The sequence below is a fragment of the Prionailurus viverrinus genome, chromosome B1 (genome assembly GCF_022837055.1).
Source record: "Prionailurus viverrinus isolate Anna chromosome B1, UM_Priviv_1.0, whole genome shotgun sequence".
In the NCBI taxonomy this organism is placed as follows: domain Eukaryota; kingdom Metazoa; phylum Chordata; class Mammalia; order Carnivora; family Felidae; genus Prionailurus; species Prionailurus viverrinus.
The window spans coordinates 46,019,181-46,091,269 of NC_062564.1; positions in this window are offsets into that span (position 1 = coordinate 46,019,181).

Genomic DNA, 72,089 nt, shown 5'->3' on the forward strand with positions numbered 1-72,089 from the left:
CTTTCTCTCTTTTTTTGCCAAATTTAAAAATAAGTTTGTGGTATGATAATTATATCTGCTGGTGTTATACAAATTTGTTTGTTTCACTTTTTTTCTCCCACTCTCCTTTTTTTTAATATCATGACTGATTTATTTATTTATTTATTTTATTTAATGTTTTACAATTAGTTACAGTCTCAGATTTGTTCCTACTGTCCCAGAATTAACCAATGGGAGTTCATCCAAGCTAGATCCTATGCTGTTTGAACAAGTTCTCCCTACTCTTTGAGAATTTTGTTGCTTTCTGGCCCAATATGTTGTCCCTTGTACTTCTGTCCCATACCTGAAATAAATCAACAAGAAGTGAAACAACAACTGATAATATGGGAGAAAATATTTGAAAATTATGTATCTGATAGGGGACTGGTATCCAGGATATGTAAAAAACACTTACAACTCAATAATAAAAGAAAAATACAACTTACTTAAAACTTGAAAAAGGATTGAAATAAATATATATCTACAAAGAAGACATACGGATTGAAGGAAAGCATTCAATCTTTAAATATGAAGCTATCTGGGGTTTGTTTATGTTTTTTAGTTTTTGTTTTTGATAGATGTCCTTTATCACATAGAGGAACTTCCCTTCTCTATGTATTTGGTTGAGTTATTTTATCATTTAAGAGTGTTAGATTTGTCTAATTTTTTTATGTGTCTATTGCGTTAAGTGATTTTTGTCTTTATTTTTTTAATTTGGTGTATTATGTTGCTTGATTTTCAGATGTTAAACTAAACCTGCATTCCTGTGATGAATCCTATTCGTTCAAGGTATATAATCTTTTTAGTATATTGCTAGATTCAATTTGCTCCTATTTTGATGAGGAGTTTTGCTCTTTATTTATAAAGGATATGGTCTATATTTTATTTTTTCTTGTGATGTCTTTTGGTATTAGATTAATACTGGCCTCTTAGATGAATTGGAAAGTATTCCCCACTCTTACTTTCAGAAAAGTTTGTGAAACATTGGTATCCATTCTTCTTTGGACATTATGTAGAATGAATTATTGAAGCCATTTAGACTTGAGCGTTTCTTATGTCAACTTTTTGTGTTTTTTTTTTAAATTAATTCTTCAATCCCTTTACTTATTATAGGCCTATTCAAATATCTTATTTCTTCTTGAGTCAATTATGTTATCCAATATGTTAATATAAATTTATTCATAATATTCCCTTTTCATTTCTGTAAGATCATTAATGATACTCTTATTCTCCATTTTGGTAATTTGAGTTCTTTCTCTCTTTTGGGGGTGGGGAGTCTGTTTAGTTAAGAAATTGTCAATTTTAGGGACACCTGGGTAGCTCAGTTGTTTAAGAGTCTAACTCTTGGTTTCAGCTCAGGTCATGATCTCACAGTCCCTGAGTTCAAGCCCCGCATCAGACTCTGTGCTGGCAGTGCAGATCCTGCTTGGGATTGTCTCTCTCCCTCTCTCTCTCTACCCCTCCTCCACTCACACTGTCTCTGTCTCTTTGAAAATAAATAAATACACTTAAAAAAAATAAATTGTTAATTTTTTTATCATATTAAAGAATAAGCATTTTGCAAAGAAGACATAAAAATAACCAACAGACACATGAAAAGATGCTCAACATCATTCATCATCAGGGAAATGCAAATCAAACCATAATGAAATATTACCTCACACCTGTCAGAATGGCTAAAATAAAAAACCCAAAAAATAACAAGTGCTGGTGAGGATGTGGAGAAAAAGGAATTCTCATGCGCTGTTGGTGGGAATGCAAATTGGTGCGGCCACTCTGGGAAACAGTACGTAGTTTCCTCCAAAAATTAAAGATGAAATTACCATATAATCCAGTAATTCCACTACTGAGCATTTACCCAAATAATATGAAAACACTAATTCAAAAAGATACATGCACCCCTATGTTTATTGCAGTATTATTTACAATAGCCAAATTATCAAAGCAGCCCAAGTGTCCATTGATAGATAAATAAATAATTTATTATTTATAAGGGCCCCTTCCCTTGGGAGTATGAGGGACAGATCCCAGAGATGTGTCAGCCCTGGGAGATCCAAGCTTCCCACAGAAGGACAGAAAGAAAAAGCTGTATGATGTCTCATATATGTAATTTAAAACACTCAAATACATAGAAGCAAGAGTAGGACAATGGTTACCAGTGGTGGCTAGATGGGGAAAATAGGGAGAAGTTGTCAAAAGGGTCTAAAATTTCAGTTGTACAAGATGAATATGTTCTAAGAGATCTAATGCACAGCACGGCCCATTAGTTAACAATACTGTATTTTGTACTGGAAATTTGCTAAAAGAGTAGATCTCAGGTGCTCTCGCAAAAAAAAAAAAAAAGTAATTATGTGAGGAGATGAGTATGTTAATTAGCTCGACTGTAGTATCATGTCACTATGTATATGTATATCAAAATGTGATGTTGTACATCTTAAATATATCCATTTTTTATTTTTTTAAATCCACCAGAGTCTTTGCATTCCAAAATACAAGAATAACAGTCATAGTAACAATACCAGTAAACCATGATGTTCTCACCATACGCCAATCTCATTTAATAGTTGGAACTACTCTGGAAAGTTGGTGATATAACTCTCTTATTCTTGATGAGGAAAGTCACCCTCAAAGAAATTTCAAAATGTAGCCCAAATCATAGAACTACTTAAGAACCACATTGAGGTATTGGCTTCAAAGCCACTTCTACCTCATTCTAAACTTGACCCTCCAATTATCCACATGTATGTCTGCTTTATTTACCATCCCTGAGGTGTGCAGTCATCACATTTGCAGGAGCTCGAAGCCTGTGAGTTGCACAAAGTGGATCTCAATAAAATCTGTATCATGAAATATGTGTATCTGAGCTTGAAGAAGTTCGGTAGACAGATAGGAAGGCTTTGGCTAACTTATTTGCAATGTTGTTAATTCCGAATGTGTCCTTGGACAAGTCTTTTTTACATTCTGCACCTCTGGTTCATTTATTATTAACTGAATAATGAATATTCTTATCTCACCGGAATACATATGAATAAATGAAGTGAGGTGGCTTTGGAATGGCCATTGGCTCTATGGCGAGAGACTATGGAGAAAATGTCAATTTAAATCATTTTATTTTTCCTTTCCCTCCATAGGGAGGTATTGTGGGGATAAGTGTGTTGGCTGATATTTTCAACATATTTAAAAATGGCTCCAATAATATAAGTAAAGCAACTTAAACATCTGGAAAGAAAAGTGCTATGTCCACCTGGGGGTGATAATGATGCTCATAGTGATGAGGAAGAATTTTAATAACAATAAATCTGAGTGAATTTCACTCAACCTGCTTGCAGAAAATAGCTCAAGGACATAAAATACCCCCAAAGGTTCGTTTTAAAGTCTAATTTTGCAAGTAGATTGTTCATGGCTTTCTTGATCCCATATTCTAGACAAAATGTAAACGCACTAACACCATGTCTTGCTCCTTGATCCAGAAAAATATTCACGCCAATTGTGGGGATAAGAAGAAATTTAAATCAGTTCTTATTAAAGTGGGTTCAGTGTCAGAAAAGCCCTATCTTTCCAATGCCCATATATGCACTTTCTTTTTCCTAGCAGAATGTGAACAGTGTAGCTTTAATACATTAAATAAAGTCACACTATGTTTTTTTTCTTTTACAGTCATGCTTGATTGCATGCCACCTAAATAAGTACAATCCAGGCAGATGCTATAAAACCGAAATCCTGCAGTGTAGTAGATTTTTATTCATGAACATACAAGTCGCTGTCAGAACTGGAGTCTTTAAGTACCTTATAATAAAGACACGAAGCAAAAGTAAGGATGGTCAAGAACAGGGTTGTAGAAACCCGATATTGTGGAAGCCTCAAGAAAGGGCAATCAGTGCACTGACCCAAAGCTGCAGGCAGCAGAACAGAAGGAATGAGGCCCCATCTTCTGCCATCTTGTCTTGGAGTATCATGGGAAATATTTGCTAAGGAGACTTAGCTACCCATATCAAAGCTTGCTAGCCTTTCCACAGGTTCTGACCCTCTTCAGTGTCTATTAGGAGAAGTCTGCGTCATCACAACATTGTCCACGAGCTGAGACTTGTGCTATTCACCGAAATGCAAAGCATCACCTCCTTCTTGGGAAAGTTTCCCAATCTGTGAAGGAAGGAAGCTACCAGCGGAATCTCTCTCCTTGATCAGGTTTCATGCCCTAACAAATGGGTATGATGCACGTAGTTTTCTGGGGCCAGGGTGGGAAAGGTGTGATATCATTTTTAGACTTTACTTAGAAAATCTATAATCTGGTGCAGCCTGTTATTTTTATTTTTTTTTACACGGATGATATGTGCTTATCTTTTAGAAATTTGAAAGCCCAAGTATGACCTGAAAAGCAACTATGAGAAAGTCTTCACTTATTCCCTAAGGTCCCTTCTCCTGTTTTGCTTACCCAAATGGGCATGACCCGTAGCACATGGCACCAGCCTATGTGCATGGAGAAGGCATGTGGTTGGCTTTAATGGTGACCAACAAGGCCTTTTCCTGGCTCAAAGCACAATTTTTTCCTCCCTCTGTTCAGAGGGAAGCAAAAATCTCACCAGTGGTCACCAAACTGTTTTGATAATGTGCTCTACCAATAAAATATTTGAACCACATAGCCCTCATAGTTGTATGACTATTTTAAGTTATATATACTTACTACTATATTATTATGATGTACATTATAAAATCTGAAAACATAACATTTAAGAAGGTGAAATAAAATGAAATAAAATTTTTAAAATAATTTTTTTAGTAATTTAATTCATAAGACAAAACCCATAGTGTTCTCATGAATATATTACTGATGATTTTTGTAAACTGGAGAAATGTCGGGGTGCCTGGGTGGCTCAGCCGGTTAAGCGTTTGACTTCAGCTCAGGTCATGATCTCACGGTTCATGGGTTTGAGCCCCGCGTCAGGCTCTGTGTTGACAGCTCAGAGCCTGGAGCCTGCTTCAGATTCTGTGTCCCTCTCTCTCTGCCCCTCCCCTGCTCACGCTCTGTCTCTCTCTCTCTCTCTCAAAAATAAATAAACATCAAACAAAAAAAAACACAAAAAAACTGGAGAAATGTGATCAAATGTAGTAGATGTGATTAAATCATCTTTGACTTAGTTTTTCATACAGGTGATAAAAAGCTCATTCTAAAGTTAAAAAGTACAGGGGCACCTGGGTGCCTCACTTGGTTAAGCTGATACGGGCTCAGGTCATGACTTCACAGTTCATGAGATCCAGCCCCTGGTCAGGCTCTGTGCTGACAGCATGGAGTCAGCTAGACATACTCTCCCTCTCATGAACTATGAGACCACGACCTGAGTGGAAACCCGAGGCTTAACTGGCTGAGCCACCCAGGCATCCCAACATTAAAACAAGTTGTGTTTTTGTTTTTTTTTTTTTAAGTTCAAATGGTAACTCTTGGCATTTTTGTCTCGTGTATTCTCTGTCTCTAGTTTGTAGGAATTTCACTAAGCCACTTAGGATGACCGGTTTAGTTAACTCTGGGAAATGCAATTAATAAGTCAATTTACCTGCTTGTGTGTAAATTGTGCTAACTCCAACAGCTCAAAACAAATGGCCTAGTGTGACTGCCCCCCTCAATTTTATGGCATTCTCTTATTCACCCCCAGGACACCGGGTCTCCCTACGTGAGAAATGTGATAGGGGGGCACAGGTACCATCTCATAAGTTAAATGTTCTGAAGATTCATTTTGTGCCTAGTTTTAGGCGAAAAGAAATATAAATAGAAGTTTTCATATTTTATTTCAGCATCCCGAGCAATCATCGTATACACCTAGCATTTGCAGACCCCACTTTGGAGGCCCTCGTATGAACTTATTTAACAGAGGACGTCAAGTCGGTCTGAATCTCAGTTTTTGACTCTGCTGATAAAAGCAGATAAGATGAATGAGTTTGGGTGAGGGGATGGGGCAATGCAGTGAAGGAGAAGGGGAAGCTTCAGCTACCTCCTGGAGGGTAACAGACAGGATAAACCGTTTTCTGAACATCCATGGCATAGCCGCTGCTTCCCCTACAGCCACTGAGCTTAAGATGAAACAACTAAGCCATTTAATGGCTTCTTCTGTTTCCTCCTTGAAAAAAAAAAAAAGAAAGAAAAAAAAAAAAGAAAGAAAGAAGGAAAGAAACAAACTCTGAATGAGCCTAGGCAGTAAAGAAAGGTCAAGTGAAACCACTCTGGCACGTTGCATTCTAGGGAGTTTTTTCTCCCCCGCTCCATACTGAGTGGGATAAAGGACCCTGTTGTGACTGCCACACAGTGTGGCTTCTTAATGGAGTCTTCCATCTTCACAGGACCAGATGAGAGAGTCACTTAAAAGAGAATACGCTCAAAACCATGCGCAGTTGCAGAACAAATTATCCAGGCCTCCTAGAAGCGGCGCTCTCGAAAATCCTGCCGCACCTCTTGCCACACTGCCCCCTTTCGGGCTCTGGCCAAGGAACCGCTGCGTTCAAAGCAGAGATCCCCGCAATGAAGTGACATCTGACTGTTCACGGCGAACTGTGGAGTCTCTCACTTGACAGCAGTATTTGCACGCGCGTTTTCTCAACCCTGGGTAAGTGAGAAAACAGCCTGTGAAGCGTCCGGAAGCCTCACGTATAGGTGTGGGATTCCCAAGGTCACAGGATGCCGGTGGAGGCCTGATCACTGAAGACGATTTGGGACGAGGGCTGGATAATAAGGGAAATGTGTGGAGAACTTGGACCTGTTGTTAAGTTGGAAGTCGGATGAACACGGGGTTTTACCGAGCCACCAAGGGTCGGGGAGACCTGGAGTACCCACAGCTAAGTGAAGATGGTAATATTTTAGGGAAAGAAGCTGAAAATCCAGGACAGGATGACCTCTTACGCAGTAAAGCTCTTTATCTGAAGCTAAGGTCATATTAAATTTTCGGAAGCATGAAATAATCAAGCTGAGGCACAATGGATCTAAACCTATTAGTTTCACTGAGGGCTTTGGTATAACGGATTTACACTAACAGATTACTGGGCGATACAAATAACTGTAGTAGAAACTTACTTACGTAAGTAGCAAAATGGGAAGTTAAAGTCTAGGTATCCAATGACCATGTGGAGGACGAGGGCTATCTGGCAAGCATAAAAGATCTCCCATACAGCAGTGGTGAGGCAGTCCTGCATTCCTGGCTTTATCCGGAACTAATTGAGTGACCTCAGGCAAATTTTGGCCTTGTTTTACTCATCAGTAATATGAGAGAGCTTGTAACCTTGTCTCTTTCTTCATTACTGTAAAGGCACTACAGAAATATGGCAAAAGAAGCAACAGTGTAGAAAGATTTAAAAAGGTATTTTTACCCTACTTTTCTCCGTCGCCACGAACCCTCAGTCCATTTTCTCAGGGAAAGCCCTTATCGATATATTCTTTGAAGTCTGACCCAACACTTATGCAAATACGCATATGTAAATGCTTTAAAAGCAAATGAGGGGCCCCTGGGAGGCTCAGTTGGTTCAGCGTCCACTCTTGATTTTAGCTCAGGTCATGATCTCATGGTTTGTGAGATCGAGTCCTGCATCAGGCTCTGTGCTGACAGTACGGAGCCTGCTTGGAATTCTCTCTCTCCCTCTCTTTTTTTGCTCCTCTTCTGTCCACTCGTTCTCTGCCTTTCAAAATAAATAAATAAACTTAAAAAAGATATACATAAATAGGGGCTCCTGGGTGGCTCAGTCAGTTAAGCCTCCAACTTTGGCTCGGGTCATGATTTCACAGTTTATGAGTTCGAGCCCCATATCGGGCTCTGTGCTGACAGCTCAGAGCCTGGAGCCTGCTTGGGATTCTGTGTCTCCCTCTCTCTGCACCTCCCCCTCTCACGCGCTCTCTCTCTCTCTCTCAAAACTAAACGTTAAGAAAATAATCAGTAAATAAATGGAAGCAAATGAAATTATTACACATACTGTTCATACCTTGCCTCATTTACATTAAAATATATGTTATGGGCTGAATTGTACCGCCTCAAAATTCATGTTGATGTCCTAACTCCTAGTACTTCAGAATGTGACTGTATCTGGAGATAGAATCATTTTTTTGACAGAGAGAGCTTGCAAGCATTTGCACGAGTGCTAGAGGGGCAGAAAGGGAGGGAAGGGGAAAGAGAATCTTAAGCCTTCTCCAGGCCCGGGGCAGAGCCTAATGGGGCACTCCATCTCAGGACCACGAGATCATGACTGCAGCCAAAATCAAGAGTCAGACACTTAACCACCCGAACCATCCAAATGCCCCTGGAGAGAGAATCTTTAAAAAGATGATTAGCAAAATGAAATCTTGTGGGTGGGCCCTCATCCAATCTGACTGGTGTCCTTATAAGAAAAGGAGATTAGGACTCGGACGAGCACAGACAGATCGTATGAGACACTGGAATAAGACAGCTATGTAAGAGCCAAGGACCACAGCCCTCAGAAGAAACCAATCCTACTGACAGCTTGATCTTGAACATCTCGGCTCCAGAACTGTGAGAAAATTAATTTCTATAGGTTAAGCCACCTAGTCTGAGGTACCTTGTTATGATAGCCCTAAAAACGAATACAATACATCATAGATAGCTTTACATATCAGCACCTACAGACCTACCTTACATATAACATTCTGATATACTAATTCTATTTTATAGACGTGGTATGATGGCGTTTGCAATTAGGGGAACCAGCGGTTGTAATTTGCCTCTTCTTCTGTAGGAAGAAAACACTACCTTGAACTCCCACATTTTCATACACAATGACAAAGGTAGTACAGGCGTACCTCATGTTACTGCACTTTGCTCTATGACACTTCTCAGATGCTGCTTTTACAAATGGGTGGTTTGTGGCAAGTTCATCCATGCCACGGTCCCTTCATGGCTCGGGGTTGCATTTTGGTAATTCTTGCAACAGACCCAACGTTTTCATGGTGATTACTATTTTTTGTCATGGTGATATGTGTTTCAAAGTCCTCGTCTGCCACTGTAGTCATGAGACTGTGCCTCAGACACCTTTTACTACATGGAGAATAGTCAGTGAAGGGCACAAACGGCTGTACTTTGAAGCCCATCACTGGATTGGCACCAAAGCCATGTCTCTCATGGGTTGCTCCCTGTTGATGACCAAGTGTGGCTGAGCTACTAAGGCAGGTTGATTTCTGGGAGACAAAGCATGCTTTCGTTAGGTGACCGGCTCAAAGGTAGAACAATGTTTTTCCACAAGTTTCTTAGACTGCATGACAGTTTAGGAGTATTGCGTTCAGCCTTCTCTTCTTCTTACCTTCCCTTGGGGTCACTCTTGAATTCTGGTCTGATTGCTTTCCCAGCCCTCCTCTGCTCACTCCCTATTTCCTTTTACAGGTACAAACTCTGCTAAAACCTTTTCACCTTCAATCCCATCTTGGCATCCTCTTGGAAGACTCAATATTAGCTAATTTCAACTTCTCTTTCATTTCTGAGTTTCTTCTATTTACTAATTTTCTTTTATTAATGGGCCAATTTTATCCACTACCTACTTCACTCGATTATTAAATTTTTTTATTTAATGCTAAATATTTTGAATTTTACATTGTTGAGTACTGAATTTTCTTGTATTCTTAAGGAGTGCTAGAATCCAATCAGAAAGCAACTAAATTATTTAGAAAATATCTTGATCAGGGCACCTGGGTGCCTCAGTCGGTTGAGCGTCGACTTCGGCTCAGGTCATGATATCATGGTTCGTGAGTTCAAGCCCTGTGTCACACTCTGTGCTGACAGCTCAGAGCCTGGAGCCTGCTTCAGATTCTGTGTCTCCTCCTCTCTCTGACCCTATCCTGCTCACACTCTGTCTCTATCTCTCAAAAATAAATAAACATTAAAAAAAGAAAAGAAAAGAAAACAGCTTGATCTTTTTAAGACTTGTTTTTAATATTTTAGGGAAGTTTTAGAGTAACCTTTCCTTAAGAGTTCAATCTTGTCAGGTATATGTTACTCTTCTAAAGTCTTTACGAGTGCCTCATGTTCTCAATAAAGGCTCTTTAATCTGGCTGATAGTAGTTCCAAAAATTCTTAAGTCTGCATGAGCCCGAGGCATTGCTTTTTTCAATATAGAAATATTTTTAAATGTGCTGAATATAAAGGAGATTAACACTGCAGAGGAAAATAAACTTGAGGGCATGGCAATAGAAACTGTCCAAAATAAGCCCAGAGAGAAAAAAAAGAAAAAAAAAAAATAGCAGAATCTCAGTGAGAGGCCCCTGAGTGGCTCAGTTGGCTAAGTGTCTGACTTTGGCTCAGGTCATGACCTTGCAGTTCATGACTTCAAGCCCTGCATTGGGCTTTCTGCAATCAGTGCAGAGCCCACTTCAGATCCTCTGTCTCCTTCTCTCTCTCTGCCCCTCTCCCACTCATGCATGCTCTCTCTCTCTCTCTCAAAAATAAATAAACATTAAGAAAAGAATCTCAGTGAACTGTAGGACCACAGAGTAGTGCAACCTATATGGAGTTGAAGTCTCAGAAGTTCAGGGAACAGAAAAAAATATATCAGAAGAAATAATAGCTAATGTTTTTTCAAATTTGATAATATCTGCACAGATCCAAAATCTCAATAAACCCCAAGCATGATAAACAAAAGAAAATCACACTAATCAAATTACTGAAACCAAGACTAGGAAGAAAATGTTAAAATCAGCCAGAGAAAAGTACATATTACCCGCAGAGGAATAATGACTGAAGACTTGACAGAATTATGCAAACCAGAAAGCAATGAAAAGACTTCTTTAAAGTGCTGAAATAAAATACTTTCAATGCAGAATTCTACACCTAGTGAAAATGTATTTCAAAAATGAAGGTGAGGATAAGACTTTCAGACAAACGGTGATGATTCATCACCATCTGACCTATATCACAACACACTACAGATCTATATTTACTGTGGAAACTTGGATTCGCACCAGAGTTTCTCAAAGTTGGGACTATTGACATTAAAACGAGATAATTCCTTGCGGAGGAGGATGGCATACTCACTGTAGCCTGTCCTCAGCATTTCTGGCCTGTACCCACTAAATGCCAGTAGCAACCCTGTCCCCCCACCAGAACAGCTGTAACTACCAAAAATGTCTATAGATATTGTCACACCTCTAGGAAGTCAAAATTATACCCAATTATATCTTCCCCGCGAAGAACCACTAATCTACACAAATTAATGAAAAGTACCCAAGGTGATAATTATGAGAAAAAAATACAGTATTTTGCTTTCATTTTAAAATTCCATTAAAAGCTAATTGGCAGTTTAAAATTTTAAATCTTATAGGATTTTAACATGTAAACATAAAATGTTTGACAATAATACAAAGAACAGAAAGGAATGGAAGTGTGTTCCTATAAGTTTTTTACATTGTATTTGGAGTAGCATAATATTATTTGAAGATAATGTGTTAAAGCGGTATTCCATAAAACCTAAAGCAAATGCACCAGGTTTAACACTGAAATGTGTTAAAGAGGTAAAACCTAGAGCAAATACTAAAATATCTCTGATGTGTACATAATATTATATGCTTATAGTATGTAAATAAGCCACAATGGATACAAATAGACAATAGAAACAAGCCCACAAGTGATCCATATATTTTAGTTATCCAACATAGATTTTAAAATAGCTGTTATACACATGTTCAAGAAAATAGTTTATAAGGTGAAACACAAGAGAACTGGAATCTAACCTAAAACTGACATATAATAGCTAAAATTAAAAATGTATACTGGAAAAGAACAGTGAAATAAAACATGAGTCAACATAAATAACCAGAATGAAACATGAAAAGGAAAACAATTATGTAAAATACAGAATTAATATGAAAGACATGTGGGACATACGCACATATGTAAGTGAAATTGTACAAGGGAAGGAGAAAGAGGGTAGTACAGATGAAATATGAAAAGAGATAATGATCAAGAACTTTCAAAATCTGACAGACATTACATGATAAATACAAGAAGTTATATAAATATCAAGAAGATACATTTATAAATTATATTAGAAAATATATTTTAGAGGGGCACCTGGGTGGCTCAGTCGGTTAAGGGTCTGACTTCAGCTCAGGTCATGATCTCGCGGTCCGTGAGTTCGAGCCCCGCGTCGGGCTCTGTGCTGACAGCTCAGAGCCTGGAGCCTGTTTTGGATTCTGTGTCTCCCTCTCTCTGCCCCTCCCCCGTTCACGCTCTGTCTCTCTCTGTCTCAAAAATAAATAAACGTTAAAAAAAATTTAAAAAAATATATATATATTAGAAAATATATTCTGTATATTAGAAAATTCCTATGAAATGAAACCTTACCAAATATTGTAGAAGAACAATGTGAAAATCTGAATTATCTGAAACCTATGAAAAACTGCCATTTCCCATGTAGAAAATTCCAGGCCTAGACTGCTTTAGTACTGAAAACTTAAAAATGTTTGAAATAGTATATAAAAAAAAATAAACTACTTATGCATAAATACAATAAAAAATACGCCAGACTCTTTAACATAAAAATTAAAAATATGCAATTGAAATAAATTTTAAGACATAAATGAATGGAGGAAAATACCATGTTCATGGATAAGAAAACTCAATATGGTAAAGATCTGAATTCAACCCAATTTGACATATAGATTTAATACAATTATATCAGCATCCTGATGATTTTTAATGTGAATTAATATGCTAATTTTAAAGTGTGTATGATAATACAATGGTCCAAAAATAACCAAAACAATTTTAAAGACCAAAGTTAGAAGACTTCCTTAAATCTTATTAAAACTATTAATTAGGGATGCCTGGGTGGCTCAGTCAGTTAAGCGTTTGACTTCAGCTCAGGTCATAATCTCACAGTTCATGAGTTCAAGCCCCGCGTCGGGCTTTGTGCTGACAGCTCGGAGCCTGGAGCCTGCTTCAGATTCTGTGTCTCCATCTCTCTCTTCCTTCTCCTACTCCTCTCTGTCTCTCTCAAAAATAAGTAAACATTAAAAAAAACCTGTTAATTAAAAAAGCATGTTTGGGGCACCTGGGTGGCTCAGTCGGTTAAGCATCTGACTTCAGCTCAGGTCATGATCTCACAGTCTGTGAGTTCAAGCCCCCCCGTTGGGCCCTGTGCTGACAGCTCGGAGCCCAGAGCCTGCTTCAGATTCTGTCTCTCTCTCTCTCTCTCTCTCTCTGCCCCTCGCCCGCTCATGCTCTGTCTCTCCCTGTCTCAAAAATAAAGTAAAAAAAAAAAACAAAAAAAACAAAAAAAAAACTTTTAAAAAAAGCATGTTTAATTATAAAATATTGGAATTTTTTTATTGAAGCAGCAAATGAAACAATAAGACACGCTGTCACCATTTCTAGTCAATATTATACTGGAAGTCCTTAGCCACAGCAAAAAGATAAGAAAAATATAGTATGATATTGATAAAATTTTAGTTAAACAGATTAAGGGAATAGAATGAAAGCCTAGAACAAACCCGCATATACATTGTCACTTAATTTGTGAAGTTTGACATTGAAGTGTGTCGGACAAAGAATAATATTATCAATAAAAGATATTAGATTAATTAGATAATTATGGGAATAATTAATCTTGACACTTCACTCCCATTCAGGTTAGAGGACAGATCTAAGTTTAAAAGCTAAAACAATAAAGCTTCTACAAAATAACAAAGAACATTACCCTCATGGCTTTGGGGTAGGCAAAAGCTTTTGAACAGGACAGAACTGAACCGGACGTAAAGCACAAATTTGAGGATTTAAATTTATTAAACCTGGGAAATCTTGTTCATCAAAAGAAAGACCACACAGAGAGTAAAAAGACAAGCTTCAAATAAGGGAATGTAATAGAGACATAAACACAAATACACACACATACATAATAAAACTAGGATTTTTATAATATAATATTTATTAGATTTACTCTTTATGGTGCTTAGGCCTGATTAAGAAGACCTGATTCCCGTGAACATAATCTGCCAAATGACTTATGTTTATGTATCTATCTTTTATATAAAGAATGAATTACATATCTAGCTTTCTTTTTCCTTACTGATAGACTGTTGTTCCAACACTATTTTTTTTTAACAATCCCATCTCTTTTTCTTACTATGTTGAAATATCACTGTTACCATATATTCTCTTACCATATACTCCTATGTTTTAAAGACTTTTTATGGACTTTCTTCTTGGTAATTACATGTCTACTCATTTACTGCTCTAAAACTCTACAAGTTCAAGTCACACTGAAGTAACCAATCCAGTTACATTTCGGGTCTTATTTTTATGTTCTCCATTAGGATATGCCTCTATATTTGCTTTTAAATGGGAGATTTTGTGATCATGGATTTGTAGACAAACTTTCACAAGTAGTAAAACACTTGAGATTTTGCTCAAAACTTAGCTTCCCCAGAGAATGAGTTTTAAATCTTTTCCAAACATATACCCTAATCTCTCCATGAATAATCTGATCTCAGGGAACCCCCCCCCCCCAGACTTGTTCAGCCATTTTGAGTTCAGGCACATATAAAGATATATGAATAGCTCTTTAGACATAATGATATGTAGCATCCATTCAATCAACGTTTAACTCTTAACAGTGGAAAGGGGGAGTGAGGTCGGGGGTGTAAGATGCTTTTCATTGCACTCGGTAGAAAAATATATAACAAAACATTCCAGTAAAGCTCACCTGACCTTCCTATTGAATCACAGAATGAACAGACATAAATCAGGGCTGACAAGGTTGAGTCTCTCTCCTCAGAGTTTTGGAAATAATAATATATCATCCTATAACAATATAACATTTATCCTCCCCCCACTTCTCTCTCATCTTGTTGGCAAAAGGTCCCTCTATTCAAAAACAAACCTTCATTATACCAGATGAATGTAATTCTTACGCCAGAAAAAGGGTATCAGATTCATATTAAAGGGAAGATTGTTTTATACAAGGACTTGCCAGAAAAAGACTTGGAAATGAATTATGTTGAAGCTCCCTGTGCTCCTTTAATGAAAATTCTAGTATGTAGCCAGATGTTTTATTGGAGAAGGGAATCAAGAGAAACATAGATTGTCCTGCCACTCATCTGAATACTGAAGCTGAAATTAGAGTGATTCACAAATGCACATAATTGCCGGAATATTTATCTTTTCCAAAAAAAAAAAAAAAAAAAGGAGAAAAGAACTTCCCCTCCCCACCCCACACCCCCACCGCCAACATTTTCTTTTTCCCTCTGTAAAATAAAAACCAGATCTTTTTTTGTGAAAATTTGGGAGACATGTCCCTGTGTCACAAACAACGAATTCTACTATCATATTTGCAGCCTGAGGGAAAGCCTGGGTCTGATCATTGTATGTACTCCTGAATAATGCGAAAGGAAATTTCCTGACCTCTCGGGGTTTCTTGCAGCAAAGAATGAACACAGGAGAAGCTAAGGTAAAGCCACCCAAAAGCCGATTAGAATCTTCCAATAGCCACAGAACGCATGTTCTTTTATTATTTATTTATTCGTTTAGCAGGTATTTATTGACTTTGTCCATTATGTGCTGGGTACTGTCCGAAGTGCTGAGAATATAGCAATAAACAAAATACATAAATTTTCTCTCCTATTGGAGCTTATATTCCGGGGGTTGGAGGAGACAAAAAAATTAACAAATAATTAAATAAACATTTAATATTTTAGATGGTAATAAACACTAAGAAGCAAATGAAACAGTTAAGGGAAGTGGCTAGGGCAAAGTCTTCCTATTTTATATAATGTGGACAATAAAACTCTTATTAATAAGGTGGCATTGGCGTATAGATTACACAAATGTGAGAGATGAGCCTGGATGATTTTTAAAACATGCCAATAACAACAAAATATGGCAACAAATTCTTTGATACTCTTTCCTTAAACAGGTGGAGCTGAATTTCCCTGCTCTTGAGCGTAGGCTGGACTCAGTGATTCATAGAACACAACCTGCTATAAACAGCCTTGCCAAGTGGCCTGTGTCGGGAGGGACCGAAGCCTCCTGTCACCAAGATCTGGAAGCAGACCCTTCATTCCCAGTCACATCTTCAGAGGCGACATCCTGGCCGACAGCTTGACTACAACCTCACAAGAGACCCTGAGAGAGAACCTACTCCTGGGTTTCTGATCTTCAGAAACTGTGTGAAATAATAAATCCTTAGAAACTGTGTGAGATTGATTGTTCTAAGCCACTAAGTTGTAGGGTAGGAGATAACTAATTCACGAGCCATGGGGGTATCTGGAGTAAGAGCGACCCAGGAAGAAGAGTGACAAGAGCAGAGGTCTCATGGAGGGAGCCTGGGGTGTTTGAGTAGAGCTGACACAGTCAATTGAGAGATGGGCGCCTGGGTGGCTCAGTGAATTAAGCATCCAACTTTGGCTCAGGTCGTGGTTTCACGGTTCCTGAGTTCAATTCCCATGTTGGGCTCAGAGCTGACAGCTCAGAGCCTGGATCCTGCTTGGGGTCCTGTGTCTCCCTCTCTCTCTGCCCTTCCCCCGCTCGAGCTCTGTCTCTCTCTTTCTCAAAAACAAACAAACACTAAAAAAAAAAATTAAAAACAGAGTAAATTGAGAGAAAGCACAAGGAGGTGGTGCCTCAAAGGTAACAATGGATTACAACACTTCAGAGTCTTATGAGACATTGTGAATTAAACTATAAAAGGAAGTGTGCTGGAAAGATTGGAGGCAGCAGTTAGAGAATGGATGATTGAAACTGAAGTTATGGAGGGAGGGCTACAGGTATTGGTCAAGGATATCATGCGGGAAGACTGGAGACAAGATTATTAGCAAAGAGGTAAAAAGGTTGAAGAAGACAAAATCAAGTGTGAGGGTCTTCTTATCAAGACTGCACTTTGTTTCTCCCCTACATACCTGCTTACATGTGCACATTAGCCATGAGGAGAATCAGGCAAAATGCTCAATGACTCATCTCAATTCGAACACCATCGTTTTTAGCAAAACAACCCCAAATGTATTATTTTGTTGAGAAGCGGGATCCGGATTTCAAAGATGATTGAAATTTAGTAAACTTTCTAATTCGTAGAGAAGTAAATTGCAAAATCACTCCTAAATTAATACCTCCAGCTCCCTATCACTCTCATCTATTTTATTCAGTGTAAATTGATTTTGTTATCGTGTCTCTGTTCCAAACAGATTTATCAAATTTAAAGTCTCAAAATCTGGTAATTTGTCATTCAAATGTCTTTGTACATATTTCTCATTTAAAGTATGGCTAATTTTGTTAGGTATAAATTGGAATTTATTGCTTCAAGGGATATTTGAGAAAAACATTGACTCCCTCAGTCTACGGGAGGGGTCCTCTTCCAGTGCCTTTTCCTCCTGGGTTGAATTTAGTACAAACAGAATTAGTGGGATCATAATGACAAAGTACTCAAGTTTTTTTTTTTTCATGTGTATTTACTTATTTTCAGAGAGATAGAGAACCTGTGCCCACATACAAGCAGGGGAGGGGCAGAGAGAGAGGGAGGAGAGAGAGAATCCTAAGCAGGCCCAGCACTGCCAGCGCAGAGCCCAACGCAGGGCTCAAATTCACGCACCGTAAGATCGTGACCTGAGCCTAGATCAAGAGTCGGAAACTTAAGACCGACTGAGCTACCCAAGGGGCCTCAACAAAAGACTCAAGTTAATAAACAATGGTCACAAGCTGAAAAAACTGACTTCAGAAAGACTTCGCACATTTAAGATAAGTTGGTAATAAATCTCTTTTTTCTGTCACTTCAATCTTCTCTTCAACGAAGCATGTTTTCTACTTTCTAAGATGGATTTCTAATACGGATTTGACTACCTCACAGCATCAGTATTATTTTATAGAGATATCATGAGCCCAGTAATGTCAGGCCGTGAAAAACATTTAATACTATTTAATTTTATTAAGCTGTATATAGCTTGTCAGACATTTGGGAGTTCTTGTGTCGTCATTTTGTTTTCAATCTTCTGACGTTTTGAAAACCTTGATTTAGCATTATTTTCTTCACAGGCAGTTATTTCCTCCTCTTCCTCCTCCGGCACTCAGTGAGGCACAGAATGCAAAGTCATTTAAATCTTTGAGTTTTCGAGACTCTATAATTAAAAATTATGGGTTTAAAGTTTTTCCTAAAAGTAGGACTAATTAAGAGAATGTCAATAATTTTTTGTAAATGTTTTCAGCAGATGGCTAGGAACAATTGCAAAATAAAATTTCACAGTACTTAATTACCTGTGATTATAAAATTGGGCAGAAGACTCACATTTTCCAAACTGGTGTGTGTGGGGAAGTGTATAGTGTGTGTCTTATAGGAAGAAATGTTGGGGGGGGGGGGAATAATTGTTTTCTTAAGGATAAGCCTCGCCACAAAAGGAATGTAGTAATGTAGCTGGAAATGTTCAAAGTTCATATTCTACCCAACACCATTCGCCCTAAATAAGTCAGTTAAGCAAATGTCGAAGAGTAATTTTCTCTGAACCAGAGGACGATTAACAAACAGAATATGCCATCAGCATTAAATTTCCAGAAACACCGTTCAAAGTAATTTGTAGGTTGGCCAATGATTACATTTTTCTTTCTCATTTGCACTCAAGAGGATAATTTTTAATTAAAATAATATGCAGAGGCCAATTTAGCTTGACACAGTAGATGAAAATAAAAGTTTGCCAGGTTGTTTATACTTGTTTAGTTTGGTTGGATTGTTTTGCTCCTTCTCACTTTTTCATGAAATCGTAGCTACAGATTTACTGTGTTTACAGTGTGAAGTGTGAAGGCGAAAAATGGAGGTTGTTTTTGATTTTTGCTTTGTTTTGTTTACCTGGGTTTTTATATCCCTGAGGAATTTTATTGTATTCACATAAATTGACATAAGAGTTGCAAATCCTTCTGCTTGTGCCTAAAACCAGCTTGGGGGTTTTATCTGGAAAACAAAGCCAAATGCTCCCCTTGTCTCACAAACTGTCAAGTTCTGTTCCCATCAAATGCTTATTTACTCATCAAACGTTTACTGAAACCGGCTGATATTTATCAGCCAATCTTCTAGGCATTAGGGGTTAATTAGTGGATCAAATAGACAAAAATCCCTGCCCTTTCCAGTTCCAGAAAAAAAAAAACTACAAATTGAATTGTGCCTTGTATAGAATGTCAGAAAGTGATGAGAGTGTGTGTGGGGGGGCAGGGACTGAAAAGGAAGAGGGAGAAACTAGAAGGAAAAATGAAATATTAAATAACAGGTTAATAACAGAATAATAACCTGTTAGAATTACATCGGCTCCTATGTTTTAGAAATGTCCTTTCAGTCTAGTTTTTGTCAAAATCAATTTGGGCTTATAAAAAGAAACAATGTTCACAAATTTTCCACATGGCCAGAAATTTTCTATTCAGTTTTCATGATGGGGCCTTTCTTGGCTCTTGAGGTTATGTAAGAACTCAGGGCTTTATTCTGGGTTCCCCTGACTTTTGCCCCCCATTGGTCACCATGAGCATACTCAGTCTTGAACCTGACAGTTGCTGGAAGACACTCAGCTTACAGGCTATTGCCAGCTTTCACTCCTAAATGTTCTATGCAGCCATTCCACTCTGAATAATCGCCTTTCTGTTCTTGGGACCTACCTCAAACTTGTCCATTTCCTTACGGATGGTTTTTCTTAGCTTCTAATTTTTGGCCACTCTTCCAAAATCTCTCACCTCTCAGTGGTTCCTATCCAACCTACACTCAAGGAAGCTCTAGATACTTTCCAGAAGAAATGACATGGAAGGAGATGTTGACACAACAAATATAGTCCTTCTTCTCTTCCCCAACTCACTCTTGACACTCATAAGTAAAAGGACACAGGTGTTTCCTAACGAATTAGCCTTCTGTGGATTAATTCAAACTGAGGACCCTACACAGCCCTAGGGTGGGACAATGTCTACTCTTCTAAGTCTCTTTTGATTATCAGAGAAACTGAGAGGCAGATGGGGAAAGGAAGTATTAGCTCTTTTTATAGATGTGGAGATGAGGCCAGTAGATAGTGGGTAAGGTGGAACATTCAGCCAGAATTTCAATCTAGGTTTTGAAGGTTTATAGTCCAAGCTCTTCATCATTGCACAAGGAGATAATGAAATACTTGATCATGCAAACAGATCCCTTAGTCCACATCGCTTAGACAGTTTTTGTTATTTGTACATTTGCCTTTTTTCTCCCTCAAGACCTACGTTATTTCTTAACTTTTCCTAGGTCCCCATGACAACACCTATAGATAAGTATCACTAACTTTTCTTAATAGTACGCAATAGTAACCCCTCCCTTGCTCCAAAGAACTTTCACACATACATAACACCTCCTTCTTCCATGACCTTTATTTTTCCACACACACTATGCTTCTTCTTCATGTAAATGAAGTATATTTTGTTCCTTCAAAGAAAAGATAGATTAATGCTTATATTCCTTTGCACTACTGTTCTATGGACATCTGTGCTCTTCAGCAAAAATAGGTTCTTTGATAAAGTATGGTTGGAAAATATTTGGTGAAGCAAATTTCATCAGGTTCTTTTATTATAAGGCTTCTCAGTAGGTTCTCTATGTTAATATACATAAGTGTCTCCAAGAGGGGAAAAGTACATGAAGAATTTTCCGAAGTTTCTGTCAATAGAACACTTTTTCTGGAAGAATACAAATCAACATCATGTAAGACGTTAGCTTTCAAAGAAGACAGTTTGGAAGATGGTATCCTGAACCCAAGATTCCTTGCCATTGCTTAATATTGGACAACTGCCTTTTACACGGATCATGTAATTATGGATGAACCAAATGTAAGGACCATACACATTTAGAGACATTAAGCTGGGTTTTGGGACCTAACAGTGTGACAGATTAAATTTTCTAAGCACACTGTATATTTAAAAGAACTGAATGTATGGATAGATTATCTTTATTTTATTTATTTATTTATTTATTTATTTATTTATTTTTTTAAATTTTTTTTTTCAACGTTTATTTATTTTTGGGACAGAGAGAGACAGAGCATGAACGGGGGAGGGGCAGAGAGAGAGGGAGACACAGAATCGGAAACAGGCTCCAGGCTCTGAGCCATCAGCCCAGAGCCCGACGCGGGGCTCGAACTCACGGACCGCGAGATCGTGACCTGGCTGAAGTCGGACGCTTAACCGACTGCGCCACCCAGGCGCCCCTTAATGTATTTTAAAGATAATCTATCCAGGGGCGCCTGGGTGGCGCAGTCGGTTAAGCGTCCGACTTCAGCCAGGTCACGATCTCGCGGTCCCTGAGTTCGAGCCCCGCGTCGGGCTCTGGGCTGATGGCTCAGAGCCTGGAGCCTGTTTCCGATTCTGTGTCTCCCTCTCTCTCTGCCCCTCCCCCGTTCATGCTCTGTCTCTCTCTGTCCCAAAAATAAATAAAAAACGTTGAAAAAAAAATAAAATACATTAAGTTGACACAAAAGAAGAAATTCACAGAACTCTAGGAGGTAAGCCAATGCCAACATGGGGTTTGAGATGAATATTTCTAGCAACCCTCTAGAGACCTTCAAGCTTCTTTTGATGACTTCATGGCTTCCAATGAAGGTAGGTAATTCAATAGAAAATTCATGAATAAAGCTGGAAAAGCAAAGAATTCTACCCTGAATAAAAGGAAAATAAACCCTCTTGAAGAAAAAGACAGCAAGGTAGGTTGCCCATTTGAATTCTGGAACCGGATAGAGAGATAAAAAAATATGCCCTGAGAATTCATATTTATATGCTAGGCCTCCTGCAGGATTGTAGTTGAAATTATATTAGCATTATGGTTTTAAAAACTTCAAATACAAATTAAAGTGGTCTCCAGTTGGTAGTGATTATAGATGTCCAGCAGAAACAAATGCAAATTCATATTGAAGGAACGCCAAGTCAATTCAGGTTTCAAAAAAGGGCACTTTACCACCAAAAATCATAGAACAGTTCAGGATAAAAGCACCAGGAGTAGGATCCAGCAGAAATAAGGAACTACATACACAGAATGACGGATACGTCAGATGTTGGATTTAGACAGAAAATTGAAAAAGCTACATTTAACATCTTATATTAATTAATTAATCTTACACAATAATACATTAAGAAACAGAACAGCTATCATAGAAACATAATTGAATTTTAAACCTCAATGGATGGCTTAAACAGCTGAGGTGATGCAGCTGAAGATAAATGTTCTGGAAAAGAAGTCGGACGTCCAGACACATCCAGCGGCTTGAACATATAAAGGGAGGATAAAAGACTAGGAGAATAGCATCAGAAGATCTAAAATAATACTAATTACAGTTTACAGGAAGATAACAAAGTAGAGAAAAAGGAATATCCAAAGACAAAATGGCAGAAAATTTCCAGACATTTTGAAAGACATGAGCATTTAGATCTAGGAGTCTGGCATATTCCAAGCCAGACAAAGAAAAAGAAATCAAGACCTTGACATTAACGTTAAAACTGCAAATGCCAAAGAAAAACAGAAAATCCTAAAAAATGGCTAGAGAGAAAAGACCAGTTATCAACAAATAAGTGACAATTAGTCCAAAGGCTGAAAGGGAGCTGATATCAGTTGGAGTATCTTTCATGTGCTGGGGGAAATGAAAGTTAATGTATAATCTTATACCAAGTAAAACACCTTTCAAGAGGAAGCATGAAATAATAATTATGAAAAAAAATTACCAAAGTTATATTTTGTAAGGTAAAGGTAAAAAGTTAAGTAGATGAATCCAGATGGAAGGTCCGTACTAAATAAATGATGAGCAAAGGTAATGATAAATATTTAAACACACTCAACATGTATGGACTGTATTATAATAATACTGCCTACTTCAAGTGTAGGGAGGAAGAGGTTGTAAATAAAAGACCAGAAAATATAATCTTATACATTAAATATGAACATTAAAATAGGGTAACTGATAAAGAATTGATAAAAAATGCCTAGAAGTAGAGGAAAATTCGGTGAGTTGAAGAAAGGAAATCCAAAGGGAAAGAAAAGAAGGAAAGAAATACAAAATCAGGACATAAACACAATTGCTTAATAAGATTAGTAGAAATAAATCCAAATATATCAGTGGATTACAGTGGTAATGTCATCTATTAAAGACCGTTGGAGACCTACCTGTAGTCAAGAAGGTTGCATAATATTGGCTATCAGAAGGATGAGATAATATACCATGGTGAACCACAAGATATGCCAGGAGGACTTAGAAGAAAATTATAAGATTTGGTCATGTTGAGTGATAGGAGGAGGATTTAAGGATTTGATTTGCTCTAAACCAAATATTGTTATGAAGTAGAGAAATTCTTTGGAAGGGTATCTTAATTTTATCTAAGAGGCAGGAGAAATGAAGAGGGCACTAAATTTGTAATTAGTACAAAAGCATCAGTTACTAGTATTAATCAGACAAGGTACTTATTTGGTTCTTTTTTTTAATAATATTTTTTATTGCTAAGGAAGTTCTTATTTGTGTTTTCTCCATCATGATCACAGACCTGTGAGACCATCATAACTTAGTTGTGAATGCTGGCTGAGCTCCTAGAAATACCAGGAGTTATCTCTTATTGCCAGGCCTGCCTGCGGGTATAAATGACTGCTTTTCTCATTTTTTTCAATAGTAACTGTAAATGGACTAAATTTACCAGGTAAAAGACAAAGATTATTAAACTAGCCTAAAGTAATCCAATTTTAAGTTGTTTATAGGAGAATTAAAACAAATTGACACAAATGATTAAAAGTCAAATGACAAAAAATAAATACCAAATAAATATAAGCCAAAAAAAGATTATAAAGTTACATTAATATTTGACAAATATACTTCAAGCCCAAAACCATTATACCATTACTAAAGAAAAGCAACCTATAATACAGTAATACAAGGGTCAATTCATCACAAGAACATCATAGTTCTAAGTATTTATTTAGTGAATATCATAGCTTCAAAATATGTAAAAGAAAAATTGACAGGTAAAGAAAAAATATAAAAATCCACAATTGCATGGTGGGAAATTTTAAAATAAATGTCTCATTATGGAAATTTTTAAACATTTACCAAATTGAACAGAATAGTTTTATAAACCACCTTGTGTCCATCTTTTTGTTGAAGTTTACTGCTTATTTGAATCTCCTTTTTGGGGAAATATGTGTTTATATCCTTTGTCAATTATCTATTTTGTTTTTTATGGTGTCCATAATACTAATTTCCCCCATTGCACTGTTTGAATAGAATTAAGTTTATCCAAGGGGATTAGCAGAAGGTGATTAGGGTAATCCCATCCCTCTTGAGGCAATAATTGATTTCAGGTAACACAGATTTAAGCCAGTCTTACTTTGCAGTCTCTTATGCAGAGATGATTGATTCATGAGTGTTCCAGTCAGTGCAAAGCTCAGTTTATTTTTGAGAGAGAGACAGAGTGCAAGCAGGGGAGGAGCAGAGAGAGAGGGAGACACAGAATCTGAAGCAGGCTCCAGGCTCCAAGCTGTCAGCACAGAGCCCGACATGGAGCTTGAACTCATGAACTGAGAGATCATGACCTGAGCTGAAGTCAGACACCTAACCAACTGAACCACCCAGGTGCCCCAAAAACCGTGTTTTTTAAAAAATTAGTCTGGATACATTAATGCTAATCCAATTATATATGTTATACATGTGAAAATGTGTTTTTAAAGTTTCCCAGTTAGCCTTTCACTAAGTTTATGAAAACTTTCTTTTTTTCTCTACACAAAGAGGATCAGATCCATGATTTATGGGGCAAAAAGTTATGCAATTTCCAAACTCCTCTTTCTTTTTTAAAAATTTTTGAAAAATGCTTATATTTGAGAGAGACAGAGAGCAAGCAGGGAGGGGCAGAGAGAGAGAGAGAGAGAGAGAGAGAGAATCTGAAGCAGGCTTCAGTCTGAGTCTTGAGTCTGTCAGAGCCTGATGCGGGGCTCGAACTCACAAACTGCAAGATCATAACCTGAGCTGAAGTCAGACACTTAACCAACTGAGCCACCCAGGAGCCCGAGAGGCCTCTTTCACATTAAAATACAATTATAAAAATAATTTCAAATATGAAATTAAACATTTTAATGAGAAATGAAATCACAATAAACCAAAAATATGAAAGCAATGGTAAATATCATAAGTGTCACAAATCCTTGATGATTTTGTCATGTATCAAAGATTTTGTAACATTTTCTATAGAGAAGATAGAAAAGTTAATTTCATCTTATCTGTAGCTTGGTTGATAAAAATTTTCATTTTATTATTGAAAATTGAGATACATAAAACCTGAGACTTCACTCACAAACTCACTGTTCGGAGTGCAGTTACAAACAGGGCTTTATCAGCACCAGAATTCTGATAAATTTTACTTCACTAAATTCCCAAGGAAGTGTTTTAGAAAGTGTGATGTGTTTGTAATTATCACGCTGCATAATAAGCATATTTCTGACCGAAGAGAACTTCCATTTTGAAAACCAAATCCTCTGTCAATTCTGTGTTTGTTTGGTACGTGGAAAAATTTTCCACAGGCTGGCTCCTGGCTCTTTAATTTCAATAATGTTTTGTTTCCATGCACAGAAGTTATTGCAAATCACCTAAATATAAGCTTCTATATGTAGGTTAAATGTACATATCCTCCATTCAAGTCTTCTTTAGCCAGACCCCAAAGGTGACTCTGGCTAATCTACTACCTCCCGACATGGAGGCAAACGTAACAGGAAAAGTCCCAGCACCAGGCAGAAGGTGCTATCAATGAGGGGTTGGGAAACTTTTTTCTGGAAAGAATCAGATACTAAATGTTGTAGGGGTTGAGGACCGTAAGGCCTGTGTCACAGCTGTTCAAACCTGCCATTAGAGCACCAAAGCATCCGCAGCCAATAGGAAACGGGATGAGTGTGGTTACATTCTGATAAAACTTTATTTATAAAAACAGACAGTGGGCTGGATTTGCCCATCCCTGATCTAAACCAACTGAAGGAAAACATCATGCCAGTGTACATTTCACAAAAATATATGACCATTTGAGCGTAGTTAAGCCCCCCCGAGGCAAGTCAGTATACTACTAAAGTTTAATAATCATTAGCATCAAAGGAAACCTTTGATCACAGTATTTGGTTCTTATCCTTTATGATTTTTGCTTCCTATGGCTGTTTAAGGTATTTGCTACACAGAGGCATAAAGAGAGCTTCCTATCTTTTCTTCCAGAAGCTTAGAATTATCTTCTTTTTGTGTTTATGTCCCCAGTCTCCATGGAATTTGTTGTTTTGAATGGTGTGATCTAGGGATCTATCTTTTTTTATAACATTTTGAGTTTTCCCAGAAAAATATATTGAATAATTTATCTCCCCATGATTTGAAGTGCTGCTTCTATTATATTGAATATTGAACTATGTTTTTGGAGGGGCCCTGGGCAAACTGCCATAAGATGGGCCACTTTGGCATAAAGATTATTTTGAGTTAAAAGTAATTAAAACCAAAATAATAATAATAATAATAATTTAATTAAAACCCAGTAGATACAGGAGAAACTCTCTGCCTCCCCTGCAACTGTCCAAATTTACATTGTAAAGGAGAGCTTATAACAGAAAGAGAACTCTTAACCGAGATTCCCCTTTACCTAAGGAATTTACCTGAATAACAGGGCAACCTTGTTTTTCTGAACATCCCTCACCTTCTTGCTAAGGAACTTTCTCCCTTGATATCTTCAGGCTCCTCCCCTCTCCTTAGCTCATAGAAGCTTCATGTTGCCTCAGTGTCTTTGGAATTTCCTGCCTGTGTGGATTCCCTATACATATGCTACTAGATTCGATTTTCTCCTGTTAATATGTCTTATGGCAATTTAATTCTAAGTCCAGGCAGATGGACCACAGGGCAGAGGGAGCTCTTCCTCCCTGACAGTTTTTTTTTTCTTCCTTTTATTAAGGTCTCTTAATTCTTTCAGCAAATTTAATATTTTCTCCATAAGGAATAAAAGCCTAATACATTTATGTTAAGTTATTTTCAAGATACTGTAGCTTCAGTGAATAGAATCCTTTGTTTCTTGCAACAATTTTGAATTAGTTGTTGCAGGAGTATACAAAGCTATTGTCTTTTGTATGGTGATTCTGTATCAGGCCACATCTTAGCACTAATATTTGTCAGTTCATTCTTTTGAAGTTTCAAGGTGGATGATTATGTTGCCTGTAATAAATTTTAACCTACTTCGGCCTACATTTTAATGTTCTTATTTGTTTTAGTATCCAGGTTATGTTAGCTTATAAAATGAGTTGGAGAGCAATCCATCTCTTTGTATTTTCTGGAACAATTGTAAAACTTCTATTATCCATTCCTCTGTTCTTTGAAGTTATTACACAGAATACATCTGTAAATTATGAATGTCTGGTGCCTTTTGAGGGGTAGGTGTTTCAGTACCACTTAAATTTACCTTAAAGATATGATCCAAGAATAAAAAGATTGACTACAGGAATGATTAATAGTATAGTCTCATATTCTTATATATCTGCTGTCTCTGCATGTAGCCACATTTCCATTCTTGCTCCTATGTATTTACATTCTTTTTGTTTCCCTGTTTCTTTGGGAATACTTGCCAGGAATTTGTTTATTAATCTTTGTATATATATATTTCTATGATACACTCACGTTTGTTTAATTTTTTTTTAAATTTTCCTCTGTATTTGTGTTTAATACGTTTTTCAAATGAAAAGATGATTATTTATTCACCCTTTTCATTAAAAAATGTAATGATATCCATTTTCTTCTGAGTATTACTTTGTTTTCATTCTACAAATTTGGTACCCTTTGCCCACTTTTAAGAGTTTGTTAATTTCCATTTTCTACTTACTGTTCAATTCTTGAATTATATAAAATAGGATTCTAAAATATTGGAAAATACGGAATTCTGGAGCTATCCCTTATGGATATTTCTAATTATATTTCATTAGACATCTCTGATGTTTGGTCTATGTGATACCAATATTTGTTGAGACTCCCTTTCTTCCTAATATGTGCTCAGATTTTTCAAGTATTCAAGTATTCAAAACCATCAAAAGGTGGCAGAGACTTTCGTCCTCATTCCCTGAGTAATGAGTACGTAGCACATATTGACTCTCTCCCCCAATGAGCCACTGGTGCATATGACATGAGTGAGAAATAATCTTTCATTTTTTAAATCCTGAGGTTTGGGGATTACTTGTTAGTATAATGCACCATCAATCAGCTTAGGTCAATTTATGCTGTCATAACAAGTAACTCCAAAATTGTGGTGGCTTATAGCAACAATGGCTTGCTGTTTGCTTCTGTGATATAACCCGGAGATCTGGCTTTGGATTTCCATGGATGAAAGAACAGTTCCTCTGAGACACTGTTCATGGTATGGCAAAGGGAAAAACAGATACAATAGCACATAGGATGCCTCTTAAAGCTTGTTTCCAGAAGTAGCACATGTCTTTTACACTAACGTTGCTTTGTCCAGAATACATCATATAGCCAAGCTTGGTATCAGTGAAGTAGAAAGGATTATACTTTCATTAGGATTGGCCTAAAAAGGAAGAGTGAAGGAAAGCAGAAAACATTTTGTCAATAATCAACACTAACATATGCAGTCACCTAGTCTATCCCATCCGATATACCTCATTTTCTATTTCTGTTTGATATGTCCGTTTTTGAGAGAAGTCTACTAAAGTCTTACAGTTTGATTGTGGGACTATTTCTTCTTGTCATTTTATTACTTTGCCTTTATACATTTCACAGCAATGTTGCAAAAAGCCTACTTGCTTCATGACTATTATCTTTTTCATGGATTGTATTTATAATTAGGAAATATCTTTGTCTCTTTTTAATGTTTTCACCTTAAATTTTATTTTCTTCGATAATATTATTGCACAAGCTTAATTTTTCTTATTTTTACCAGGATATATTATAAAGAAATTATAGACAAGATTCTGAAGCTGGAATTTGTCTCTGTTTTGGTTTAAAACCTAGGTCTGCTGCTTAATATCCATGTGAAATTGAGCCAAGCAACTAACCTCTTTGTGCCTCAATTCTCTTGTCTGTAAAATACAAATAAATAGTAGGTCTACTTTCTGGCATTGTTGTGAGGATTGGAATTATGTTTGGCATGAATCTATATGAGTATTTACATAGCTTATCATAATTTTTATTATTTCTTGTTATTTTATTGAAAATAAGTAAACAATGGAATGATATGGTTTGCTTTTTTTCATTAGTCTAAAACTTTTAGTAGACTAATTTAGCCTAGTTATAATTATTATGATTGCTAATATTTTTGGACTAATTCTTGTTTTCTTTTCTTAGCCTTTATTTACCATGCTTTTCTTCCTTTTCCTCCCTCTGTCTTTTGATGAGTGTATTCAATTTCTTTTATTCCACAGTTTTTCTACATTGGTTTAAAAGTTATTTTATTTCTAGCCTTCTAAAAATTATTTTTAATATAACACAATTGTTTACATTGACATTTCTCTAGTAACATTTCTTTCCATCGATATCTCTATTCCACCTCTAGTCCCTACCACACTTTCGATGTTGATGGAATTTATAATCTTTGTTCTAGATTGTAAGAGTAAAATATTTCTTAGAGTGGCTGGTGGCTCAATCAGTTGAGCTTCTAGACTCCTGATTTCAGCTCAAGTCATGATCCCAGAGTCATGGGATTGGGCTCCATGCTGAGTGTGGAGACTGCTGAGGATTCTATCTCTCTTCCTCTGCCCCTCTCCCCAGCTCATGTTCTCTCTCAAAATAAATAAATAAATAAATAAAAGCAAAACATTTCTTTAAACAAATATCATTTTATTAAGACTGTAAAATTTATGTATCTCTATTCTTACTATTGCTTTTTGCATGCTGTCCTGTCTACTTTGGAATTATTATTATTATTATTGTTTTTATTAATTTTTTTAGAGTATGCTACTCTCAGATTTTTGAATGAAACTATCCTAAAAACACTCACATGCTTATTAGTTGCCGATTCTTCTCCAATCCAGTTCTACCTCCATCCAATTGCAGTTTTGCTTGCTCTGAAATTCCCTGTCTAGTTTTTGAGAATGAATATGTATTCACTTAAACAATTTTAACCATAATTTAAAAAGTTCGATAACAGAGACAACTTCTGATGTCTTCCATTTGCTCCATCTTCCATTTATGTACTCCATTTTGAAATCACAATTATACCTAAGACTATTTTAAGAGTACGTGATGACCAATGATACATGAATTTGAAGGCTACTGATCATTGACTGAGACACATCAATGATAAATATATTTAATTTTATTTAATTCATGAGCTACCAAATCTATTTCAAAAGTTTTACTATGGTATTTTCTGAATGCTAGTAGTATCAACAGATTAGGTGCATAGAACTCCCAAATTTTATGAATCTTTAACAATTAATTGAGTCATAGAAATGATGACAAATAAATTTATTTTAAGTTTTTAACTTTCTTCTTACAAATACTTTAATAATATTCATTTATTTTCCTTATCTGTAGCAATCTAAGAAGATGTGAAGCCATTTAGAAATGAAAGAAATATTAGTTATGATAAATTCAAGTGACAGTGGAATGGTATGCAGGCAAAACACCTCTCATCTAAACTCCTGCCTTCCTTGATCTAATAGAAATTTACCCTGGTGAGATTCATCTGTCTCAGGTCCAGATTCTACTATACCAAAACACTTGCTTGTTCCCACATGCAGTCTGGATTTGTCTCACATTACTCAACATGACAATCAATATTATGGCCCTACTTATCTTTCCAGTTAGAATTCAAGCAAATTGATGTGAATGCTTCCCTGATATTGTCCACACATTCCTGTGTTCACATCTTAGCTAATGCTATTAAGGATTCCAGGCATGGGTTTTTCTAACATTTCTGATAGTTAAAGTCTTAGAAATGATTTAAAGTACTATTACAAGAAGACATATTCAGTAACGCTTTTTGGATTTCCCAAACTGTTAAATTTTCTGGTTTTTCAATTCCAAGATGATCTTGTTTCTTTGATAATATGCATTAATTTACATTTAATGACATAATTTTGTGTGATTATATTTTCTATACTTCACACACACACACACACACACACACACACACTCTGTCTCTCACACACACACAACTCTCTCTCTCTCTCTCACACACATACGCACACGCACACACACACCACTTTCATGTCACACATTCCTTCGAAACCTAAAGAATGCCTAACTCAGCTTTGGTAGCCCCTGATGGGATTAACATAGCTCTTTTATAAAACTCTTAGTACATTTACAAATTGAATTGAATTGGATCATATTTCTTACTTGTACATCTACTAGATACATCTAAAAATTGTCTACTGGAAAGCATAAGAGACTGTTAAAAACTGAGAACAAACTGAGGGTTGATGGGGTGTGGGAAGGAGGGGAGGGTGGGTGATGGGTATTGAGGAGGGCACCTTTTGGGATGAACACTGGGTGTTGTATGGAAACCAATTTGACAATAAATTTCATATATTGGGGAAAAAATGTTAAAAAAAATAAATAAATAAATAAATAAATAAAAATTGTCTACTGGATTAAAATAACTGGCAGGCCATTGTTTCTTTTTATTTAAAATGTTTAAAGAGCCTGGATGTTAACAGTTTTAGCCTGTGCTAGGCTACCTTTAGTCAAATCTACAGATGCTTCCATTGGGATTTGAGTCACCATCTTCTAAATAATGACCTCAACATCAACCCCCTGAAATTAACCTCTACCTAAAAATATATAATGAGTATAAAGCATCAGAAGGATCTCATTGCAAGAATTTATCTTTGGTAAAGGGAGAAATGTGGTGGGAGGAAGTTCCCGCAGTAATGCTTTAATTTGTTGATGAGTGCTTAATACAATTTATAATCTCTGAACAGTTGGTAAAACCCGTTTATTTCGCTGCTTAGCCATTTCAATGAGTGTTCAGGGAAAAGAAATTCTCCATTCAATTCTAAAGTTGTATTCAAATTCAGGCCTGATTTTTCAAGATGATTCTAAGCTAAACTGTTAAGCCTTGCCTTCTTACTGTTTGTGATGTCTCAATCTCCCTGTGGGAGGCCGAAATGAGAAGACAACCAATTTATACCTGGGCAGGACTACATAGATAGAGATTGTTACATCCAAGAGAAATTTAGACATGGACTAATTCTGTTCTCTGAGTTTTGCTTTTGTCATTTCTAAAATGAGGAATTGAAAGTATAAAAATCATGAAAAGCATGTATTAAGAAACTTTGAGATTCACAGAGAAATTTCTAACAAGTGACCTATCTTGGGTTGATTGCAAAGCAAACAAATCTTTCTCAAAAATAATTGTACAAGCTGGATATCCCCCCAAGGTCTTACAAGATGTCGCATATTTCAATGGCTCTAGTCCTTGCTTGAAAATGAGGGACATCCAGCCTTCTTTCAAATTTCATTCAGTTATTTCTGGAAGTTCTTTAAAATACCAGACAGGAGTTCTTTTTTAACATTTTATTTATTTTTGAGACAGAGAGAGACAGAGCATGAACAGGGGGAGGGTCAGAGAGAGAGGGAGACACAGAATCTGAAATGGGCTCCAGGCTCTGAGCTGTCAGCACACAGCCCGACGCGGGGCTCAAACTCACAGACTGAGAGATCATGACCTGAGCCTAAGTCAGACGCTTTACCGACTGAGCCACCCAGGTGCCCCAAGACACTTCTTAAACTGTCCTTTCTTCAGCGTTGATCCTGCCCTGCACGGGGATCTCTTGTTGATGTGTCCTCCACTGAAGCTTCTTAAAGGGCACCTCCCACTCCCATCACATTCATTGTCCACCAGGACAGAACTATATCAACCCAAAGGATGCTGTCTCCCAAGCTCATAGATCCAAAAACGTTTGAAATGCTACCTCAAATCCTCAAAGCACGGTAGTGATACTCTATTCCAAAAGAAGTATAAAGCATCTCCTCTTCTCCATTCTGTCAACAGGACTCATTAAGAATAAAGCAGTACAGGGATGCCTGGGTGGTTCAGTTGGTGGACCCTCCAACTTTGGCTCAGATCTCACGGTTCAAGAGTTCCAGCCCCACATCAGACTCTGTGCTGACAGCTCAGAGCCTGGAGCTTGCTTCTGATTCTGTGTGTCCCTTTTTCTCTCTGCCCCTCCCCTGCTTGTGCTCTCTCTCTCTCTCTCTCTCTCAAAAATAACTAAAAACATTTTAAAACATTTTTTAAAGAATAAAGAAGTACAATGAGATACCACCTCACACCTGTCAGAATGGCTAAAATTAACAATTCGGGAAATAACATATGTTGACGAGGATGCAGAGAAAGGGCAACCCTTTTGCACTGTTGGTGGGAATGCAAGTGGTGCAGCCACCCTGGAGAACAATATGGAGGTTCCTAAAAAATTAAAAATAGAGCTATGCACTATTAGAACATATGTATGCACCTACGACCCAGTAATTGCACTACTGGGCATTTATCCAAAGGACACAAAAAGCTGATTCAAAGGAGCAGGCACATGCACCCCAACGTTTATAGCAGCACTATCAACAATGGCCAAATTATGGAAAGAGCCCAAATGTCCATCGACTTATGAATGGATAAGGAAGATGTGGTGTGTGTGTGTGTGTGTGTGTGTGTGTGTGTGTTTGTGTGTGTGTGTGTATGGGGCCTCCCACAGGGAGATTGAGACATCACAAACAGTAAGAAGGCAAGGCTTAACAGTTTAGTTTACAAAAATCTTGAAAAATCAGGCCTGAATTTGAATACAACTTTAGAATTGAATGGAGAATTTCTTTTCCCTGAACACTCATTGAAATGGCTAAGCAGCGAAATAAATGGGTTTTACCAACTGTTAAGAGATTATAAATTGTATTAAGCACTCATCAACAAATTAAAGCATTTCGGTGGGACCTTCCTCCCACCACATTTCTCCCTTTACCAAAGATAAATTCTTGCAATGAGATCCTTCTGACACTTTATACTATATACATACTATATATATATATATATATATACACACACACACACATACTATATATATATATACATATACATACTATATATATACATACTATATATACATACTATATGTACATATATAATATATAATATAATATATAATATGTATGTATAATATGTATAATGTGTATGTATAATATACATACATATATATACTATACATATATAAAGGAATATTACTCAGCAATCATATTACTAAAGGAATCAGCAATCATATATATAAAGGAATATTACTCAGCAATCATGTATATAATATATATACATATATAATATGTATGTATAATATATATAATATGTATAATATGTATGTGTAATATACATACATATATATACTACGTATATAAAGGAATATTACTCAGCAATCAAAAAGAATGAAATCTTGCCATTTGCAACATTGTGGATGGAACTAGAGTGTATTATGCTAAGTGAAGTAAGTCAGAGAAAGACAAATATATGATTTCACTCATATGTGGAATTTAAGAGACAAAACACGATCATAGGAGAAGGGAAGGAAAAATAAGACAAAACAGAGAGGCAGGCAAACCGTAAGAAACTCTTAAATACATAGAACAAACTGAAGGTTGCTGGTGGGGTATTAGGTGGGGGGGATGGGTGGGCTAAATGGATGATGGGCAGTAAGGAGGGCACTTGTTGGGAAGAGCAATGGGTATTATATGCAAGTGATGAATCATTAAATTCTACTCTGAAACCATTATTACACTATATGTTAACTAACCTGGATCTAAATTTAAAAAAAGAATAAAGTGGGACTATTTATCAGCTCAAGTAGCAGGATAACCAACAAAAAATAAATAATAACTAACACAGACATTTAACACATTCCTCAACAGGAAGTCTGGTGCTTCCTGTTCTTTAGCTCTTCCTTAGAGGCAGTGTCTCCTCTTTGGGTCCCAAGAGCACAAAGCTTCACATTATCATAGAATATCCACCAGGAAGAATCACAAACGACTTTAAAATGAGCAAAAAAGAGTCCTACATGTCCTGGTTAGTGCACTCTTCTTCATTATACCCTATCTCAGGGAGAAAGAAAGGAGGATGAGGCTGGTCTTTCCTCAGATACATTTCTCCTTTTATGAGGGAAATAGTCACCAGAATTAGGTCAAAATGTTATCCCTAACTTTAAGAAAGAGTGCAAAAGTATCCGGTATTTTCTGGGGCATCTGGGTAGCTCAGTTGGTTAAGCATCCAACTTCAAGCTTAGGTCATGATCTCACAGCTCATGAGTTTAAATCCCATGTTGGGCTCTGTGCTGACAGCTCAGAGCCTGGAGCCTGCTTTGAATTCTCTGTCTTTGTCTCTCTCTCTCTCTGCTTCTACCCCACTCACACTCTGAAAAATAAATTAACATAAAAAAAGTATCTGGTATTTTCTAAATTCCATAGTTGGAGGCTAGAAAGCAAGATGGCAGATGAGTGTGGCTTGTGCTTGCCCAGCTCACTTTTTTTAGAAGAGCTGCTTGAGTGTCTGCCTGGGACCCTTCTCTCCCGAAGTCACAGACCATGTCTTTGGAACTTAATGTCTTAGGAAAAATGTCTCCATTATTTTTTAATGTTTATTTATTTTTGAGAGACAGACAGATCATGAGCGTGGGAAGGGCAGAGAGAGAGGGAAGCACAGAATCTGAAACAAGAACCAGGCTCTGAGCTGTCAGCACAGAGCCAACAAAGGGCTTGAACCCATGAACTGTGAAATCAGGACCTGAGCACAAGTCAGTCGTTCAACTGACTGAGCCACCCAGACGTCCCCTTAGAAAAAATGTCTCAGATGGAACTCATGCTGTTCTATAAATACTCTTCCCTGTTAGGTATGTGTGCTTTCCCCTGATTTTCTTCCTGGCTCTAGTCCTGTAAATAGGCTCCTGATAAATTGGCCACCTTAGTTTATCATGAGCATATGGTCTTGCCTGAAAAGTGGTAATGAATACAAATTGAACTCAACGTTTGAGTCCTGATACCCAATAAGAGCAAAATCTTCTACTTGGACACAGCTCAATTATTTGTCAAAAATAGTAGTTAAAAGGAAATTGATAACCTGGAATTTGCTTCCAATCCTAATAGGTTGACAATGGCTATCATGGAAAGAAAAAATAGGCAGGGGGCGGGGGCAGGGAAGAACTACAATATAGAACACCTAGTTTCTGGTGTCAAATTTGCTCAACTAGAATTTAACCTCTATGGGTCTCAGTTTTCTCGTCTGTAAAATAAGTGTTGAATTACATAAAAAACTGAATTTACAGCTAGCTCAACATGACATGATTCCATAAAATTTAATTCTTTCCTGGACCATACATCCTTTAAAACAGAGTGGAATAAAGCTGACCATTAAGCTAAACAAGAAGTGGGGAAAAGCTGCCAAATATAAGGTTATTATATTTTTCTTGGCAAATGTTCCACAATCTACCCAAACTAAAATTGTGATATATCAAGGCATAATAGAGAGAACACTGAGAAAGGTCGTTGCCACTAACTAGATATACGACATTGGTAAGTTACTTATCTTGTCTGAGCCTCCAGTCCAGAGGGGTTAGACTTAATGCCTAAGGTTTCTGCTAGCTCTAAAATATTATGATATAGGATATATTTCTTTATTACTCTCATGCCTCCACACGACTCTCAACAAGGACTTAATGTTCAAAATAACTCTTCTCTCCCCTGCAATTTAAAGAGGTAAACAAAGTTTGTGATGATAAAACCAAAGCCAAGAAGATCAAAAGACACAAAATTCAATGTACTGTATTTGCTTTTATCAGAGCACCTCCTCAAAGATCTAGATGATTGATCAAAAAACTAAATTACCAGTTCGCTGTTTCTTATGTATCATCTTGAGCAATTACAAAAGTATTTTTAAAAATAAATAAAATTTATTTTTCCTAATAATATCAGAGAAAAACTAATATATATATGTGTATGTGTTTGTATATATATATATATGTATGTGTATATTATATATATATATCTTCCTACATAAAAAATACACATTAAGTAATATAATTGTAATGTTGATAAAATAGAGCCAGACTCCAAAGACTTGTATGCTTTCATTTACATAATGTTCAAAAATAAGCAAAAGTAATTTCTTTTTTTTTTAAATTTTTTTAATGTTTATTTATTGTTGAGAGAGAGAGTGAGTCGGGGAGGGGCAGAGAGAGAGAGCAAGAGAGACAGAATTCAAAGCAGGCTCCAGGCTCTGGGCTGTCAGCACAGAGCCCAATGCGAGGCTCTAACTCACAAACCACATGATTATGTCCTAAGCCGGAGTCAGATGCTTAACCGACTGATCCACCCAGGCACCCCAGTAACTTCTGATGTTGGAAATCAGAAGAGTGGTAACTGAAGGGGCATAAGAACAGAGGTGTCTGTGATGCCAGAGATGGTCTACCTTTTTGATCCAGATGCTGGTTACATAATTATCCTCCTTTCATGGAAATAACATAAAGCTACACACCTATGATCAGTGTTCTCTTGTGGATGTTCATTATAATTCAATAAAAAATATTTAATATGGGTAAGTATTATATTGATCTATTTAAGATTCATAGAGTGAACTAAAGTATTCTTTTTTATCATTTTAATAATACAATCATAAATTGTTCAATCATTTATCATTAACCCAGAGGGGATAGATGATTAATTTCCCAATAATTTTTTTCTTAAAAAATACTGGAATATAATTGTAACTCTTTTGATGGAAGACTAATCAATTATTAAACGGCACCTTTGACAAATGACCAGAAATCATAAAAGGCAGTATCTGACTACAAAAAGTCACCATGTATCCAACTGTAGATGCTGGCCCCTAAATCATACCCTAGGGCCAATCAAATATATGCTGTTAGGTTAAAGGGAAAATTATGTTTTAAACATACACACAGAGTAAATTTCATTTTTCCTAATTAAAATTATTTCTTAAAAAAAAAAAAGGGGGTGCCTGGGTGGCTCAGTCGGTTACGTGTCCGACTTCAGCTCAGGTCATGAGCTTGCGGTCCGTGAGTTTGAGCCCCGCGTCGGGCTCTGTGCTGACAGCTCAGAGCCTGGAGCCTGTTTCAGATTCTGTGTCTCCCTCTCTCTCTGACCCTCCCCTGTTCGTGCTGTGTCTCTCTCTGTCTCAAAAATAAATAAACGTTAAAAAAATTTAAAAAAATAAATAAAATTATTTCTTATGAAACAGACAGGAAAAATATATTTTGTAAGCAATAATAAAAGAAATACTGTGATAAATTACATAAAAATACTTAATATGGTTGTCTGAGTTATGGGATTGTGGATTTTCTTTATAAGTTTTTTCATTTTCCAACTTCTCTGTCTGCCTTGAACATGTACTCTATATTCCTAAAAAATGTTATGTCAACCAATTTAAATTAACAAAGAATAATTCTGAAGGAAGAGGTTTCTTTTTATTAGAAAGTCTCCACTTATGATAGACAGATGTAGGTAAGCTACTGAGACCAGTTTAGTTTTCAAAGTGAAAATGACATATCATTGATGCTTGTCTTTTCCTTGTGTGGCTGTGGAATATTAACAGAACATGTGGCACCGTAATATAAGAAACATCGTGTAGTTTTTTGGTGCTCACTATTTTTGTCCGGTCTCAGAGGGTCACACCAAGAACCTTTGCAGAATCATAGAAACTACTTACCAGTCTGAGGCACTGATGAAGAATCCACACTCTTGGTCTACTTGGTACAACTCACTTATTTTGATGGCACCTGACAATCCTTTCCTCCTCTCTGTAGTGCTGGTTTGCTAGAGAAGTAGAGATGCCTTATCCTCGAGTCGGTTTAGAGGAGTCCCAGATGCTAATAACACTTGGAATTAAACTGACCCACCTGTGATTGCTGTGAAATATTTTACCATGTAGGGGTGCCTGGGGGGCTCAGTCTGTCAAGCTTCGGCTTTCGATTTCGGCTCAGGTCATGATCTCATGTTCATGATCTCACAGTTGTGAGATCCAACTCCACATTGAGCTCTGTGCTGGGTATGGAACCTGCTTAAGATTCTCTTTCTCCCTTTCTCTTCGTCCCTCCGTGCTCATGTTCTCTCTTTCTCTCTCTCTCTCTCTCTCTCTCAAACATAAACAGACAAATACATAAAAACATTTTACCATGTGGTAAAATATTCCAATATCTAAACAGAGATGGATTATTTAAATTACATATGAAAAACTATGGATTAGGGGCTCCTGGGTGGCTCAGTCGGTTAAGCGGCCGACTTCGGCTCAGGTCATGATCTTTTGGTCCCTGAGTTTGAGCCCCGCGTCGGGCCCTGTGCTGACAGCTCGGAGCCTGGAGTCTGCTTCTGATTCTGTGTCTCCCTCTCTCTGACCCCCCCTCCCCCATTCATGTTCTGTCTCTCTCTGTCTCAAAAATAAATAAACGTTAAAAAAAACACACTATGGATTATTAGTGTTGCCCTTTTGGCATTCCTTCTCCCTCCCCTCCAACTTTTCCATTCCTTCCTTCACCTTTAAGCTCTGCATGTTGCTTGTAGATTACAAGTCTATGATAAATCAGCCCCTTGGTCAACATGAACAAGAGTCAAGGGTAGTAGCTAATGTTATCCCCAGGAAAGTTTGTGCTGGAAACAAACCACAAATAAAAGTACTAATTCGAATAATTATGGCCATTATGATTATAATGTCACAGCATGGTCTTGTAGTGTGCTAAGTATCCAGAGCTGTCACATCTGCAAATAGCATAATTACACATATTAAGATTCAGAATTCTTTTACTCACTATGGAAAATAGGCCATTTCTTTATACTTTGCAAATAAGCACATCCATATACATTCAGAATATTATGGTAGCAAAGAAGCCTGACTAATATACAAAATGAAAGAATGTGGGCAGGAAAAGAAGAGTGAAAGTTCTATTAAAAATAATAAAATTTGGGGCGCCTGGGTGGCGCAGTCGGTTAAGCGTCCGACTTCAGCCAGGTCACGATCTCACGGTCCGTGAGTTCGAGCCCCGCGTCAGGCTCTGGGCTGATGGCTCAGAGCCTGGAGCCTGTTTCCGATTCTGTGTCTCCCTCTCTCTCTGCCCCTCCCCCGTTCATGCTCTGTCTCTCTCTGTCCCAAAAATAAATAAACGTTGAAAAAAAAAATTTTTAAAAAATTAAAAAAAAAAAAAAAAAAAAATAATAAAATTTATTTTATTAAAAATAAAAATTCACTGAAGATCTCAAGAAAGTATCCATCTGTATATAAGACTAAGTTACTTCTCTTATGTCAAGGAAATTATAGTCATGAAAATGATATTAATTATGATAATGCAAGTAGGTACTCTTCTGATTACTTGCAATTGCCAAGTTCTTTAACCCCCTTAAAAGCCATATGCGTTAGCTACTATTGTTTCTCTGGTACTGTAGTGAAACACTGAAGTACGCAGAGATTCAGTAACCTGCCCAAGGTCACAGATAGTGGAAGAACTGAGATTCAAATTCAGGCAGTCTGGCTCCCAAGGCTGTGCTGTTAGCTATCAGTCAACAAGCCCTAAACTAGTGACCTTTTATTTGTGCTGTGAACCCATTCAAACTCTGCAGGAAGTAAGAGTCCTTGGCATCATATTCAGAGAAAAGAATTTGTCACCATCCATCTATTTTTTCAATCTTGGAAGATTTCCCTGTTTATGTTTATGACACCCAAATAGCTCATACAGAGAGGGTTGACATTACATAACTATGGAGTCAATGTCAATTTGCCAAGAGTAACACTTTCTTCACAAACAAAAGTCCACAAACTACCGTCCAAGGTTAGGCAGCAAGAACTGTCTGAAGACCTAAAGTTTTGAGCTGTGAGTATGAACGAAGAGTTTAAGTTGCTCCGTGCCACATCTCTTGGTGGTTGGCATTCAGTCACCAACAGTTTGTGCAGCAATAGTTCAAATTAAACGTTTTTCCTGATTGATGTTAGATGTTTGAGTAAGTATCTATTCTGAGCCTTGACAACTGGTTATTTAATACATGACCATGTTTCTCCTGTTCCAGGAGAGAAGAAAAGTGATACGATGAAAATATTTCAGAACCAGTGCTTCTTCAATTTAAATGTGCCTACGAATCATCTAGGGGTCTTGGTAACGCTCAGAGATTCTGATTTAGTGGGTATGGCAGATTGCAGATAGGATCACATTTCTCCATTCCTCCTTGTGTCTGTATGCTTTACAATGTGACTTTGCAGCCCCTTCAGCAGTGGATAGACTATTTTCCTCCTACCTGAATCTGGATTGGCTTGTGACTTGCTTTCCACCAATAGAATGTAAAGAGATTATATTATGCCAATTCTATGGCTAGACCATTTCCTTTCTTGGAACCTTGCAACTACCATGGAACAAACCCAAGTTAGCCAGCTGGAGGATACGAGATCACATGGAAGAAAACTCAGGTACCCCAGATGATAGCCAAACAACCTCTAGTAGCCGAGGTGTCTGGCTCACCTATAGCTTACTGTAGTAGATGCATGAGGGAACCCAGCCAAGACCAGACGAATCTCCCAGCCGACATATATAACCGTGAACAATTATAAATGATTGTGGTTTTGAGTATTTATTTATTTATTTATTTATTTTGAGAGAGGGAGTGAGGGCGTGCAATTGGGAGAGGGGCAGAGAGAGTGAGGGAAAGAGAGAGAATCCCCAGCAGGCTCCATACTGTCAGCACAGAGTCCTGCGTAGGGCACGAACCCAAGAACTGGGAGATCATGACTTGAGGTGAAACCAACAGTCTAATGCTTCACCAACTGAGCCACCCGGAAGCCCCTAAATGATTGTTGTTTTAAGCCACTGTGTCTTGTGGTAGTTTGTTACACAGTGATAGTAAACTGGTTGGATAGATCCAAGGTGGAGCCTCATAATCTCCATTTTTAACAATATCCCCTGGGGATGTTGCTGTTGCTAATTTGTGTATCCCACTGGGTAGCACAGATGTGGGATGGAGTGGAAAATTATAGCACATGCACCAAATCTGGCCTAGGTAGTCTAAGCTAAGAATTTTCTTTACAGTTTAAAAGGATTGTGGAGAAGAAGATTGAAGGAGGAGAAACAGAAGAGAAGAAGAGGAAGTGATAAGAGTATGTAGCCTTCACGTCCTGAAATATTTACTATCTGGCACTTTAGAGAAAATGTTCACCAAACTCTGTTGTAGGATATACTAAGAGTCTTCTACACTACATGATATGTCAACTATTTAATCTTTAGATGAACTCTCGGTTGTGCATGTAACTTTTTTTTTCTTAGTTTTTTTTAATGTTTATTTTTGAGAGGGAGAGAGAGTGTGTGTGTAAGTGGGAGAGGGCAGAGAGAAAGAGGGAGACACAGAATCTGAATCAGGCTCCAGGCTCTGAGCTGTCAACACAGAGCCTGATGCAGGGCTCAAACCCATGAACCATGAGATCATGACCTGAGCTGAAGTTGGACATCTAACCGACTAAGCCACACAGGCACCCCTGGGTTGTGAATGTAACTTTTATGTCCTAAACTTCTAAATATAGCAGATGTTCAATACATATCTGACGTGTTGTTGGATGAATGAATGAATGAATGAATGCAGTCATTTCCCTGGACTGACATTCTGGGCAGTCATCCTTATTGTCAACCCTCCTCCCATAATGATGATAGGAAAATGAAGCAAATGTCTACCTGGAACAATTGTGACATAGGTTCTCCTTCAATGATGCCTCTGTGCTAAGGCTACAATCTCCCTTTATATCCTACATGATAGGAATTGGATGGAATAGTGCCCTAGGTCTTTGTTAAATTGGACTTCCTAATAGATTTTAGCATCTCCTTGAAAGTCTCTGAGCAATCCCACTCTCCTATTACAAAGTGTGGCTAGGCTGTTAGAGTGAGGCCAGAGGTGAAGTCCAGGTCTAAAGTCAAGTCAGGAGTGCGGTGAGGTGGAGGGAGAGTCCTAGTTCTACCTATAGAAACTGATATAGAGAATGAGGCAAGAGGTGGTCCTGGTGAATTTCATATTTAACTGAAATATATACGAATTTGTATGTGTGTACACACATACATGCATTGCAGGAATTTCAGTTCCCTAGCAATCGTACTGCACAATACTCTATGGGAGGTGTGCAAACCTAAATTTAGTATTGGTAAGGGCTTTAAATTCTCTCTCCTTTCAATTTCCTTTGCATAATCACATCTGATAGAAACCATACAATTACATCGGTATGTTAGGTCTGGGAGCCTATAACTCTGACTTGACATTTAGAGAATATTCTCGTAAAAACTAGGGGACTAAAATTACAGCTGTGGAAAGAGGGAAGGTTAGGTTTAGGAAAAGGAGATCTTTCTCTTAGAAGAGCTTCCGACACAGAATATATTCAATAAACACCCGCTGCTGTCACTGTATCACGGCTCCTCTTATCCGCCTTCTCTTAGGCATGACCTACGGGGATACGTGCAAATCTGCCTGAGCCTTGAGAAAATGCACTTTTAATTGCATTATTGGCCTTTTATTTGGCCATCGTTACTGGTTTGAATCCTGACTGTCACTGTCATGGGTGTCGTTAGCCCTGACTGGGAATGCACACAGGGCTGTGCAGGCTGGGCGCTGACACCAGCCATTTAGCGCATCTTCAGCTGTTGGATGTGTAACAACTACCCTCTCTTGCCCCGAGTTCTCCTTATTAAAACAGATGCATCAAAACGCTAGAGGAAATTGTAGCTAAATCCACCTGTTTAATTGGCGTGGGTGATCTGTGACTCGTTAATATCACTAACGTTCGAAACTCCCGTAGTTCTTTTTGTGGAGAAATATTACCTTGTTCAGGAAAAGTACCCAGCATGAAATTCATTAGCGAGCACGCGTGTCTGGGGAGCAGGAATGAGGGAAAGTGGTCAGGAGGAAGGGCTCACTGGTTCCCATGGAAACAAACCTAACAACCTGCCTGGCTTATTTGGTTCTATAATTTTAAGGAATTTCATTCTTAAGTGGGCTCCAAAATTCCCTGGGAGGGAGGTCTAGAGCTAATTTATGAACATTATGGGCTTTTCTATTTCTCCAAAGATCAAAGCTAGCTTAGCAGAGCAGAAATTAAGTATTTGGTGAAGCACTGGGGGTAAAGTATGAATCCATCATTCCATTGGGAGCAAAAATTTCTTATTGTATGAAAAGACGGAGTGGAGATTGGAATGAGATACTGAACTTTAAAAATCCTGTATCGGCTCACTTTTCCATATTCCCAGTCTGGTGCCTTCACACTATCCACTTTCCTCCCGCTCTTTCAGAGTTAACAGGCATCATCCACATTGACAGCATATGATTGAGCTGAAAACTGCCACTGGTTATTGTCTCCGGCCATTTTCCTCCAATTGAGCAAATCTTTTGCGTTCTTTTATTTTTTTCTTCAAAATTTTGCCTTATCATCATCATCATATATTTAATACATGAACCTTGTAAAAATATCCAACGACCGCAGAGCTGTAAGTAAATGTTCCATTCTCCTGCCTTCTGTCATTATCCCTCTCCTTAGACTCAGCCATTTTCAGCAGCTTAATGTGTATCCTTTCAAAGCTTTTTTTCATTTGCTCTCACACACATATGCTACACATGCACATATAGATAATTTACACATGCTCACGTACATACACGTGCACACGCACAATGAAGTGGATATGTTTAAAACACAACTGGAATCCTCTACAATTTACTCCTTTCAACAATACATTGGGGATATATCCCCAGGACCACACAAACAGAGCCACTGAATTCTTTCCTGGTATTATCAGCAGTCCACATTGTGCTTTAAAATTAGATTTCTTTTCAATTTTACAAAGGTTGCATACACACACTGTAAAATAACTGCAAAAAGTAATTAAGGACATGAAATGAAAGGTAGATATATCTGTTCATACCTCTTACCTTAATTCCATGCTCCAAATTCTAATGTCAGTCATTATATATTATAAATACACACACATTACATATATATATATGTATATATATATATATATATATATATGCATTCTTGCCATCTGGCCTACCAGTTTTTGTTCGTTCTGTAGTTATTTCTTCATTTTTGGGGCTTTTTAAAATTTACAATCTGTTCAGTGACTATGATCATGTCTGTAAGTAGAAACATATACTATTAACCAAATAGTGTGATTGAACTAACAGAAAATTACATGTACTCCGTTGTCATTCAACTTTATGATTCAAAGGAGAATCTTTCAAGTGTGAAAGACCAAATAGATCCTCTTTAAATTTCAGCTGAAGTCCATTCATTTATATTGGCAGGGGCAGGACATAGAGTGGTTAAGGATATAGCTCTGGAGCTGGGCAGCCCTTGGCTCTGGCATTCACTAGCTTAGAGAACTTGAAGGAGTTACTTAAGGTTTCTGTGCCATACATGGTGAGAACATCAGTACCTATCTTGTTGCTTGATTTTGAGATTAAATGAATTTATGTATTCGATGCATTAGTTTATCCTGATTATCACCGCTTTGGGGCCATCTTACCACTGCTTCTCACATCTGATACCACCTTCCTTCTTGAATTCCTTGGACTCGAGCTTGTTGCCAATATTTTCACTGTTATGAATAACGAATTTTTGTGAATTTCGGGGAGAAAGCAATTTTGCTTTCAGAGTAGGTTAGTATTCTGGCTGGGTAGAGAATTTTAGAATCAAATTTTCCTTTTTCTTTTTTTTTTTTTACTAAAATTTTTGAAGACTTTATTCCATTTCTTTCCTATCATTGGGTGCTCTGAGAAAAAGTATATGCTGTCCAATTCCCTTTCCTTTGTAAATAATTTCTCTTAAATGCATTTTCCCCTGGATAGTCAGTACTTTCAAATAGTTTTAGTTGTAATTAATTTTTTAAATTAGTTTTGTGATGTGCATTTCCAAGCAAATCAGGAATTGTTCTTTCCCACGTTGGCTCATTTGAAAAAATTTTTAATGGTTATTTATTTACGAGAGAGAGACGGAGCACGACCAGGGGAGGGGCAGAGAGAGAGGGAGACACAGAATCCAAAGCAGGCTCCAGACTCTGAGCTGTCAGCACAGAGACCAACATAGGGCTCAAACCCACAAACCGCAAGATCATTACCTGAGCCAAAGTCTGACGCTCAACGGACTGAGCCACGCAGGTGCCCCAGCACTGGCTCATTTTATATTGATGAATATTTGGAGAGGAGAATTTTTTGTGAGTTCAATATTCAGAAAGTTTTGTAGTTTTGTACTTAATAAGATGGTTATAATATTTTCCTGAAACAATTTCAGGATTATTCAGAAACTATTGCAAATATAACATTATAAAAGAATGCCTCCCTTATAAATTATTAAAATCCATTTCAGTTATTAATTCCTGTTTGACCAGAAGTTGGATTCTAGTTTTCATTTCATGAAGTCATCAGCTTCATGAAACCCTGGAAACCTGGCTCAGCTCCTGGTACAGGCTGGGAAGTGTGGGCTCACAGTGGGGGGGACTTGACCCCATGAGTCTATTTCATGCAGTATCATTAGTCAGGAGAACCTGGTACAGTCCTTTTCAGAGGATATGATTTTTCTGATGTTGCTTCCAAGAGATTCAATTTCTGACCTCTAACATATAGCATGGGACTTTGGACAAGTATGAAAGAAAAGCTGGCACCATCTACTGATAAGGTTGAAAAATTCTGGTTAATTTATTACAGTAACTAACAATATGGAACTAAGAGAGAATGAAATTAGTATAGTATATAGTATAGTAGAGTATAGTATATAGTATAACAACGATTTCAACATTACATACTATAATGTTTATCCTGATAGTAAAAACACATGGACAGTAATGGCATTGAGGCACCCTTAGTCCTTCCATCAACCCTGAGGTCCATCAACCTGGAACATTAGTGTATAATTCCTACAGAAAAAAAAGGCATTCTCCTGCATAACCACAGTACAACTGTCAAATTGGCAGTTAGCATTAATACATTACTACCAACTCATTTAAGTTTTGCCAAAAAAATGGATTAAGTTTAAAATTGTGCATTTGTTCTAGTACGGATGATGTTAACATTGAGCACTTGATAAAGGCATTTTCTGCCAGATTCACTATGTTTTTCAAATAATATGTATTTTGAAGGGAGGTACGTTGACAATATATAAATACCTTACTCTTCGTAAAATTTTCAAATTGTTCACGTAAAAAACATTTATCATGAATTCATGGTTTTCTATTGTAATCAATGTGTTTACCTATTGTAGTTACTATTTATTTTTATGCTTAAACTGTCCTCATTTGACCAATAAGAGCCTCTTCAAGCTGATTTCTCTGGCCTTTTGGCCTGTTCCAATTTTTATGAGCACTCCTACGCTTTCTGGCACAAGATGTTCCAGGCTTACATGTTCCCTGTACAAACCCTGGAGTCGGCCAATTTTCCAGGGAACACTAGTTCTATTTATAGGAGAAGAGCACTTAAATAACAGCACCCAGGTGCTAGGTGTTCTTGTTGCTACGTGCAGTTACGTGTATATGCATGTATGTTAGAAGTGCCCGTATGGTGTATACACACCCGTTTTCACCTGTCTTTATTACTATACCTATATATACATTGATGCCATGAGTTCATACCCATACTTCTCATTTCTACTTAATATCATAGGTTCGTTCTAGTTTTTTTTCCCCCCCTTTCCAGATTAGTAACTCCTTTCTTCCACTATGCACAACCTGGCTCCCATTATCCTTAATGTATTTGATGTATCTCCTTACACGTAAACGATCTCCAGTGGCCACAGCCACCTTCCCTGCTTCCCAAGATGGCCGCTTGACTCCTCCTGAGCTCTGGCTACTCTTGTAGGCCACTGTCAAGGTCCCCTCGTCCAGGAATCCTTCTCATGCTGTTTAGGCGTGTTTGGCGCTGCCTCCTCCCTGTGTGAGCTCTCTCCTGCCTCTCTCATCTGACACTCAATCCCTCCAGATCACCTCACCCTCTATGGCCCCACATTCCACCCAGGCTTCCTCACAGAGCCACCATCCCCCTTCGCCATCACCTTCCTCACCTCCTCGTTTTCCTTGGGCTCCAGACATCCCGTATTCTCTGTCCCTTCCGTGGGGATATTCTTACCCTGCTAGGGTCCTACACCTTGTTCTGGGCTACCCTTTACGACAGACACCCTCCACTCCGCACACAGACTCTGACACCCCCTCTGGCCCACCACACCTACCCGCATGCTGATACCTCCCTGACTCAGAGTAAATGGCTTTGAGATAGAATTGTTCATGGAAAGAAGGCATGATAGGTGGAATAACGGCCCCTCAAGGATGTCCACATCCTAATCCCTGGAATATGTGAACATGTTTCCACACGTCACAAAAGAGACCTTACAGATGCAATTAAGATTAAAATCTCTGAGATGGGACAGTGGCTCAGATTATCCTGTGGGTCCAATCTAAGCACAAGAATACTTAAAATCAGGGAGCCTGTCTCAGCAGAGATGATAGCCCCAAAGAGTGGAACTATAGAGGAGTCGGTAGAGAGATGAAACACAGCTGGTTTAGGGAAGGTTTGGAAGAGGGAAGAAAGGACCACAAGCCAAGGAATGTGGATGGACTCTAACGGTGGAAAAGTCAAGGAAACAGATTCTTCTCTAAAGCCTCCAGAAAAGAATGCAGAAACCTGTGAGTACGATGTTGGACTTCAATCCTTCAGAACCATAAGATAATCAATTCACGCTGCTTTAAGCCACCAAGTTTCCATTACTTCGTTGCCGTAGCAATCAGAAGCTAATGCACAAGGGGAAGAGAGGAGAGAGGACAGGAAGACTAAATTGACTTTTTTCTTTTATTGTGGTGAAATATACAGAACACAAAATTTACCATTTTAACTATTTTTAAGTGTATACTCCAGTGGCATTAGGTATATTGATACTGTTGTGCAATCATAATTATAGCTCTTCTCCAGAATGCTTTCATCATCTCAAACTGAAACTCTGTACCCATTAAACAAAACCTCCCCATTCCTTCATCCCTCCAGCCCCTGGCAACTATTCTATTTTCTGCCTCTGTGAATTTGATTACTTTAGGAAACTCAGATTAGTGGAATCACACAGTATCTGTCCTGTGCTGTCTGGCTTATTGTACTTTACATGACGTTTTCTAGGTCCATCCACATAATAGCATATAACACAATTTTGTTCCTTTTGTGGCCAAATAGCATTCTGTTGTATGGATAGACCACACTTTGTTTTTCCAGTCATCTGTTAATGGACATTTGGGTTATTTTCACCTTTTATTCACATTATTGTGGACAGTTCTGCAATGGGCATGGTTCACAAACCTTTTTCCGAGTCTCTGCTTTCAATTATTTTGGGCATATACCCACGAGTGCAATTACTGGATTATATGGTAATTCTATTTGTTTTTTGAGGAAACACCATACTGTTTTCCATAGCCGCTGCACCATAGATTTACTTTCGATTCTATCAAGTAAATTGTAGATGAGTCAATAAAGCAAAGCCTAGAAGGCTCTATAAAAATAGCAACTATGTGCCATCGGATCCAAGTTTGCATCACCTTTTGGTAAATTTCTCCCTAGGATTTGATTCTGTATTCCTAAACACTATGCTTATGCTACAATTTCTTGGTGTTTTAAGTTTATATATTATTCATCAAGTTCCTTGCATGGAAAACGTGAAATTTTCCTCTCACAGTTCCCCCATACAGTATACACGCGTAGACACAATGTTCCCATGATCCCGATGTAGAGTTTTCACCAGTTACTCTTAACTCTAAATTCAGTATTTTTATTAATATAGGCTATTTAATTATTATCCACAGCTAAGGCGAACAGTATTATGCTATCGTATTTCCCTTACTGTGGAACTTTTTCTCCACCCCATTCAGTACTTGCCTCATCTTTTGGCTTGCTTAGTTATGCACATATCTACCACCATTGGATCTTATAAAGACTTGCAAACCTTCTGGCCATTTTAGCAAACACAACAGAATGCCCACTAGTTTCATTGCGGGGCGGGGGGGGGGGGGCGGTCTACCCATCTACCTCCTCACCCTCTAAAGGCTAACCCTGGTCACCTGATCCAAGCAGGACTTGCATTTCAAAGCAGCTTTATAGCTGTCACCCTGGGATTCCCCTTTTACCGGTTTTCCAGGAAATCCTCTCTACTTGATTGGCATTTCTCTTTCCTAGATCCTGGGCTTCATCTTTCTTGGCTTACTTTTCTGTTGTAGCCTCGGAAAATCTCCAGTTGTTCCTATAAAAGAATGCGTGAGAGGTCGATTTTTTTTAACAACTTAAATACTTTTAAATACCTGTATTTTCCCATCACATTTAAATTACTTTTTTGTTTGGTTGGTATTTTACTAGGCGTCATTTCAAAGACACCTCTTCACTGTCTTTCAGCTTGTGATGTTGCTGGTGGGAAGTCAAATGACATACAAATTCTGGCTTTTCTCTTTTTAAATTGGAACTGTTTATTCTCTGTGTGTGTGTGCAGGTTTGTGCCTGTGTGTTTGTACTATTTTTTGTGGGATTTTTAATTCTGAGATACATTATTGGATTTTTTTTTCTTTGATAACTTCCCCTCATCATTTTCTCTCTTCTCTGTACTGAAACTCTTACTATTTGATTATAGACTTCATAGATTAAAACCCTAATTTTCTTAATGTGTCCTATTTTGTATGTTTGGGAGACTTTAAGAGCTTCATTTTTCAGGGCACCTGGTAGCTCAGTCAGTTAAGCTTCTGACTTTGCCTCATGTCATGATCTCATGGGTCGTGTGTTCAAGCCCCTTGTCGGGCTCTGTGCTGACAGCTCAGAGCCTGGAGCCTGCTTTGGATTGTCTCTCCCTCTCTCTCTGCCCCTCCCACATTTGAGCTCTGCCTCCTTCTGTCTCAAAAATAAACATTAAAAAAAGAAAAAGAGCTTCATTTTCCGATGGTTCTAGTGCAGTTGTCATTTCTGCTATTATAACTTTAATTTCAAGAGTTTTAAGAATTTTTTTAAGCACGTGCCATTTTTTGTTCCAAGAATGCATTTTTTTTTTCAAAAAATTTTATAAGATGTTAATCGTGTCTGTTTATATTTATTACTATTGCTACTACTAGAAGCAGAAGTAATGTCATTTTCTTTTGTTCCCTTCACTACTCCCACTGCGACATGAAGCTTCTGCATTATCCTACTTGTGATATCAGTCACTGCTCATATCCCTGCTTCTGGTGTTTTCTCTTTGGCCTATTCACCCTGTGCTCTTTAACCTTTACTGTCCTTTTAGAGGGTTTTAGGAGGAAGTAGAGATAAGAACATACTTCCAATTCACTCTTTTTAACTTGAAGACAGAAACCATGGTAACTTGTACTCTTATTCCTGAAATTTACAGGACTCATATAGTCCATTTTGCAGTTATGAAGTTTTACCAGTATGTATCTATTCATAAATAAGTGTCTTTACATCTGGTGGAGGGTTGCCAGGAAGGGACTTTTAATCTGAATTTCTTTTCTTTCTTCAGTTCAAGAAAAAGGTTCCTGCATTCTTGCATTTTCATAATTTTTTCTTCTTTTCACTTTGTCTACCCTCTCCTATAGTTCTCGTTAGATGAACGATTAATGTCTTGGCTATATCTTGTATATTTGTTTACACTTCTGTAATATTTTCTGCTTTTATTCCCCTAACCCTGAAAGCTTTCCTAAATTTATCTTTCATATCATTAACTTGATCTTTAAGTATGTCCATTTTATTGTGGATAGATATTTGTATTTCTTATTTGAAATTTGGACTTGCCTTAAATTCCTCTGTTAACAAAAGAAATACATTCTCATTGTGAAGAAGTTGGAAAACATACTGAGAAAATATACACATTAAAATAAATATAATCTGTAACTCACATTTTAGAGTTAGCATTTTGTTAAGAATTTTTGATAAGAATTTTAATTAATGTAAGCACTCATGCATTTTATTTACTTTTACAAAATAGAATTACACAAGCTAGTCTTTTTAACCTTATTTTTCACTTAGCAATGTAACATTGTCATTCTTTCTCATAAATAAATGCATTGTTGTTTACTTTGCAATTTTTAGTAGCTATATATCATATTTTTGCTTAAGTGTACCATAATGTATTTTTCTTTTCCTATTAATAGGCATTAACATTGCTTTAATTTTTTCTTTATCACTAACATGTGATAATACATATACTCATAAATAATTTTTCAGGGCTTCCCAAATGCTCTCCCTAAAATCTTTTGATAAATATTGCCAGATCACCCTCCAGAAAGGTTAGACCAATTTACATTCTTATCTACAGTGCCTTTTTCTCCATATCCTTTTTGATTTCTTCAATCAGTTGGGGGTGAGGGGTGTGAGCCATTCATTCTTGTTTCAATTTGAATTTTTATAACTGTGAGCATTAGCATTCTTTTCAAACATTTATAAGTCATTTATATTGCTTCTATTGTGAATTACCTCTTCATGTTCTTCATGTTATTTGCTCATTTTTCATCCAATTTTCTTAATTAAATTCTTCAATTACTAAACCTAGACATTTTCTTTGCAGCTAATGAAACAATGCATATGCAAATATGTATAAATTATAAAGTTCTTCCTCTCTCCTCTCATGCTACCCATTCCTCTCCCAAGCCAGGGCGTTACCTTCCACAGCCTCTGTCATACCGCGTGCACGTAAAGCTTGCATAGAGATGTTTGTCCTCACCAAACGTGACTCTTCAACTTGCTTCGTTTTTAGTTAGGAAAAATAAAGCATACAGAGCGGTCCAAAGTAGTAAACTAAACACCATTTAACTACTTCCCATCATTTACAGATACTAACATTTGTGTTTTCCTGTTTTAAAGAAACAATGTTGAAGATCCAGTTGGTAGCCGAGTCAATCCTATGACTAGCCCTACAACCCAGCTGCTGCCATGGCCCTGGTGAGACTCCCTCCTGGTCACCTTCTTACGCTTTACACACATGTCAAAAGCTAATTAAAAACACACATAACACCTCTCCTACCAATATGCATACCCATGAAAGTATGTTGGGTTGTTCTGGGGTTTTTAAATACATTATTTGCCAAATTGTATTTCGACTTAACAGTTTTACTTATTTTTTATTATTTTATTATTATTATTTTTTTTTTGAAGGACAGCAAGAGTGCAAGCTGGGGAGACGGGCAGAGGAAGAAAGAATCTTAAGCAGTTTCCATGAACAGCGTGGAGCCCAACACGGAGCTCAGTCTCACGGCAGTAGGATCGTGACCTGGACAGGAATCAAGAGTTGGACACTCAACCGATTGAGCCACCCGGCGCCCCTCAACATTTTTATTTTTGAGATCTGCGTACAGATCCAGACAGACCCACACTCCTGCTCGCTTTAGCCTGTATTAATGGCTCCATATAGTATTTGATTATATGAATGTAACAAATGAATTTATTCATCTACTGATGGAAATTGCTAGCAGATCTCAGTACTATTAAAACAAACTAGCAGTGAGAATCTTTGTACATGTCTTTCTGTACATACTTGAAAATATTTTATACAATATGTTTCTAGAGGTGAAATGCTGGGCCATAGCATGTGGGCATCTATTATTTTACTAGATAGTGCCACATAAACCTCAGAAGCAGGTCTTTTCTTTTTTCTAACCAACTCTGGTTTCCTTGTATTCTTGCCAAATTTGGCATCATCATAGTTAATTTCTATAAGCTGGGCAGAAAGTGATACTGATAATATTTACTTGCTTTGTCTAATTAAAAAGTTGAATAGTTTTTCATGTTTACTGCACCTTGCTTTTATCACCTAGCATTATAAAATAATAATAACTAAGCACATGCTAATTTAAATACCTAGTATAAGATTTATTTAATAGAATTTGGACTGATTGAAACATCCATCCTCAAACATATTTTCCGCTTCATCCTTATCAGAACTGGGTATTAAACTTCTTCTTAATAGTTACCAATTTGATGATTAAAACTTTATTCTGCATTTTTTTTAGTGTGTGTATTAGTGACGTGGAACATATTTTATATATTTACTAGCCATTTTAATTCTATCTTCTGTGAATTGCCTAACATGTGATTTTTCTACCTTTCCATGGGCTGTTTGCTTTCCTCTGGTGAAATTATAGGGATTCCTTTTATTATTAAATCTTAGCCACTTAATGTAGTGAAAATTGTTCATGTTATTTTTCTCTTTATTCTGAATATGTGCCCTTCCCATTCCAAAAATATGATGGATTGGATGTTAAATTTGTCTATATTTTTATTTATACTGGCTGTGTCTCCAATGTGTCATAGAAATGTGTTTTCTACCCCAAATTATTCAAGTAGAATATTTCTTTCACAGATATACCTTATTTAAAATTACAATAATTGATGGGGCGCCTGGGTGGCTCAGTCCGTTGAGCGGCCGACTTCAGCTCAGGTCATGATCCTGCGGTCCTTGAGTTCGAGCCCCGCGTCGGGCTCTGTGCTGATAGCTCAGAGCCTGAAGCCTGTTTCAGATTCTGTGTCTCCCTCTCTCTGACCCTCCCCCATTCATGCTCTGTCTCTCTCTGTCTCAAAAATAAATAAATGTTAAAAAAAAATTTTTTTTTAAATTACAATAATTGATAGAGCTAGAATTTATCTTATTATGATATGAGGTAGAGGCTTAGATTTATTTCTTTCCATATGGCTAGATGGTTATTACAATAATATTTATTAAATAGAGAAATAATTTCCATTATTTTAGCATTTCATGGAAATGTCACTTATAACACCTGTTAAGTTCCCACATATGTACACACACACACACACACACACACACACACACACACAAGGATGTATTTCTGGAAAATCTCTCCATTTTGATGCCAATATTCTATTAGAATTTTTTATGGACAATGGCTTTATTGTTGTTGTTTTAAATAAAGTAAGGAATTTTCTTCTTGTTATATTTTGCACTATGTTGGGCTATTCTCAAATAGTCATTTGAGAATTTATTGCTGAAATATATATTTAATTTTCAAGGACTCTTTTGCATTTTCTAATTACTCCTTTTTTCAAGTAGAAAATGTTATGTCCTTTGTTTCTTAAAACTGTTTCATGCCTTCCTGAGAAAATAAACCAAGACTTGTATATTTTCTTCTGTTGTCTGATTCAGCTTTCCCCTGGAATAAGTCTTGGATTTTCTCTTTCAAATATCTGGTGAGCTTGTGTTGTGCATTTTTCTTTATAAATGAAGAATTAAATCCATTAGTTAAGAATTGGCATGAGTTTCTTTTTCAAATCTATATACATTCTCAGGTTCTCCCTTAATTAGGAAGGCTGAACTGGAATAGATAGGTTTCTCAGTAAGTACACAGTAGACAAAAGGCAGATCTGGTTGGGTCACACAAAATTACCAAATTAAGATAGTCCTGACTCCAGATGCAATGAGCATCCTGTACTGCAAGCCTGGACATAGATCTGTCTCCTCAGGTAAGGGAAATAAAAGCAAAAATAAACTATTGGCACTACACCAAAATAAAAAGCTTTTGCTCAGCAAAGGAAACCATCAACAAAAGAACAAGACAACCTACTGAATGGGAGAAGATATTTGCAAATGATACATCCAATAAGAGGTTGATGCCCCAAAATACATGAAGAACTTCTACAAATCAACACCAAAAAACCCAAATACAGTAAAACCTTGGATTGTGAGGAACTTGTTCTGCTAGTGTTCCACAAGACAAACAAACACTTCTAACAAATTTCAACTTGATAAACGAGCGATGTCTTGCGATACAAGGAGTAAGTAACATCAAACATCACACGATCACAACTGAGCCAATGGTTCTTGAAATTCGCTAGATATACAAGCATGGATTACAAGCTGGATTACAAGCATGTTTCTGGAATGAGTTATGCTCACAAACCAACGTTTTACAGTAATCAATTAAAAACGGGCAGAGGGACCTGAATAGACATTTTTCTAAAGAGTGCGATACAGATGGCCAACAGACACATGAAAAGATGCTCAACATCACTCATCATCAGGGAAATGTGAATCAAAATCACAATAAAATATCACCTTACAACTGTCAGATTGGTTAGAACCAAAAAAAAACAAGAAATAACAAATGTCGGTAGGAATGTGGAGAAAAAGAAACACTCGTGCACTGTTGGTGGGAATGCAAATTGGTGTAGCCACTGTAGAAAACAGTATAGGGGTTCCTTAAAAATTTCAAGATAGAATCACCACATGATCCAATATTTCCATTACTGGGTATTTACACAGAGAAAATGAAAATACTAATTCAAAAAGATGCATGCACCCCTTCTTTATTGCAGTGTTATTTATAATAGCTAAGATATGGAAACCACCCAGAAGTCCATCGATAGATAAATGGGTAAAGAAGATGTGGTATGTATGTGTATGTGTATACACACACACACATATATATATATATATATATATATATATATATAATGTAATATGTATAATATAAGCATAAATATAATATATAATAATATATAATGGAATATTACTCAGTCATAAAAATGAATGAGATCTTTCCATCTGCAACATAAATGGATCTAGAAAATATAATGCCAAGTGGAAGAACTCAGAGAAAGACAAATGCCATATGATTTCACTCATGAGTGGAATTTAAGATACAAAACAAGTGAACAAAGAAAACAAGAGACAAAGAAACAGACTCTCAAACATAGAGAGCAAATTGGTGGTTGCTGGAGGGGGTGGGGGGGATGGGTGCAACAGCTGAAGAGGATGAAGAGTACACGTATCATGAGCTGAGGAATGTATAGAAAGGTTGAATCACTATATTGTACACCTGAAACTAAAACTCACTAAATTAAGATTGTCCTTCCTTGGGGGACAGTGAGCAGCATCCTGTGCTATAAGACTGGGCATAGCTATCATGTCTTTTTCTGTCTCTACTTTTCCAGTGTGAGAATTGGAAACAGCTCAACCTCTTTCCCATTGCCCTCACCAGGGGCCCATCACAAGGATAACTGACACTTTTTTAGAAAGGAAGATAAAAGCAGGGACTAAAATGACTCTGGGAACAGAGGTGGAGCCTCACTCTTCTAGCAGATTGAATATAGCTCTGTAGTGTATTTACCTATTTTTCTCTTGTACTTTGTACGGGATAACTCAAGATGTTGAAGATATGAGTTTTCCCTGTCCTTTTCCCTATCACTGATCTGATATTTCAGAATTAGATTTCCTTTTTCTTTTAAAGTTTATTGATTCATTTGGAGAGAGTGAGAAAAAGAGAGAGAGAGAGAGTGCATGGAGAGAGGGACAGAAAGAGAAGGAGAGAGAGAATCCCAAGCAGGCTCTATGCTGTCAGTGCAGAGCACGACTTGAGGCTCAATCTCATGAACCATAAGATCATGACCTGAGCCAAGATCAAGAGTTGGATGCTTAACTGACTGAGCCACCCAGACGCCCCAGATTTTCAATTCTTTACCAAACCAGTCGAGTCCAAGTTGTTATATATAGCCTTTTTTTTAATTTTCCAAAATAAGCTGGAACCCACAAGCATAAGCTGGAGCCTATAAGAAAGAACTAAAACCCGAACCAGTTTCTGTTGTCTTTGTGGTGAATATCCTGCGGCAACCAGACCTCCTCCTAAGGGAGCTTCAAACCTCTCAAGAATCTCTCTGTGGCTCACTCTAACAAGAAACATAAAGGGAAGAGAATTTGGGGAAATGTAGTTCAGCTTAACCAGGCTGACGCATCACCAAGCCACCACAAATAGAGACCGATAGATGAAGTCACACTGCCACTGGAATCAGAAGTCCTTTTCGTTCCTATGGAAGGATCCAGGATGTATGTTAGATTGGGGAAAGGATTTTGATGAAATAATATATATGTCTGTTTCTTAGGTGAGGTTCTCTCAAAAGCAGACCCTGGATGAATGAAGCAAAGATTCATTTGCAGGTAATGTGCTGAAGAATTGCCTGCTAGGAGAAAACAAACAGGAATGGAGTGAGGAGTGGGATCGGGAACCCAAAGATGCCAAGCCAGAGTGCCGTCTGATTGGCCGAGAGGTGGGCGGAACTCTGCAGCATAATATTACACCTCAGAATTATTTGTCCTATACAGAGGCAAAGGCTTTGTTTGGGCTTTCGTACATACTATGGAACAAAGAGGGGACAGGACACTTTCCCACAGCCTCTTCTCCATTCACGTACAGCGCCTAGGTGTCTGAGGTGAGCAATTAGCACAGCACGCAGAACCTGGGAAATGGGGTCTGAAGAGCCAGTATAATGATCCAAGAGTATCTAGCCAGGACACTACTCCAGACATTCAATTTCATGTAAATTAACATTTTCCCATTTGACTCCAAAGCCAGCATCCAGTTTTCTCTCTACAGTTCTTCTGTAGAAGTTTATGTTAATGAATGCAAGAAAATCTAATACCTTTCGCTTCAACAAGACCAGCACTTTATATATATATATATAAAAAAAAATACCAACATAGTCACAGACACATGTATAACAGATTTCCTTGAATCTTTTAGCATTTAAAAAATAGTCTGCTTGCTTTCCTATTTTTTTTAAAAAGGTCAGTTTCTTGAAAGCATAAAAATACTTTGAGCAGTTTTGATTAATACTGTACCATGCTTTATGCCTTATAGAGTGCTAGTCCATTTAGTTGTCCATGGCAAATTAATTTACGATGAAGTAGTGAAAAAATGCTGATGCTAAAGATAATAGTATATTTTAGATCATGTAACCAGGGCCGAGTTATAAAAGGAATTTCCTGTAATGTTTCAATAGACTAAGTATACCGAAATTTTGACCAGTTTTTAAAAATTCCAATTATTAAGATGAGACATGAGAGGAAGCTGGAAAATACCTGAAGATTGCAAAAGAGGTAACAAAGCCCCTGCAGTATAGTTTTCAGGAAACCAAAGAAGTCATGAGACCCTTGAAATTAGGTCCTAGAAAATTTACCAAGCTTATCCCTCAGCAAAATTCATCCAAAAAATTGGTTTGCAAATGAAGAAAGAATTGGGTGTTTATCATATTGACTTCTTAGGAATAAGTTTTTTGATACTAACACCATCTATTGTATAAGAATGATCATCTAGCAGAGTTTGTCCCAGAGCCTGCAAATGTTTTACTTTAAAAACATTAAATCCATGGTGGTGTCGAGTGTTAGGGGATAGACATGGCTTCTGCAGGCAAAGCCATCCTATGTGTAGGAATGGTGGAAGTCGTAGAGGTGTGAGTTTTAACACCATGAGCTTGCTCGGTGTCTAAAATCCCTACCACCAAAGTTACCTATTTGGGCTTACATTAAGCCTTAGCAGATAAATATTGTCTTTTATTAAAATACAAATGTGTGTATTTTGGAATTTCAACACATGACAGACACATTAAGCCCCCAGAGAAGAATGAAACCCATAGCAGAAAACACTTTGATGGGAGCAGGGGAGTGAGAAAATCTAGAAGCTAAAGCACCAGCAGAAATGGTTTAGCACTTAACCTGGAGAGAGGGCATCTGAGAGCAAAGGTGGACATGTTGAGGACTATAGGCTTTAGAGGCAGTCTGGGCTAACATCCTTCCTCTCTCACTTACCTAATTAATTAAATCTCTTTTAGCCTCAGTATTCCGATCTTGACATGGGTGTAGTAATGCATCCTGTCAAGATCACTGTAAAAATTAAATAAGATACTGTGGAAAATGCTTAACATAGTGTCGTGTTGAGCCCTTACTATGCCGTAATGAGTAATACACAATGTTCGCTGTCAGGGGCCTTCATCCACCCCTTCACAAGCATCACTGGTTTCTACTGCCAAGGGTAACAGTTTTTTCCACCACGTGTAGGTTTCCTGTGATCTCTGCAGGCTGGGCTGGCCTGAGCTCATCTCCAGAAAAGAAAATATGTCATATGTAAGTGACATAATGTCCATATGGACAGACTTGGGGATTAGGAACGGACAGTTGGAAAGACATTTTTAAATATGAATTTCATCAGAGGGAGAGCAAGAAAGATGGAAAGAGAGAATTACTTTCACAACATTTTACTATGCGTTGGGCACTGCAGTAGGCACTTTACATATGTTATTGCATGAGATTTTTATCACAGCCTTGTAGTCTAGGTACTATTACCTTCATCTTACAGGTCAAAAAATTAAGGCTCTGAGTTGCTAAACTTCTAGACGGCAGACCCAGAAAAATAACTATGAAAATACACACCAGTGAAACAAATGCAAATATGAAGCAGCTTTTCAAAGAAAGCATTCAGAGATGCCCAGCAAATGTTGCTGTGACTTTCTTTGCATAAGCAATTCTGAATCCTTTGGAGTTTACAGAAAAAGGAACATAAGCTCGTTGCCAGATCCCTGAGTTGCTGGAGTCTGACACTGCAAGATGATAAAGGGAGATTGGCACTTGCTTAGAAAGTTGCATATGTAACTTTCCCCCTGCTGATTCTGATAGGAAGTACCTTCTTGAGAGGGGTGCTTGCTATGGTTACTCTACTGAGCATTCAGCATCCCTGCCGATGATAACAAGTTATATTGCTCACGATGGATGGGGAGAAAAGCTGAGCATACATTACCTGGGATATAGGATACTTCACTCTGAGCAAGTCTTGTATGGGCCCACAGCAAGAAGAATCATCAGGAAGGAACTAAAATTTCATATACTGAACCTTTTTTAATCGTATCCTAAGAGTGGTTGGATACATTTCCTAAGAAAGCTATGTAGCCCTCAAAAGTCTTATGAGCTCTATTTGAAAAGTCCTTTGAAAATGATACTGAGAGAATAAAATTGAGCTTCCCAACTGCTGAGGGACCTGATCATTTTTTCCTAGCTGTAAGGAGACGGATGCATGAGAAATGAGGTGACCGCATGAGAACGGCCTGTAGGAATTTGGTGATGTTGGATGTCATTGCTTTGGGGAGAGCAATCACTATTGCTGACGGAAAAGCTGATGCTTCTGTTGCCCCTGGGAATTTTGTGCATCAGAAAACCCTCTGAGCAACCCACTTCTGGGCACATTAAACATAATTCAGATTCATTTATTCAATTATAATTGATCAAGCAGTTTTTCATTCACTGGACTGTAGTACCTAGAAGCTGGGCTGACCTTCAAATGGCCTGTCATCAAACAAGGGTGAGGGGCTCCTGGGTGGCTCTGGATGTTGGCTCAGGTCATGATCTCATGGCCGGTGAGTTCAAGCCCTGCTTGGGTTTCTCTCCTCCCTCTCTTTCTCTCTCTCTCTCAAAATAAACTTTAAAAAAATAAGCAGGTATTATGAGAACAAATAGCAATGTAAGGTTAAGAAAAAGTATTGGAAATTAGAAATAAGACAAAAAGGTGGGTGGCGTTACCACTGGGACATTTCGATGCTGCACTGGAATGTTGTTTAACGAAGACTGTATGTAGTTTTCTATGGGAATGTATGTCTGCTTGACTTTGCTATTTACTACTGGGTGGTCGAACTCTATGAGGTTACATGTTAACTTGTAGGTTTCTGTGTGGAAGAGTTTTCTGAAGTGTGATTGCTCTGTAGGGTCCTGACCAATTTTGTCTCCAGCTCAGCAAACTCATTTCAAAACGAGCCTTTCCTGGTGGGCCACAAATATCCTGTTTCTGGAAATGCTGTTTGAACTACCTTTGCAACTTCTCAGTTTCCTCATTACTGAAGGAATTGAATACAATCTTTGAGGCATGCTCAGTCTTTATTGGTATGAGAGTCATGTTTTTAACTTCTGTACACGAATTATTTGGCAGCAATAGGAAACACTTCTGGGAGGATGGGTGTATTAGTCAGCTCAAGCTGCTATAACAAAACTGGGGCTGAGACGATAAACATTTGTTTATCACAGTTCTGCACACTAGTAAGTCCAAGATCAAGGTGCCAGCGTAGTTGCTTTCTAGTGATGGCTCCCCTCCTGGCTTGCAAATGGCTGCCTTCTCATTGTAGCCTCACACTGCAGAGACAGACAGCTCAGATTTGTCTTCTCCTCCCTAAGGGTACTAATTCCTTCATAGGGAGCCCACCCTCATGACTTTGTGTAAACCTGATTGCCTCCCAAAGGCCGTACCTTCAAATATCATCACAATGGGGGTTAAGGCTCCAACAGAGAAATTTGGGGAGGCACACAAACATTCAGTGCATAAAAATGGATTGGGATTTATCAGATAAGATTTGCAGGATATAGTTATGGAGGATGCGGTAGCTGATAAAAGCTGACACATTGGGCAGGGGGCGGAGAGAGGGCGGTGCCTGGGTGGCTCAGTCGGTTAAGTGTCCAACTCTTGATTTCTACTCAGGTCATGATTTCATGGTTTATGAGATTGAACCCTGCATCAGGCTCAGTAGTGACAGCTCAGAGCCTGCTTGGGATTCTCTCTCTCTCTGTCCCTTTCTTGCTCACATGCTCTCTTTCTCTCCTCTCTCTCTCTCTCTCTCTCTCTCGAAATAAATAAAACAAAACATTAACCCCCCCCCCCACACACACACACAATATAGGGATGGCATAATGCAGTTGAAAGAGTTTTGGAGTCAGACAGATGTGATTTTGAATCCTGTGTTTGGGACTTACTAGCTGTTAATGCAACTGCTCAATGTTTTAATTTCCTTATTAGTGGAATAGAGCCCATAACAGTGACAATATCAGAGGGATCTGTAATCATTATAAAATAACATTGAAACACCTACCCAGTACCTGGTATGCAATGTTTACTGCTTAGCTCCCTTCCCAGACATTAATTGCTACTACTCTGGGAATTCCCAAAGAAATCAAAACTGGAAGCTTAGTTCCACATTCTAAGTTCCTGGATCTCTCATCCTTGATATTCTGGATGGTAAGAATTAATAATCTCTTCTTTACAAATGATATAAAATTTTCCATTAAAGCTTGTCATAGATATGGCAGTCCAGAAACTTGGAACTGACAGCTAGAGAGACTCTGAATTTCATCTCTGGTTTCTATGTTCTGGAAAGAATGAGGCCTAAGGAAAAGGACTACATGAATAGATTTCCATCTGATTAACTCAAGCTCGATTCAATATTTGTGACAATTCTGATAAAGATTAACATTGTGTGAGGTGCCTGAGTGGCTCAGTTGGTCAAGCGTCCAACTCTTGATTTCTATTCAGGTCATGATCTCCTGGTTCATGAGATTGAGCCCTGCATCAGGCTCTGTGCTGATGGCTCAGAGCCTAGAGCCTGCTTCAGATTCTGTGCTTCCTTCTCTCTCTTCCCCTCCCCTGCTTGTACTCTGTCTCTCTCTCTCTCTCAAAAATAAATAAACATTAAAAGCAAAACAAGATCAGCATTGTGTTTACCTTTGCTCAGCAAAACCTACTTCAAAGATTAACAATGCGGTGGAAATTTTAGGACGAATTCTTAACATATTTAAGAAATTACACCCTATTTATGCACCTACTTTAATTGCATTTAAAATATACACCAAATTATGTGTAAAAACAAAATGTTTTTATCTAGTCTTTAAAGCTGGTCCCCAAGGGCTATTTACTAAGCTATACTTCATCACTTTCAAGTATATGAAGTCAGATAAGTAAACTTGGTATAAATGAATGTTGCTAAAAGTAGTCTATAGTTTAGAGTTTTTTACTAATTTAAACCAGACTCCCCTATTAGTCCAAATTGGCTTTCAGTGTAATTACAGTTTTATGCCATCTTATAATACACATTAACACCCATTCCATGGCACAGTCTGAGGATAAATATGTAATTTATTTACAATGACAATACAGAATGGATGTTTTGAGAGTCTTTAAAGGAGTGTGGTAGGGATGTAAGATTATTACAGGTGGCTTCAGTAAATTTGCTTTTGAAAATCCAGTTCTCTTGAGCTCCTTTTAGTGTCTGCTTCTCCCACACATCTTTGCATCTCCTCTTAGAGGCGATAATCACAGCACTTATTATTACCCTTTACTGCTTAGCCTTGTTCCCTCTTAAAATATGCTTCCAGATGCCACCATCAGTGTTGCTGGCTGGGGGGAGGAGGAGGGATTTCTTGGTCTCTAGTTTTTGGCATAAATTAAAAAAAAAATAACTAAAATTTATCAAGATTGAGAACATAGTAGGCATTGTTTTAAGACCTTGATGTAACTTAACTTACTTAATCCTCTCAACCCCATACAGTTATCATTATTATTACCTACGTTTTATAGATAAAGCAACAGGGCATTTAAAAAAGTCGCTCTGGGTCACATTAATGGTAAAGATGGAGTCAGGCTTTGAACTCAGGAAGTCTGGCTTAACAGGCTGCTCATTTACCTAACACCCTCATTTTTCTGCCTCACGGGAAACATCTATGTTTCCCAGATAGAACGCTGTGGTAACCAATTATGACACTTTTCTTTAGAAAGGGGAGTGTGATGGTTCATGTGATGTGTCGACTTGACTGGGCCACAAGGTACCCAGTTATTTTGTTAACCATTATTCTGGGTGTGCCTGTGAGGCTGTTTCTGGATGCAATTAAAATTTGAACTGATAGGGACACCTGAGTGGCTCAGTGGGTTAAGTGTCTGACTTTGGCTCAGGTTCATGAGTTCGAGCCCCACATCGGGCTCTCTGCTGTCAGTGCTGAGCAGGCTTCGGATCCTCTGTCCCCCTCTCTCTCTGCCCCTCCCCTGTTCACATGCATTCTCTCTCTCTCTCTCTCTCTCTCTCTCTCTCTCATCTATGTCTTCCATCTGTCTCTACACCTTTATATATCTTTGTATCTATCCTATTGGTTCTGGTTTTTTTTTTTTTTTTGAGAACCTCACTAATATAGGCACACAGGACATATGAGATTTCTCCCAACAAGTTTTACATTTTCCCAAATATTCTGCATTAGCATATGAAACATCTTACCAAGATATTGGGTATGTTCATAAGTGTAAACAACTTGTGAATTATTCCTAGCCTATAAAATGACCATAAGATACGTTATCTCTGTATACAGGTATTGTAGCAATTTTATACATTTAATGATTTTATTAAAGGCATAATAATGAAGAGAAAGGAACTGATCTTAGGGTTAGAAAATTGTTTCTGTGAGAGACCTATCAGTTAAGTCTGCTGACTGACTCAGGGTATATAAATATAGTATAAATACCTATTGTATATGGCCCTACTATTAATGGAGTAATGTGTCACATTTCACTTTTGCAGCTGTTGAGAAATAATTTTCAGGCTTTTATTTTCTATGTTTATATAAAATCAATCCAAATTTTTATTTGTCTCCTGTCCACAATTTCATGCATACATATAGGAGTATGAATGTATGAGTGTATGTGAACATTTATTACACAACGCTTAGTATCTTTTTAAAAAGCTTTTCCAGGCTTAATCATGTCTTGTCATATCTATCACCTAGGTGAATGACAAATAATATAGCAAAGTATAAAAAATGTGAATAGTAGAGCCTGCCAGACATGGGTTTGAGTCTTCTACGGATCAGCTACAAGATCTTAGTTTGGCTATTTCAATTTTATTAGTAATCAGGGAAATGAAAATGTCACAACAAGCAACCTTGTTTTATTTACCAGGCTGACAAGGGATTTTAAATTTGGCAATACCTGTTATTGGCAAAGTTGTAGAACAATGCAAAATAAAAACAGAACTGCTGTGGACTGTTTGTTGGAAAACAATTTGAACCAACAGTTTTACTGCTAGATATATATCTGGGGTAACATCTTGCACTTGCATGCCAGAAGCTGTCTTAGTAGCCTTGTTCATAACAGCAAAAGATTAGAAACAGACCAAATGTTCACAAGCAAGAAGATGGGCGAAGAAATTGTCCTCTATCCATGTGATAAGATATTAGCTAGTATACATGTGACGATCTATATAAGCATGTATGAATCTCAATACGTAAATCCCAAGAATAAAAAGATGAGTGCAAAGAGCAAGTCCCAGAATAATACATGCCTTTTAATATTATTTATATAAATTTTAAAAACTTGAAAAACTAAAAAAACATATCTTTTAAGGATGTGTTCATGCATAGTTTATATACTTACACACACTATACTTGATATATATTTCTATATATTATGCCTAGTAATTATATATTTTATGTATAAGACATAGTTTATGTACATAGAATGTGTATATTATATATGGTGAAAAACTTTGGGATAGTAGTTATATTCGGGAGTGGGAAGTAAAAGGCTTTAGTGTTGTTGGCAAGGTTTAATTTTTAGTCTGGGTGTTACATTGGTTTTTATTATTTATATCCTAATGTGTTTACATTCTTTTTCATACATGAACATTTCGATAGTTTTTTGTAAAACTAGGGTTGATAAAATAAAAATTATATCTTTAAGTCAATCAGGTTATTAGTATGTGTTTACTTTGAGCTCCGGCATCCCAAGTGCCATGCACTCAATCTTCAAGACCTTGTGGAGAATCTTGGTCTGTTCTTCAATTCGCAACAATGTGTTTTTTTGTGAAAGAGTTTCAAGCGTTAGGGGAGTTTGCGAGAACTAATATCCAACTTGGAAGGATATCCCAACAACAAAATGTATCTTTGTTTCTGTTCTACAATCTATGAAACATTACTTAGGCTCAGTGACCATGAAAGAGATTTTCTTAGCAAGGATAGAATTCTAGATGAGTTCTCTTACATTGTAGAGGTAGGAAACTATTTTATGTAGGGCCAAGGATAAAGAATAAGAAGTCATATGCACTAATCACTTAATTTCTACCACTTAAATGGACTGTGTATTATGAAATATTAATGTGTTTTTTAAATGCAAAATAGAGGCTTATTAAATAAATGCTTTAAAATATACCTCTAGACTGTGGCTAATAAAGAGATAAAAGAGGGAGAAAAAGAACGGTAATTGGGAGAAAATGAATTGGGAAGGAGAAGAAAATAGTGTGCCCAGGAAGATGTTAAATGTGAAAACAGTGTTGGAAAGACAAAGGAATAAAGAGAATATGTATCTAGGACACATTCACAAACAAACATACGATATATGTAATCATGAAATAATGTATCTATCTCCTGGTTTATTGGGGTCTACTTTGAACATTCTGAAAAGTCGTTACAATGCAACCAAACGAATTCCTTGTAAATATCAAGTACCACCCCAGTCAGTTATCTCTGTCCCCCTCCACCCCTCCTCATGGTTTTGCACCTGATTCTTCAGTTTTCTTCGGTGCTTCAATTCAGCTTGTTTCCTTCCGGGCTTCTTTTCAAAGGTTATAGAAGTAACCTTGGTTCACATTCCTAATAGTATTTATTCATGTTCATGGAACGCTCTTGAAATTTTGTCTTTTTTTCCCCCTCTATTTAAATAAAAGACCTCTCCCCGCCTTGTGGTCTGCAGGGTTTCATGAATATTAATCTCAGATAGGCTGTTGTTGTGTTCAGCCTTTTGTAGACTTGTAAAGAGAAATAAAACTGTAATTAATCTCTTCGTTGATCTCAAGATTTGAAACTAAACAAGTAAAGCAGGCCAGCTGGTCTTGAAGGAGTGGCCAAGCACAGAGGAACGCTTGGGGGTAGGTACCCACTTCTGCTCTTTAGAACCCCTAGCACGTGACAAATACACTTGTTTTAGCACATTGGAAACAGATCTGCAAATGAGTAAAACTGAAATAAGTCAGTCGCTTTCTCCACGGAGTTTGCAGCAGGTTAGTTAACGATGTCAGCCACCCATCATTCGAGGCAGGGGAGAGAGATTCCAGTGCACAACTGTAGCATCCTATTAGGATGTCATCATCAAGCCCAGCAGGAATTTTATTGTTTGGATAAGGCTCAGTGCTACACTGTGCAGCCTAATAAACCCTAGGGTCCAACTCAATGACTTTTACTCCGACTTGCTCTTTGTTTAACATAAAAACTCAGTCACCGGAATATGGTTCTGCAGTTTGTGACTTTCCAGACCTTTAAGTTAAACACATTTTACCAACCCCACGAATCCAGCAAAAGGGAGGTCAGGTGTCGGCCTTTGAGATGGTCTGTTCCTGTAGCCTAAAAGAGGGAGCAGTAGGTCTGGAGAGGTACAGTGAGAGGGCTCCAAGCTGTGCTTGAGGGCAGAGCTGGAAAACAGACCCACATCAGCTGGTTCTGGTCCACTAGCCACACCGCAGGCTACCTTGGGAAATGTGTCTCCTCTTTTGTCTGTCAAGTGCCCTTGTTTCAAAGTCAGTAGCTGAGAAAGGCACCGTGGACTCAAACTGGGGCTGAGAGGGAAAAGCAGGGAAGCTGTGTTTTTGGCTCCATGAGAATAAGCTTCTGGAAGGCACCTCCATCTTCTCTAAAGGCAAAGAACATTCAGCTGGAGCCCCAGGGGGGCATCTTTACTAATTAGCATGCCGCTTCCTCCTCAAAGTAAAGGTTAAGTGCTTGAACTTCATGTATCACTTCTAAGCCAAACCCATTATGCTGCACTTCAGGGAAAGAGGCAGTATGCCCGACCTCCAATTCAATGGGTGGAGAGGGAACAAAGCATTCAACTTTCCAAAATAAGTTAACAAGAAATAATAGAAGGTGTCTTTCAGGGAGACAGTCACCTGAATTGGGGACAGGTGGACTGAATGTCACCCACACAGGTAAACACATTTTGAGCACATGTTTTATGTCCGGTCCTTGCTATCTGCCAGAAACATAAAGGAAAAAAAAAAAAAAAGATACAACCTCTGCTTTGAAGGGATTTACAGTCCAATGGGAATAAAAGCCTCCTAAAATTACATCACTATATAATAAGGTAAGTCAGAATGATAGAGGTGTGAGAAGGGCATAAAGCAGGTGTACTTAGAGGCATAGGGTTTAGGAAAGGCCTCTTGAAGGAAATGGTGTGTAAGCGGAGTCTGGCGGGACAGTAGGCAGGTAATGAAAGGTCTGGAAGGCATTCCACACAGAGGGAGAGCATCAGCAAAGACACAGGGGTGAACTATGATGGAGAGTAAGACCTTTGAGGAATTTTGCAAGACCCACCTATCAAGTGTGAGGTCTGAGGTCTTTAAAACCAGGCTGGGAAACCTCCCTGGGGTCCAGGGAGGGGTGGAGATTTTATTTTGAAGGACGCAAGGTGGCATCTTCGGGGTCTCAATAGAACAAGGGCCAGCTTAATTTGCAGTGCACATGGAACATTCTGCCACATGGTTCAGAGCTCTTATCAAAGAGACGACAACAAGGCAGGGAGGGGCATTTGAAGTCGATTGCAAATGCGAGTGTCAAAGCTGATGTCCCCCTGAGCAAGGGCCATCGCGGGCAAGATGGAGCAGGGGAGGGCACAGACACTGAGATTTGGGGACAAATTGGTACGGAGGGGTGAAAGACTTAGAGAAAGTTGAGATGATTTTAATTAGTTCAGGGGCAGATTTTGTGTGTGCCATTTGGGGGAAGAGAGCAAACAAGCTTTCATTTTACACAGGGTGGGTGCATTCAACGAAGCCAGAGGACAAGTACATGAGTGCTGTGATCCAGAAGTTCAGTGTATAGGGAGGGGACGTGCATGCTCACTCACCAAACAAGTGCACTGCATTGGTTCAAGCGATGGTCTCTCAGCTCTATCTACATCCTCTGTGTTCTGCTTCATGGAGCCGGCTGGCACCTGTGTGCTTCTCCTTTGTCAGCTGGGTCCCTCTAAGGGGGACCAGAGAGAAACAAAGGCAGGCACACGGAGAGAGGAACCACAGCCTGGTCCCTTCCTCATTTCTTGCTGTTTCTGTCAACAGGAATAGGTTCACTTCAGCAACCGCCCTTCACTCTGGCCGTGGCATTGGCTCCAGCCACCAGCTTTTTTTACTGGCATATCCAAAAGCCTCATTGTACCTCCTGAAAGGCACAAGCACCAGCCAGACGGCACCATCTCCCCAAAGGGCTGAGTTCCAGCTCTGCCGTGATGCTGCGACATTTTAATAAATTAGCAGGGGCCCCTCCTCAGTGGCCTGGGCTCCTGTTCTGCGGTGCTACTCCAAGCTTAGAGGTTCCGAGAACCCTAGCTTGTCTTTGCAACTCAGCCCCAAGGTCATCTGCCTCGTGCAGGGACAATCTGTTTCTACACAGCGTTCTCCTTTGGCTTTGTCAGTTCAGATTAGCCAGTTCCTTATGTTAAGTTCTCTTTACTGTGATGCTCAGAGTACTTTCTACACTCCTGACTGGACCCTGACTCATTCAGGCTTAAGTTGAAGGATTAAATTTTTTTATCGAGTTGTGTTTGAAGTGAGTCTTCAGATACAATTAGGTAAATCCAGTAAATTCTTCGTTTTATGTCTAAAACTCAAGGAATAGAACATAGGAGAACCTGCGATATTTATCTGAAACTCTTAATTCATTTGTGGTAGTTAAAATGCTAGGGAATATATGAGATTATACTCTGAATTCCAAGAAAGGAAATACTCTCTCTCCTGGATTCTATGGTACTACCCAGCAATCCTCAGAATCAAACACCCTCGAGGATCATGTGTGTATGTGTGTGTATGTGTGTGTGTGTGCGCATGTGTGCGTGTGAGCACGTGTGTTCATGTGCGTGTGTGCATGTGTGTGTGTTCCATTAATGCCTTGCACAATGTTTGGCACAAAGTAAGAGCTTAATATTTTTTGGGTGAATGGAAGAAAGAGAAGAGCAAAGAAAGAAGAAAGCTGAATAAGAGAATCTTCAGGTTGATGGGTATAGTAGAGGCTACAATATGTATTCTCCCCATATTATTGAGTAGAAGAATCATGATTTTATTTGAGTTATTAATGAGTCTATTTCCCAGATCCCTGCAGCTAATAGGGTCGTGTGACTAAATTATGACAAATGACAGAAATTTTAATTAAGACCTGTAGGAAAGATTCCTAAAGGAAACTGGTTCCACTAGGGCCACACTTCATTTATTTATTTAGTTAGCTAGTTAGTTAGTTAGTTATTTTAGTTATTTTTGCTTTTTCTCTTTCTTGATTCTCAGGAGTCTGTGTTTCTCTTGGTTGAAGCTGGCATCAGGCCTCCAGCTGGCTACTTGTCTCTCGACTTCTTTAAATGAAAGAAATAAACTCTCTAATTTCACCAATGTTTTTATTTATATACAGTCCAATATAATACAACGCCATATAAATGGGTCTTAAAGATTACCTAGAAGAGGTGTTCGAAGACCCTGTTTGATTTTTCTTCTCATTGGTCATCCCATATTTGCTGGCAGGATATCTTCCTGAGGAAATTAGTCCAGTTTTGTATACTTCTATTATAACTTCATTGAATAAGAGAAAATATTTCCACTTGTTGCTCCTGGATCTACGTTATTGAGTATCATCAAAAATACCCATTTCTGAGGTGCCTGGGTGGCTCAGCTGGTTAAGTGTCCAACTCTTGATTTTGGCTAAGGTATGACCTCGTGGTGCATGAGATCGAGCCCCACGTCAGGCTCCATGCTGACAGCTCAGAGCCTGCTTGGGATTCTCTTGCTGCCTCCTATTCTCTTCTCCCCATCTCTCTCACTCTCTCCCTCTCAAAATAAATAAACATTTAAAAAACACATATCCATTTCTTCTTCTCTAGAAAAGTATTTGGACTTCAAAGGACTGTGATAATGCCCTCTCAACTTCTTTCTTCTGTTTTTCAATTAGACGTGGTATAAAATTCCCATCTTAACTTAGTTTCCAAGTGATGGCCAAATGAAGGAACTCCTACGCATTGTTTCCCAATAATTTTTTCCTCATAAGACCATTACTGCTAAGGATCCTGTGATTATAGAAGTGTTAGTAAAATGTCATAAATAGTGCTGCTGTCTGCACATTCTCTTCTGCTCCATTGGAGAGCCAAGGGGGACAGTACCAGGGGAGAAAGAAGGAAGACCCTGGATATTGCGTTTTCCTAGCAAACGTTGTCATTAAGGATGCTTACATGTAACAATTAAAGGGTTAAATGTTTTAAGCCATGCTGTCCATTGAGAGGCAGTGTAGCATGATGGCTGAGAGTGGACTCTGAGCCAGATTGCCCAAGTTCAAACCCCAGCCCTGCTTCTGACAAACCCTTGCCAAAGTCAGCGTCTTCATCTGAAAGGAGAAACCTAATAGTGACACTTTCATGGAGTTACTGTGAGTGTAGATGTATATTCTGCATAAATTCCTAGGTTAAGCCTTAGAGGCGCCTCCCCTCTGTCTCATCAAAGTTTCACCAAGACAGCATAGTAGTTACTCCACAAATGCATTCTATTTTTATTCCCACTTGCTGGTGGAATTTGA